The sequence below is a fragment of the Gobio gobio genome (assembly GCF_949357685.1).
Source record: "Gobio gobio genome assembly, chromosome: 21".
Taxonomy (NCBI): Eukaryota; Metazoa; Chordata; class Actinopteri; order Cypriniformes; family Gobionidae; genus Gobio; species Gobio gobio.
In genome coordinates, this window is record NC_137117.1 from 10,217,307 (window position 1) to 10,289,395 (window position 72,089).

The following is a 72,089-nucleotide window of genomic DNA, read 5'->3' on the forward strand; positions in this document are numbered from 1 at the left end:
ACGTGCTCGACATATTAAATATAACACTTAGTCATGGAGGTGTTTGAGAGGAGAAAATTGAGTGAACTTATTTTATGAAATGTGCATGAGTACCTACTGATTCGAAGACTTTATCAACATTTCGAATTCAGTATAATCAACATTGTTTTTACATCTAAATATATTCGTGACATGTTTTGAAATTTTCTTTGAGGTGTACAGTTAACTGTAAGTAAAACTGGTTATTCATGGAAAATAAAAGACTTAACAAGCTCCATCTCCAGTCCACTAAGACCATTTATTGAAACAAAATGACAAAAAAGGTTGTTTAGAAATCATTGCAGGATTTACTTTGAAACAAATAATGGTCATACTTTATTCCGTGAGTCCACTTTAGACATTTTACCAACCAAGTAACTTTGCAACTACATGTCAACTAACTCTCATTATGAATATTAATAGACTGTCTGCTTAATATCTGCTAATACTGTATTTTGATGCTCCCCAACAGACATTCTAGTGACTATAAGTAACTTTGAAACTACATTTGAAAATACATACCCTAAACCTAAGCTAAGAGTCTACTTATACTCTAATGAGAGTTAGTTGACATGTAGTTGCAAATGAATGAGTTAGTTGACATGTAATTACAAATGAATGAGGGTTAGTTGACATGTAGTTGCAAATGAATGAGTTAGTTGACATGTAATTACAAATGAATAAAGGTTTGTTGACATGTCGTTGCAAATTAATGAGGGTTAGTTGACAATGAGTTGCAAATGAATGAGTTAGTTGACATGTAATTGCAAATGATTGAGGGTTAGTTGACATGTAATTGCAAATTAATGAGTTAGTTGACATGTAATTGCAAATGAATGAGTTAGTTGACATGTAGTTGCAAATGAATGAGGGTTAGTTGACATGTCGTTGCAAATGAATGAGTTAGTTGACATATAGTTGCAAATGAATGAGTTAGTTGACATGTAATTGCAAATTAATGAGGGTTAGTTGACATGTAATTGCAAATGAATGAAGGTTAGTTGACATGTAGTTGCAAATGACTGAGTTAGTTGACATGTAGTTGCAAATGAATGAGGGTTAGTTGACATGTCGTTGCAAATGAATGAGTTAGTTGACATGTAGTTGCAAATGAATGAGGGTTAGTTGACATGTCGTTGCAAATGAATGAGTTAGTTGACATATAGTTGCAAATGAATGAGTTAGTTGACATGTAATTGCAAATGAATGAGTTAGTTGACATGTAATTGCAAATGAATGAGGGTTAGTTGACATGTAGTTGCAAATGAATGAGTTAGTTGACATGCAGTTGCAAATGAATGAGGGTTAGTTGACATGTAGTTGCAAATGAATGAATTAGTTGACATGTAATTGCAAATGAATGAGGGTTAGTTGACATGTAGTTGCAAATGAATGAGTTAGTTGACATGCAGTTGCAAATGAATGAGGGTTAGTTGACATGTAGTTGCAAATGAATGAATTAGTTGACATGTAATTGCAAATGATTGAGGGTTAGTTGACATGTAATTGCAAATGAATGAGTTAGTTGACATGTAATTGCAAATGAATGAGGGTTAGTTGACATGTAGTTGCAAATGAATGAGGGTTAGTTGACATGTAGTTGCAAATGAATGAGGGTTAGTTGACATGTAGTTGCAAATGAATGAGTTAGTTGACATGTAGTTGCAAATGAATAAGTTAGTTGACATGTAGTTGCAAATGAATGAGGGTTAGTTGACATGTAGTTGCAAATGAATGAGAGTTAGTTTACATGTAGTTGCAAATGAAGGAGTTAGTTGACATCCATCCATCCATCCATCCATCCATCCATCCATCATCTTCCGCTTATCCGGGGCCGGGTGTGGTGGCAACAGTCTAAGCAGAGATGCCCAGACTGCCCTCTCCCTAGTCACTTCCTCCAGCTCCTCCGGGGAACCTCGAGGCGTTCCAAGGCAAGCCAGGAGACAAAATCTCTCCAGGGTGTTCTAGGTCTCCCCGGGGTCCCCTCCCGCTGGGACATGCCTGGAACACCTCCCTGGGAAGGCGTCCAGGAGGCATCCGAAATAGATGCCCGAGCCACCTCAGCTGGCTCCTCTCGATGTGGAGGAGCAACGGCTCTACTCTGAACTCCTCCCGAGTGACCGAGCTTCTCACCCTATCTCTAAGGGAGCACCCAGCCACCCTACGGAGAAAGCTCATTTCGGCCGCCTGTATCCGAGATCTTGTCCTTTCGGTCCTGACCCACTGCTCATGACCATAGGTGAGAGTAGGAACGTAGTCGACTGGTAAATCGAGAGCTTCGCCTTACAGCTCAGCTCCTTCTTTACCACGATAGACCGGTACATCGACCGTATTACTGCAGACGCTGCATTGATCCGTCTGTCAATCTCCCGCTCCATCCTTCCCTCACTCGTGAACAAGACCCCAAGATACCTGAACTCCTCTACTTGAGGCAGGAACTCTCCAACAACCTGGTCAAGTGGAAATGGTCAAGCCACCCTTTTCTGACTGAGAACCATGGCCTCCGACTTGGAGGTGCTGATTCTCATCCCAGCCGCTTCACACTTGGCTGCAAACCGTCCCAGTGCACGCTGAAGGTCCTGGTCTGAGGTTGCCAACATGACGCAGCGACAAAATCGTATGGTCCCCAAACCAGACACTTTCCAGCCCTTGGCTGCGCCTAGAAATTCTGCCCATAAAAATTATGAACAGAACCGGTGACAAAGGGCAGCCCTGCCGGAGTCCAACATGCACCGGGAACAGGTCTGACTTACTGCCGGCAATGCGGACCAAGCTCCTGCTCTGGTCGTACAGGGACCGAACAGCCCTAAGCAGGGGGCCCCGGACCCCATACTCACAGAGCACCCTCCACAGGATGCCACAAGGTTAGTTGACATGTAGTTGCAAATGAACGAGTTACAGTGTCTTAAGTGGACTATCAAAAAAGTGAAAGCCAAATAATTACTACAAAGAAGCAGCAGGTAACATTTAATTAAATGTGTAATTTTGAAGTAAACGACTGAAATAGTATTTTACAACTTGTAGAAGTCACTTTTTACAGTGCATTTTAGTGCAAATTCTAAAACAGGTAATCTGCTACATGCTGTTACTTGTGTCACATTAAAAGGTTAGCCAATCAAAACGGAGGTCATCTGCATGAAGTTTTAAAGGCACACTATAAAAAAAACAGCCTGATTAGCAAAGGTCAGAAAGAGGAGCACAACTGCAGTGTACAACTAAAATACCACTGTATCTGAGGCAAGAAACCTTCACTAACATTATACTGTATGTGGACTTCAAGAGAACAAATAAAATGCTTCAAGAGTGCACTAAGAGCCTTTTGAGTGCAAACTTGAGTGTGATACACTGGCTTGATATTACCATGATATCCAAACAAGATGGGAACAAAAATACCTTTAATGGTTTTTGCAATGATTTCTCAGGATACATTAAAGAGTTAGTTCACACAAAAATGACAATTACCCCATAATTTACTCACCCTCAAGCCATCCAACACTCTCAAAAAAAAAAAGGTACAGTGGAGGTACAATTTTGTTCCTTGGGGAATAAAACATATAACTGTACCTTTTAAAGGTACACAATTGGTCCTTAGAGTACAATTATACCATTGGTTTCCTCTACTTAGAGCAGGGGTAGGCAAGTTCAGTCCTAGAGAGTCGCTGTCCTGCAGAGTTTGGCTCCAACCCTGAAAGACATCTATAGAAGCTCTTATTGAGAATGAACAGAGGTTTAGATGTTGATGTTTTACATGTTTGATCACCATCATGGTGATCAGTGTTTCCTTTAGTTGGGCAGTTTGACTCTTGACTTTTATGTTTAGTTTGTGGTTTTTGATACAGAGTTAACAAAACACATAATCTGTTCAAATCAAAAGAAGCCATAAACAAAAATTGTCATGAAGAAAAAAGTTTGACTAAACTCATCACAGACTAAACATTTTAATAAATAATATTCACCAACAATACTTTCGTGCCTGACTTAGAGGTACAAAAATGTACCCGTGAGGATACCACCCCAGTGACAGCCACTTGTCCCTTAAAAGGTAAAATTTTTTTTTTTTTTTTTTTTTTTTTTTTGAGAGTGTAGGTGTATATGACACTTCTTTCAGACGAATACAATCAGAGTTATATAAAAAATATCCTGGCTTTTCAAGCTTTACAATGGCAGAGCCCAAAATTTGAAGCCCAAAAAAAAGTGCATCCATTCATTATAAAAGTTATCCACACGGCTCCAGGGGTTGATAAAGGCCTTCTGAAGGGAACCGATGCATTTCGCAGGAAACTAGAAATTTTACTTTATAACGTGTTAAATATGGATATTTTTCTTACAAAAACGCATCGCTATGCTTCAGAAGGCCTTTATTAATCCCCTGGAGCCATGTGGAGCACTTTTATAATGGAGAGATGCACTTTTTTTGGGCTTCAAATTTTGGGCTCCCATTCACTGCCATTATAAAGCTTGAAAAAGCCAGGACATTTTTTTATGTAACTCTGATTGTATTCGTCTGAAATAAGAATGTCATATACACCTACACTCTTGACTTTTTCCAAAGGCACAGTTAGTTTAGAGATGAAAAATGCTTTGGAATTTGTATGGCATCCTGATGTCCTACCATAAAAGTAGAGTCACTGATGAAACAGATGCAGATATTTTGTAAGGCGCAATTCTTCATTAGCCGTGCCGTCCGGCAAATCATTTTTAATGTTGGTGCTGATGAGGCACATACAGTACAGCAAAAACACAAACAGCATCATGAAACCTTACAGAAGACAGCAGCTCGAAACAAATATAAAGTAACTCAGGACAGACGTCATTGAGGAATCATCTTGAACCGACAATCAATGAATCAAGCAGCACTTGCAGAAATGCAACAATCTTTAACGGTACATCAATAGGCAATTTTCATCACAGCATGTTGAAATCAAATCAAAACAGGTCAAGGTAGCAACCCTGAAGTGTTGAACTAAATAACGGATATCTAACTTGCTTACAAAGTACAATTCAGTGCAGGTTTGGCCCTCAGCGTAACACAATAGACAACACATTCACCCATGAAAACAAACCTGGAAAAAGAAAACATTGTAGACATCTTAACGGTACAAATCTTTGCACTAGGGCCAAAAACAAGACTTACAAATCTTAAAAATGAAGCTCTTTTTGACAAAACCTTTAGAAAATGCAGTTTTCCATATTTTAACTGTATAGAGCAGGGGTCTCCAAACTCGGTCCTGGAGGGCCACTGTCCTGAAGAGTTTAGCTCCAACCCCAAATAAACACACCTGAACCAGCTACTCAGTGTCTTACAAACATAGATATACATAATAAAGGCTAGATGTCTCGTCTGCGCTGCTGGCCAATGGAGGTCGACATCTGCACCTGGCGGCCATCTTGTCACAGTCAGCTCGCTCACTCATAACATTGTGTTTTAATGGTGCATGTACTTTTTAAATAACCATAACTTGCTCAATTGTCTACCGATTTTCAAACTGTTTGGTTTGTTAGTTATGACACTGCATACTTATGAATAATAATTCATAATTTGTTCAAGCATCCAGAATTATAGCCACGTTGATAACGTTTGTAAGAAGCCAAACCATTTGTAAATCTGTCAAGATTTCAGCGAGATGAGAGTATTTGTGTTCGTGCAGATCACTCGCCCTACATCAGGTGCCCGCCTTAAAGCTTGCCTGTGACAAGATGGCCGCCGGTGATGAGGTTAGAGACTCCGCCGTAAGACATCTAGTCTTTATTATGTATATCTATGCTTACAAAGCCCTAGTAAGACACTGATTAGCTGGTTCAGGTGTGTTTAATTAGGGTTGGAGCTAAACTCTGCAGGACAGTGGTCCTCCAGACCCTTGGTATAGAGCTTTTGCAACCCTGTTGTGAAAATAGTTTTAAACCCTGATGTGTCAATAATGTAAACATCACTTAGCAGGGAGCAGCTAGTTTGGACCACCTTATTTAGTTTTTAGTTGATAAATTGATAAATAAATAAATAAATAAAAAAAGCTTCAAAATCTTAAAGGGTTAGTTCACCCAAAAATGAAAATAATGTAATTTATTCCTCACCCTCATGCCGTTCCACACCCGTAAGAGCTTCGTTCATCTTCGGAACACAAATGAAGATATTTGTGTTGAAATCCGATGGCTCAGTGAGGCCCAGCAATGACATTTCCTCTCTCAAGATCCATTAATGTCCTAAAAACTGATTTAAATCCGTTCATGTGTGTACAGTGGTTCAATATTAATATTATAAAGCCACGAGAATATTTTTGGTGCGCCAAAAAACCTGAAATAATGACTTATATAGTAATGGCCGATATCAAAACACTTCTTCATAAAGCTTTGGGGCGTTATGAATCAGTGAATCGAATCAGTGTATTGGATCGTGTGTCAAACCATAGATATACATAATAAAGGCTAGATGTCTTACGGCGGAGTCTCTAACGTCATCACCGGCGGCCATCTTGTCACAGGCAAGCTTTCAGGCGGGCTCTGTGGTACCTGATGTAAGGCGAGTGATCTGCACGAACACAAATACTCTTATCTCGCTGAAATCTTGACGGATTTACAAATGGTTTGGTTTCTTACAAGTGTTATCAATGTGGCTATAATTCTGGATGCTTGAGCAAGTTATGAATAATTATTCATAAGTATGCAGTGTTATAACTTCATCACTGACGTTTATAACAAACCAAACAGTTTGAAACTCGGTAGAAAATGTAGCAAGTTAGGGTTATTTAAAAAGCACCCATGAAAACACAATGTTATGAGTGAGCGAGCTGACTGTGACAAGATGGCCGCCAGGTGCGGATGTCCACCTCCATTGGCCAGCAGCGCGGACGAGACATCTAGCCTTTATTATGTATATCTATGTGTCAAACCGCCAAACTGCTGAAATCACGTGACTTTCGAATCAACCGCTGATTCGACACACATTCATAACGCTCCGAAGCTTATATAAGTCGTTATTTTTGCACCAAAAATATTCTCGTCGCTTTATAATATTAATATTGAGCCACTGTAAGGCAAGGCAAGGCAAGGCAAGTTTATTTGTATAGCACATTTCATACACAGTGGCAATTAAAAGTGCTTTACACAGAAATGAAGTTAAAATAGTCATAGATGACAAAATAAAAAAAAAAAAATATATATAGTATAACAGTTATAATAGGAATTAAAAGGAAATAAAAATAAAGAAAAAATAATAATTAAAAGCTAGAAATAAAACAGGGTTAAATTGAAACACATAATTAAAGTGCAAGCAGTTCGGACAAAGCACAGAGCTCATTCAGTAAATGTATTAGATAAGGTGCAATCAGTCGGACGTACGGTGGCATTGCTCATTCAGTAAATGCACAGCTGAACAGATGTGTTTTGAGTCTGGATTTGAAAGTGGCTACTGTTGGAGCACATCTGATCTGTTCAGGAAGCTGGTTCCAGCTACGGCTGGCATAATAGCTAAAAGCAGACTCTCCTTGCTTTGAGTGAACCCTTGGTATTTCTAATTGACTTGATCCTGATGATCTGAGTGATCTGTTGGGTTTGTATTTAATCAGCATATCTGCAATGTATTGAGGTCCTAGGTCATTAAGTGATTTATATACAAGTAATAGTACTTTAAAATCGATCCTAAATGTAACTGGAAGCCAGTGTAAAGATCTGAGGACTGGTGTGATATGGTCATATTTTCTGGTTCTGCTCAGAATCCTGGCAGCAGCGTTCTGTATGAGCTGCAGCTTTCTAATGGTCTTTATGGGAAGGCCAGTGAGAAGACCATTACAATAGTCCACCCTGCTGGTGATAAAAGCATGAACGAGTTTCTCTAAGTCTTGCCTGGAAATAAAGCTTCTAATTCTTGCAATATTTTTCAGATGATAGTAAGCTGATTTAGTTATTGCTTTGACATGGCTACTGAAACTCAGGTCTGACTCCAAAATCACACCAAGATTCCTGACTTGATTTTTTGATTTTAGACCTTTAGCCTCAAGATATGCGTTCACCTTGAGAATTTCATCTTTGCTTCCTAATGTAGTGATTTCAGTTTTGTCTTTGTTTAACTGAAGAAAGTTTTGGCACATCCAACTGTTAACTTCATCAATGCATTTACATAGAGAGTCAATGGGGCTGTAGTCATTTGGTGATAGGGCTAAGTAGATCTGGGTGTCGTCAGCATAGCTGTGGTAAGCCATTTTGTTATTTTTCATTATTTGGCTCAGTGGCAGCATATACAGGTTGAATAGGAGTGGTGCAAGAATTGACCCTTGTGGGACTCCGCATGTCATGGATGTCCACTCAGACTTAAGGTCACCTATACTCACATAATAACCTCTCCCTTCTAAGTATGACCTGAACCATTTGAGGACCATTCCAGAAAGCCCAACCCAATTTTCTAGCCTGTCAAGAAGTATGTTGTGGTCAACAGTGTCGAATGCAGCACTGAGGTCGAGTAGTACCAGAACTGATGTTTTGCCTGTATCTGTATTGAGGCGAATATCATTTGTAATCTTTATGAGCGCTGTCTCTGTGCTGTGATGCAGTCGGAAACCAGATTGAAAATTGTCAAAGTATCCGTTTGAGTTCAAGAATTTGTTCAGCTGACTGAAAACAACTTTTTCAATGATCTTGCCTATGAAGGGGAGATTTGAGATTGGTCTGTAGTTGCTCAATATGGAGTTATCCAGATTTCTCTTTTTAAGGAGAGGCTTTACTACTGCAGTTTTAAGGGAGTTTGGAAAAGTCCCAGAAAGAAGTGAGGCGTTTACCACTTCTAGGAGATCTGCTTCTAAACAGTTAAACACACTTTTGAAAAAAGAAGTGGGGAGTGTGTCAAGGGCGCAGGTTGATGTTTTAAGGTGCTGTACCGTTTCTTCTAAAATTTTACCATCAATTGCTTCGAAATCAGTCATGATAACTTTCTGAGGCTGTGGTCTGATCTGACTCACCTCAAAGCAACTCAACGATGTGCTGATCGCATTTCTGATATTAATGATTTTCTCGGAGAAGAAGGAGGCAAACTCACTGCATTTGCTGTCTGAGAGCATTTCACTGGGAATGTGACTCGGGGGGTTTGTTAGTCTCTCTACAGTAGCAAAAAGAGTGTGTGTGTTGTTTATGTTTCTGTTTATAATATTTGAAAAGAAGGTCTGTCTAGCTTTGCCTAGTTCCACATTGAAAGCACGAAGACTGTTTGTATAGATGTTGTAATGGACTACAAGTTTTGTCTTTCGCCACATGCGTTCAGATTTCCTGCATTGTCTTTTCATTAATTGCACTGCTGTTGAGTTTCTCCAAGGTGCTTTTTGTTTGCCACTCTTTTTTCTGACTTTCACAGGAGCAATATCATCAATTACACTCTTAACTTTTGAGTTAAAAGAGTCAAAGAGAAAATCAACAGAGTCTGCAGATATGCTTGGTGTTAGAGATATAGTCTTCATAAACAGCACACTAGTGTTCTCATTTAAGCATCTCTTTTTGACAGAGACAGATCTAGTTTCAATGGCAGGAGAGATTGATATATCAAAGAAAATACAGAAATGATCAGACAGTGCCACATCCTTAATAACTATCGATGAAATGTTTAGCCCCTTACCGATAAGTAAATCTAGAGTGTGTCCACGATCATGTGTGGGTCCGTGTACATGTTGTGTCAAATCAAAAGTGTTAAGAACAGACATGAGATCTTTTGTTGTACTGGATTCAGAATTGTCAATGTGAATGTTAAAATCCCCAGCAATAGCAAAACAGTCATACTCAGAGGAGATTGCTGATAACAGCTCTGTAAAGTCATCAATAAAGGCCGGAGAATATTTTGGAGGCCTATAAATAATGATAAGCAGGATGCGTGGTGCACCTTTTAGCACAATGCCCAGATATTCTAGAGACAAATAATCACCAAATGATACTTGCTTACATTGATAAACATCTTTAAATAGAGCAGCGACCCCCCCACCCCTTCTGACGGGTCTGCAGACACTCATAAAAGTAAAGTTAGGAGGGGCAGTTTCATTGAGGACTGTTGCACTGCAGCTGTCTTCTAGCCACGTTTCATTTAGAAGCAAAAAATCTAGGTTGTTTGTGGATATTAAGTCGTTGACTAGAAATGATTTGTTTTTAAGTGAACGGATGTTTAAAAGTGCTAACTTAACAGTATTAATTTTATTTTTTTCCCCCACAGTAATCTTAGTTTGACAATTAACAGGCAGCAGATTAGATGGGTTTGCCATACGGCCTGAGAAAGCCTTGGACTTTCTATCACGTAACAGAACAGAAATAGAGAAAGAAGCAGGCACACTGGATTCACGCATGTTTTGTAAACATTTGATAAGATTGCTGTTGACGTTGCGAGGACCCAGTACACGTCACTGAGAGCTGGTATCAGTTGTTTTTGGTGCAGATGGAGGAGGGTGTGTGCCATGGCATTGTGACCGAAGAAATCTCACAGGAGGAGGGGCAGAGCGAGCTGGGCCCGCAGTCTTTGGTGGTTGTGGGGCTTGACGCCTTTTGGTTGATATCTGGGGGCTCGCAGTGATCGAGTGTGATTGTCTGTTTCCAGTATAAACAAAATCCATTTTCTCTGTGAAGCTCAGAAGCGGGGATGCTGTAGAGCGGGATAACATGTCTGGTGAGGGGGGCTGTTTCTCTGGTGTTACCGGAAGCTGCAATATGTTATCGTCCGGTTGAAGGAGTGACATTTCTTCCAGCTTATTGCTTATATCACATATAAGTTGTAAAAGTTCACCAGTCTCACCCCTGATGGTCCCCATTTTTACCAGTGCCTCCACAGACTCCACAGTATGGGCTGAGATGTTACCGTCACAGTGTGTCTGTGGTGAGCTCTGAGGGCGGGGCTCTGCTGGGAGTGTGTCCATGAGAAGTGGTTGTTGTGGCTGCGTGGTGTTATCATTGTCCTTGTGGGGTGTATCAACCGCATGTCCATTCAGATGCTGAAATGAAGTCCTGTGATCGTACTTTACTGGTGTGTGTGTGCCATCCAGGTTGAGTGGGTTAGCACACACAGCTGAAGGATGAAGAAGGGAAAAATAAATATTGTCCTTTAGCACTCTTGCACCGAGTTTGTTTGGGTGGAGGCCATTTGATGTAAACAGTTGTCTCTGACTCCAGAAGAGATTAAAGTTGTCGATAAAGTTCACTCCCTTCATGTTGCAGGTTTTTTGCAGCCATGTATTAAGCCCAAGTAGCCGTGAGAACCTATTTGTTCCTCTTGCTGGAAGTGGTCCACTGATGAACGGCTGAACTTTCAGTTTTCTAAGTGTTTCAAAAAGTTCATTGAAATCCCTCTTTAGGAGTTCTGACTCCTCTCTCTGAATATCGTTCTTTCCCACATGAATGATAAGTCGATTTGCAGTTTTTTGTTTCATCAGAATGTTCTTAAGTTCCCTGTTTACATCAGAGACTGTTGCTTATGGAAGGCAGCATGTAGTTGTATCCCTGCTGCTAATGTTTCTGATTGTTGAGTCGCCCACTATCAGAGTCCTGGGCTCGGCTGCGCTCTGAGCTGAGGGCCGCTGTCTGCTTGACCTTGAGCACCTGTTAGCATTAGTGTTAGCTGCGGGCTGATTCAATCTGTGTTCGGTCACATTTATCACGTTTGGGGATTCCTCACCCACATTCATTAGCACTTCAAATCAGTTTTCAAGATGTATATTTGGTGGTAGAAAACTAGTGTTTGCAATCCTTGTGTCTGGGGTAGAGCATGCTACTGCAGCAATATGTGATGCTCGTGACAATCTGATGTCTCGAGTGCCTTTTGGTCTTGCTCCCTGTTTGTTCCATCGATTAGTGTGTTGATCAGTTACTTGTTTCTCTACCTGTTGAGTAGCACTACATTTATGGGACTCACCGGCAGTGTGCAGAGGGCGATCATGATGAAGCTCTGCTGTGTGATTCGTCTGGTTGGATGGTTCCGCAAATAACTTTGTTTCAAGAACTGCAATCCTTTGTAAAAGTCTGTGGCAGTTTGTGCAGCAAGTAGATTCTAGAAGAGGCATTTTCTTATCCTTTTGAATGTAGGCAGCTGTGTTTTCCCTTCTCCGGAATGTAAGCTGGAGGCAGTGGGAGGCTGGTTGGTTGAAATATTCCGCTTTTTGTTTAGGAATTCAGTCACCAGAGTTTCTAATTTTTTCATTGGAGTCAAGCTTTGTCGTTTGAGCACTGTGCTGATTTGCTGAAGTTGTAAAATATAGAAGCGATAGAGCAAAGCGCAGAGCAGTAAGCAAGAGCGTCCGAACAGTAGCGAAGCAGGAAGTACAAGTACTCACATGGACTGATTTAAATATGTTTTTAGTACATTAATGGATCTTGAGAGAGATTTCATTGCTGGCAATACAGGCCTCACTGAGCCATCGGATTTCAACACAAATATCTTAATTTGGGTTCTGAAGATGAATGTTCTTATGGGTGTGGAACGGCATGAGGGTGAGTAATTAATGACATTATTTTCATTTTTGGATTAACTAACCCTTTAAGGAAAAAAAGTGTTGTTGTTTGATCTTTTTCTTTTTCTAACTTTGGTAACAAGGTTGAATGATCAGCTAAAATTGTTTTGGGGAAAATGGAATGAAACCACCATTTTGCGTTTGTGTTTAATACTAGTTACTTTCAGGCCCTGTTTCAGGTTAGATAATATTGGCCCGGTTTCACAGACAGGGCTTAGACTAAGCCAGGATTAGGCCTTAGTTCAATTAGGACATTTAAGTAACTTTTATAAACGTGCCCAAGAAAAAAACATTGCTGGTGTGCATCTTGAGACAAAACAATGCCACTGACATATTTTAAGATTTGTCAGTGCAAGATTCTTTCAGTTAAAACAGCTCAAACATGCATTTTAGTCTAGGACTAGCTTAAGTATTGTCTGTGAAACCGGGGGATTGTGTATTATATTTCATGAGATTAAAGGGTAAGTTCACCCAAAAAATGAAAATTAGCCCATGATTTACTCACCCTCAAGTCATCCTAGGTGTATATGTTCTTATATATATCTTCCTTAAAATCAGAGTTATATTAAAGAAAATCCTGGCTCTTCAAAGCTTTATAATGGCAGTGACTTGTTGTTTCATTTTTGAAGTCCATAAAAGTGCATCGATCCATCATATAACTGCTCCACACGGCTCCAGAGGGTTAATAAAGACCTTCTGAAGTGAAGTGGCGCGTTTGTGTCAGAAAAATATCCATATTTAAAACTTTATAAAGTAACATATCTAGCTTCCACCAGATCGCATTCTGTATTCTACTTACGGGAAAAGTGTAGCGCCTCTCGCAGTTCAAAATGCTTACGTTACGTCTGACGACATTGCACACCAATTACGCCCCCCCCCCCCCCCCCGATCTGCCTTTATTAACCCCCCGGATCCATGTGGAGTGGTTATATGATGGATAGATGCACTTTTATGGACTAAACGAAACAATTCACTGCTTGGAAGAGCCAGGACTTTTTTATATAACTCTGATTGTATTCGTCTGAAAGAAGAATGTCATATACACCTAGGATGACTTGAGGGGGAGTAAATCAAGGGATTATTTTTGGGTGAACTTTAAGTAAGATTTGTACCGACTTGAAACAAGTAATGGGGCTTTAACTTTCTGAAAAGTGCCTTTGAACAAGTAAGAAAAAACCCAAAGCGATTTCATAGCGTGTCCCAAACAGGCAAACAAAAGCAGAAGAGCAAATGACTGACTCTCGCAGGATACGAACCCTAGATTTGTCAAAGCTGTGCTGGTGTATTCGTTGTGAAAACCCCGTTTGAGAGATAGATTGGCACATTGTAATTCTCAGGATTCGGGAACAACAAACTCTTTGAGTTCAGATCCGTCTTTGGTTCAGCTGCGGAGCCGCCAAAACAATTGCTTCACCAAAAGCATTATTATTTCTTTGAAGCTGCAGTTACTGATCTACTGACGTCTTGATGAATGAAAATAGTTTAATTTGTGTCTTTCTTCAAAAACAAACCCAAAGAGCCTGGGCGCAGCTCTAATGAGCAGATGAAAAGCAAACGGTTTGAGGATTAATGAAATAATAGTTCATTTTTTAAGAAGTTTGAGGCAATTCCTCATTGATTTCATTTAGTTTGTGCTACAGCATCCAAAACTTCAAGCCACAATGGTTCAAAATGTTACATCAAATACACGATGATTGGTTAAAGCCGTTGAAAAGACTCCTGGGTAATGTTGTTCCAGGGCTTTATGAAGGTCCCTCTACATTGATGGTGGTGACCGTAGCCATGAAGCAGCGCTGGAACAGCCGATCCGGATCAGGCGGCTGGTTGTCACAGTCTAGTTTGCCTCTTAGGAAATGCTTGCGGAAACCTTGCGGTCCCGACGGTGCGCTGGGTTGGCTTGGACCCTCCTGTGGACTGGGCCCATATCCTGAGAAACACACGACGGACAACATTAAGCATTTTTTCTGAAGAAAACGTGAGTGGTGTAAAAAAAAAGTGGTGCTTGCCTGAGCAAAACCCACAGGTAAGTACAAGCAGAATCAATAGTGACACTCGTCTACAAGGATGAACTCAAAATACTGAATATAAAAATAGTCAATGAGTGCTACTCGGGTATCCGTCAATACTTACTGGCGCTCTCAGGATAAGGGATATTTAGTATTATTTATATACTATTATAGAATGTGTGTGTGTGTGTGTGTGTGTGTGTGTGTATATATATATAAAAAAAGATATGATCAATAAGTAATGACAACATATGTTTTTACATTGCTTTAACTCATCAAAATAAGTTAAAGGGTAACTAAACCCCTGCTCAGAGCTTAACTCCACCCACTGGCAATTTTCAAAAAATGCTGGAAAAGTGGGCCGAGCCCGGCGGACACAGAGGGGACGAACCGAGGGCGGGGCTGAGCGGAGGGCGTGCACCTGAGACCCGCAGTGACGGATTGATTGACATCTGTCAGACTTCCGAGTCGCAAAGATGGAGAATGACTGGAGTGACGCCAGCTTTGCAACAGAGCGGTCATTTCTCCTACCTTCACCTGAAGTGGAGGAGGGTGGATTGTCTGTTACAGACACAAACCCGGAGCCTTATCAATGCGAGCCGCTGCTCAAACTGCGTTAAATCCCGATGCCGACGATGCTAGTGAAGCAGCCGCGCAAGAGAACTGACCTAATCTATCTGCGTCCGCGGCAACCACTTGCGTGTCAGGGTTTGAAAGCGCGTCTCATGTATGAAAATTATCTGTACACATGACGGACGGCAATAATATCGCAAGAAAAGCCTGACGTGTACTGACAACTGCATTATTTAACCGTATTTTCTTCAATACAATGTTAAAGCAAGTGTCAAGTGAGTTTCATTCATAATGTTTCCACTTCATGTAACATGACAGTTCATACTGGAGTGAAGCCGTTCTCATCGTGTGATTGGGGGAAACATTTCTGAGGGCGTGGTGAGCTCGTGCCAGGGGCGCGGATAGTGAGCCGTTGGAGGTACCATCCTACGTCACGATGTACCACAACGTCCAATAGGAAAATTCAACTGCAGTAGCCACCGTTCAACCTTAAGAGGGCAGCACTTTGGCGGTTTTACACCATATTTTATAGAATTAAAACACTTTATACTCAAATGTCAAAACATTTACTCGAATCAATGAACAGCATTAATAAAGCCCCAGTATTACAGATCATTAACTAAAAAAAGTTGGTTTAGGGTTTAGTTACCCTTTAAGCAATTTTCCACTTTTTTATATTATACAAGGCTCAACTCGTTTAATGACATACAAGTTGATTGTACCTAAAAATTTAAGGCAGCAACTTTATTATATATTTTCAGACTTAAAGCTGCAGTCCGTAAGTTTTGCCTCTGTGTCGCCATCTCTTTTTGAAACCTGGATATACTGTACTTTATTTTCTTTATGTATTCAGACTCCTTCTTTAGGTATACAGACGTGACGTAAAGACGCAAAGACATGCTTGAATTTCCTGCGAATTACTTTTTTAGATTATAACACATTATTACAAGCTTACCGTTGTGAATGGGGCTAAGGTAAGGAGATAGTTTTGAATACTGGCTTGTTGTGTACTTGCTCAAAAATTTATTTTGGATCATTTTTAACCTGAAAAAGTTACGGACTGCAGCTTAAAGTTTGAGTAAATTTACAATTTTCCAATGTGATATTTCTCCAGATTGAGTGACTTGGACTTGGACCCAAACTCATCACATTTGAGGTGAGGAAGTTCGGTCTGGACTTGATCCGTTGTGGAGCAACTATGCTCGAACTAGAGCTGTTCGGACCAATCAGATCATCAGGGTGGGCTTTATATGATGATGGACAGATGATCAACAGTAACGTAATCATCCACATCACCAAAGAGCGCTTGGGTTGAATTTGTTTACTAAATGGAGAACTTGTTCGTATATGCATTCACCTTTACTATTTCTCTCAAAAATGATGATGGAGTAGGTAAGTACTCTGTGTATCCTTAAATTCTTTTTACAACACCGTCAAAGATCGTCTACACTCATCTTCTTCTTCTACTTCTTCTTCTTCCAGTGTACGTGCAGTTATGCGTCGCTCAACATACGCCACTTACTCCAGTGCTCTGATTGGTTGTAGGTCTATCCAATTGAGTGCAGAGGCATTTTCTTTCCTGGTTCGGTTGAAACACACCCCATAATCACAGCCCAATGGAGCAGATCAGACTCATATTCTTACCAGAATCTGAGTATGACGACGTCAGGCTACCTTGGACTACTATTTCTGTCTAAAATATAAATATTTATCTGAGCATTTGCAAGAGCTTTGAGGATAATTGTGCACATCTCTCATGGGGCAATTTAGAATTTAATACAAGTTGTACAAGGTGAAATTGCCTTTTAATATTTATACGCTGAAATATTGTCATGCATGGTAACAGGACCTCATTTGTAAGAATATCCAATGTAATACAGTCGATGCTTGCATGGGCCATAATGCCTATAAACAAGAGCATGCATAAATAAAATGAAAAGTCTTTCATGCCATTACATGAGTTAGCCTGGGGCTATAGCAAACCCAAGAGCCCCCTTAAAAAAAAATCAAATCTCAAACACAGAGAAAATGCATCAATACCACATCTGAGGTCAAAGCAAACAGGTTTCTTGAAATTTTTATGGGGCAAAACGGTAGAAGTGATGGTTGACAAATAGACAAGCCTGATGAATCATATTTGACACTGAACATGATTTTTCTAAAACATGATGTTTGGATAATCAAGTAAACCCAAGTGTCCATTTTTGATGTTTTATAAACAAATTTCGGGAGGAACACATTCAGGAAATTAAAACTGTTAAGTGGAGCAGACCCAGATAATTAAACCTAATTGAACACAAGAGGAGCTCATTAAAAAATCAACGATAGGAGGTGTATATAGACTGCCGATTTACCTTCCTATCGTTGACAGTTTCTTAGCATCCCTCCACCACCCCTTCTCCTCACCTAATTAAACTCACATAAGACATCAAATTAATATATGTAGTCTAGTTCTAGACTATTTCCATCACGGGGGGGTACTCTGGGTTCGGGCAAAATTCCGAGCCCGGAGCCCTCCCCCGGACAGCACGCCAAATACGCATAATATTTACTCTATTTAATTTGATGTAAGTGTGAACTCGTGAATGAAATATTAATAACAAAATAAAAGTTTTCTGATATCTACTATATAAAAATCAAAAAGACATGTGAACGACGACCTAAAGATTGACTTTTTACAAAAAGTAAACCATGTAGTAGATCGTGTGCAACAGGTTTTTCAGATCATGTTGATTTAGAGGCCTTAGAAACTTGTGTATTAAAAATTATACATTTGATTTTATAGAGTTAATCTCACTTTCCCTGATCCTCAGTAGTGTTACGTAAAGACTCCTAGAGCACAATTGATCCCTCTGCAGTTCCGACACCCACAAATGAGTCAGATGAATCTTCTTTTATGTTCAATGTAACTTTTAACCTTTATTTTGTTGAGTTTAACAGGTAATCTTGTAGAAGACATACTTCGCTGCATTGTAACCTTGTTTGAGAAATACCAGAAAAATGCTACAAATGCACAAGGTGAATCAATAAAAGGTTATTTTTTGCTTTATGAGAGAACGTAACATGCACAAAAATTGGAAAGCGATGAGGGAATAATAATAAAAAGATTAGTTTTATTCATTTTTCTAAACTTTAAGTTAGTCCCTTTTAAGTAAGATTAAAAGAGAGACCTTGGCAAAAAAAAATCTGTATAAAACATTAGACCAATAAAAAAATGTGACTAGCTTTACATTAAACCCTGACGGAAATGCATGTTCAGATTGCTATTTAATCATATCATATACTATATGAGCCACAAAATCTTTGATGCATCAAAAATGATACTCAACAGAAAAACCATCAAATATCTATTTAATAATGAAAAGATATGCAAATAGCTGTCGCTTACAAAAAAAGAAAACACGCATGCAAGACGCCACACGACCAATCATAAGTGCATCTGCTTGTTCAGGCCACATGAGAAGATAATCTGCCCAAAATAAAACTACTTCAGTAAACAAACGCTGACGATATTGCAGACTAAATATCACATTAAAAAAAGGGACCAATTATTTTAAAGAGGCTGTATTATGCCCCTTTTCAGGTAGATTTTAGATTTTATTGTTCGAATGCTCAAAAACAGATTATTTTGATCATATTCTCCATTGTTGCAGCTCCTCTCTTCAGTCTGTCAGTAACTGTAAGAGCCATATTTCATATTTCAAAATGCATATTTTTATTATGTAAATTTTATATAATAATTTTTGCTAATTAGTCGTTTACTGTTGAATATATTTATTTGATTTATATTTGTTCTTACCGTGCATTTTCAGCGATGTCTATTTTGTAGCGCATGTAAAAAAACTTTGAGTGGGAGAACACAAAGCTTTTGACCGTTTATTATAATATAGCATAAATTGGCTCTCAAGTAAAGCATCTCTACAAATAAGTTGTTGAGAAGACATCGTTGCGCAAGAGCGTTATGCTGTATGTAAGAAATGTGATTCTTTATCGACTTGGACCTATGGACCTATGAACTATGGACTTCGAGTTGTGAATACAAGACAAGAAGATACGCGTCAAAACTTAATAACTAAAAGACATTCACTTGTCCCGTACAGTAACGCTCTGTTTAGTTCCTGTCTCTATGAAGCCCCTCCTTCTGAAAAGCACAATGTGCTCTGATTGGTTGGCTGGACCTGTGTGTTGTGATTGGTCAAGTGCTGTGAGCGTGTTTGAGAAATGTCCCGGCCCTTACCATAACTGTGAGTTTCAACACACTACTAACTAACTCAACCAGGCCCCACCTCTTTATTAAGCATTGGGCGGGGATTATTTAAATGAGGAATATTGTGACGTGTTCGTTCCCGGAAGAAAACTCAAGACTACAATGGAGGCGTTTCAGGGAGTTCAGAAACACTGACACTGAGGGTCCGTTCACACTTGTCATGTTTGGTTCGATTAAAACGAACCCTGGTGCGATTGCTCGGTTAGCACGATTCATTTGAACACATGTGAACGCTGCCATCCGAACCCTGGTGCGAACCAAACAAGCGGACAGAGACGCTAAAAAGATGGGTCTCGGTCCGCTTCCAAACGAACTCTGGTGCGGTTCGATTGATATATGAACGCAACACGGACCAAAGACATGTAAACGAACCAATAACAGGACGTCATGTCACAAGATGCGACGCTACAAGTCAGCTGATTTGACGGCGCGGAAAGATTGGCGTATCCAAAATGAGTAGAGGGTAAACGTGGAGCAACGAGGAGGTAAAGTGCCTCATCAATATTATGCAGATCTTTGTTTCTGCATACAACGGAGGAAATCCTGCTGCTGTTTTGAATGTTTTGAACATTCGTACAGCTCTTCGTGAGTTCTCAGCTGGTAAAAGTAAAACCATATGTACACGCATAAAGTGATGGCGTTTAATCCAGCGCATTGTTTTGAATGTTCGGTAAGCAGCTCCGTCATGAAATATACGTCATAAAAGCCGACCAATCAGGTTGTGACCGTATCCCTATGCCTTTGGTTCGGTAACTTTAGGTTTGATGTTAAAAATGCCAGTGTGAACGCTAAGTGGACCAGGACTAAATGTTTTGTTTTAGTTTTTTGGTCCAGACCAAACGAACCAAACGAACCGAACTAAAAGTGTGAACACACCCTGATATGGAGAAGAACTCCCGCTGGAGGGACTTTGGAGACCTTTTTCATGCTCAAACAACAACATTACACACTAAAAAAAGATGAATGTGTAAAAAAACTCAATAGATCCTCTTTAAAAAATCCCGAAGAATCAAAGCCCCTGATGCAGAAACATACCGTAAGTGGAGATTTTGTCTGTATGTTACGGAGACAAAAGAAACGAGAGATGTGAAAACAGAAGAGTGTGTAGGTTACTGATAAAATTATTGTAATTCTTCAAAACACACTTGATGCATTTCTGAAGAGGTGCTCATGGAGAAACTCATCTATTAACCCTGACACCATATTTAATGTAGTTAATTGCAATCATTTTATTATCCACTAAAATCCGAAACTCAAGTTTGTATGGCAGACAAAGAAAGGTCAAAGGATAGCAGAAAGGAAAGGAAAAACAACCCCTGCAATACATTTACACAGCGATTTGTAGATCTTATGAAATCCGTTTCATGCTGAAAATAAAAAGTCATGGATGTGGTCTCTTTAGAATAATATAAAGTGATGCTTTGGGTCTTCTTGCAGAATTTGTTTGTGTCACAGACACACAGGATAAATGGAGGCGGTGGGGATGTCAGAACGTCCTCTTCTTTCATCTGAATGAGGGATTGTTTTGCAGTGGTTCGGGATTTCGTAGGTTTAGGATTTCTAACGCTCGGTGTGGTTTCTTATTGGTATAAAGTCAAAACAATCCAACCCCAAAATCTCTAGATGTAGCTCAGTCCTTCCTTCAATACAAGTGGGACTTTTTAATCACCCACCTACCAATTTGAGGCATCATGTATTTAGCACAAACGGTGAAGGATGGGTAACACGCCAGAGTTTAATCACAACTTGCCTTAGCAATCAATGTAAACACCACAGACTGTATAAAACTATGGATGTTTGTGACGTCACCCGTAGGTTTCTGAAGAGCATTTTTGAAGCCCAAAGTGGGCGGAGCCAGCCGTCGCCATCTTGGCAGCGTCACTCCCGGATAACTGAAAGTGGGCAAAGAGGGGAGACGTGGCTGGAGCTGAGGTGACGCGATGACTAACAGACAACAGACAAACGGCAATCCACCTGTCACTCAAAGTGGCCACACCCTTAATTATGCAGATCTTTAAGGCTTTATATAATTTAAACTGTTTTTTAGTTATAACCCCCCACCCCCCCTCCCAGTTGTCATGAAAGGCAAAATTAGCTATAGAATTGATATTTACTATATTTACTAAGGTTTGTGCTATAGTCAATTTACAGGTGTTACTGGAGCGTGTGTCGAGAAATCCTGGAAGCTTTCAGAGAAGAGCATATCGAGGCTTGTATCGCTTGATGCTGCGTTCACACCAAACGCAAATAGAGCGTCAGGAGCGAGTGATTTCAATGTTAAGTCAATGGAGAGGCGCATTGACGCGTGTCTGGAGGTCCTGCATAATTTAAATATACTACTATTGTGTCACAAAATGTAGTTTTTAAGACTTTTTCAGGTAAGAATGTAGTTGTTTAAAGCTCAAATCTGTGGTTTATTTATAAAGATAGCACCTATTTACCAAAAAAATGATCTTGCGTTTTTGTGAGATCCAGGCGATCACCGGGCACTCAGCGCTCATTAACCCCGGCGAGAGCAGCCTTTCCTCGGCTAGTCCTTCTGACGTTTGCTGCTGTTTTTTATGTCCTGTATTGGTTCGTCATGTGTGGATCTAACAGCCAATCTTTGGAGTCATGAGTAATTTGTTGTCTTCCAAATCGTTTTGACTGAGGGCAAAGAGAAGTTTCATAACTTTATTTTTATAAGGATATTTAAATATACATGCAGTGAAGATAATGTAGGAGTTGCCTGGACCACATTTGTGTGGCTATTAATGTTTAATATATATTTTTAATGAAAATGAAAAGAGGCAGAGTGGTGTTTTATGACATATTTCTCCTGGAGCGTCTATTTCGCTCCAAACGCTCCATTCGCTGTGGACACGCGAATGGATTCAAAATGTTCAAGCATCCAACTAGATGCTGTAGACGCGATTTTGACGCTCCATTCACGTTTGGTATGAATGCAGCATTAGACCAATGACGTCATTGATGATGTCCGAAGCCTCGCTTCAGCCTGACTGGTTCAGGAAGTGGTTCGAATCTTGTCCTATTCCCAGTTAAACCCAGCCGATTTCCAGTTTTAGAATAATGACAATATTGCCCCTCCTGCCTATGTCCAAATACTTGATTTACACACATTTGATAGCCCCATTCATTTCAAGACAATACGTTTATTACACAGTTATGCTATTCAACACTCTAAAAAATGCTGGGTTAAAAAGCAATTGGGTTGTTTTAACCCAGTGAATGGGTCGTTTTAACCCAGCGGTTGGGTTAAATGTTTGCTTAACCCTTAAAGGGGCAAGCATAAATAAATTTAATGGAAAAATGATTCATTGCTATTTTTGTATGTATCTAGACTAAAATGACACAGTTCATACATTTTTTTCAAAATATGACCTTTATTTTCAAAGTTACAGTCTGTATCTCCCAGGATACATTACCCATTTAGGGTTACATTGTAACATGTATTTTTTTTATTATAGTTCATATGAAAACTTTTAAAACATTGAATGAACAATTATTTAGCTAAATTTTTTCATGTTATCCATGCAACATTAGAAAAATTGGAAAAAACTGAACGTTTTCTCCCAAGATGCCTATGCAGGGTATACATTTGTGTCTGAGTGTGTGTGTGTGTGTGTGTGTGTGTGCGCACGTGCGTGCGTGTGTGTGCGCGCGTGTGTGTGCATGTGTATGTGTGTGTGTGCGCGCGTGTGTGTGTGTGTGTGCGAGTGTGTGTGTGTGTGCGAGTGTGTGTGCGAGTGTGTGTGTGTGTGTGTGTGTGCGAGTGTGTGTGTGAAATAAAGTATTGGGAAGGGGGGTTCCTTCCCTCTTCCCTCCACTCATTTACTAACATTTAGGCCTCAAAACATAAGAATATCTGTGAGTGATCAGCCCTGTTAAATACCCTTATATGGGCAATGTATCCCCCAGGATACAGACATTCAATGGCTGATAATCAAAGTTGTGAGACGATTATTTAAAAAATATGCACAAGAACATGTAAAACTATCCTTAAAAAACTATTTTCTAAAACAAAATCACTCTAAAATATCTTAATTGTGAAAATATAAAAACACTTACCTCATGGCCAGTGTCTTTGTCCACGTATGCTGCCATTTTGGATTTTGATACAAATGTTTGGAATGTTGGCATAAAGTCACATGACCCTGATTACATGACCCATCCTCCCATTAGTGTTTCTCATCAACTGCAACCACATAATGCCCATCCCCCCATGGCCCTTCCCCCTACAGCCTGTTAAATGTCTGTATCCTCCAAGATACAGAAACTCTTTAAGGGTTAAAACAACCCAATCACTGGGTTAAAACAACCCAATTGCTGGGTTAGTCCATTTTCAACCCAACTTGGGTTGTTTTTAACCAAGCATTTTTTTAGAGTGAATCATTATATACCACCAGAAAATACACATTATATTCATATAAATAGATTAGTCAATGTGGATTTTTTTTTTTCACCGTTATATCTAAGCCTTAACTGACACAAAATACAGTGTATCACAGATCACATCAGGTCATCTGTAATGTATCTGCTTGTTTTACACTCTTTGACCGTCAGGTGCAAGGTCGTAACCATGTCTTGAACATTGGGGGGGACCAATTTTTTTTTTTAATAAAACATAAAGAAACAGAACAGTGAACGAAATTCTAGGTCTAATTCTAGCTGGGAAATAATCCTTTTGGGACTATTTGCAAACAATATTTGCATTAATTTGCGTCAAATATATTATTAGTCCCGAGATTCTTCACATTAGTAGATAAAAACATAGATCCTCATCCCCAGTGGTCTGGTGGTAGAATTTTTGCAAGCCGTGTCAAAGGTTACAGGATCTAATCTGCTCTCATATAGTTTTTTTTTTCTTCTTCCTTAAAATCAAAGATGTTCATCAATGATTGTATATTAAGAGCATGGATATGTTTGTGTTCGCTGTTAGACCATTGAGACAAACCAGGCTAAAATTTAACTTTTAAACATTTTTGTCATCCTAACAACAACATATAGAGCACTGTGTAATTAAGTGCAGCAGAGAAGTGCAAGAATTCCAAATATTGGGGGGGGGGGGGGGGGGGGGGGTGCATTTGGCCATTTCTAATTATTGGGGGGGTGTCTCAGTGTCTATGGTGGTTATGCCCATGGCCAGGTGGTATTGAGAGCAAATGAAGCCCCGAGAAATGAACCCTTGTGTGAACCATTTGGCTGAAAATTTGGCACCATTACTTCCCACCCCAAAAAGCACGTCTTAAACCAGACGCTAACTGTCCGGCTGAGTCTGTGTGCTTTAATTTGCGCGTTGTCAGTGGATCACGTGCAGAACTTTCCACTCCCATCTGCATTTTTTTGGAATTGCGCTCTAACGCTAATTTGCTCTGTTTAGTAATCAAATTATCACATGTTCCTTTGTCACAGTTTCCCACCACTTTCCCACGTCTGTTTCCTTAGTAACCCTCGTTAGTATAGTTTGGTTCAGCTGTGTTTAGTTAAAGAAGTGGTGAAACACATTGTGGGGTGCACTGTAACATGTGTTCATGCTTCGTTTAAAAAAAATTGCATTATTTTTCATATATTTGACCTTTATTCTACACTGCTCTGTCCCTCCTTGTAAAACGGTCTGATGGTTTCCGGGTTCTATGAAGCCAGTCCCTCAAAAATATGCGATGGGCTCAGATTTGTTAGCTGGCCCAGTATGTTGTGATTTGCTAACTGCAGTGCAGTTTGTCGTAAACGTCACGCCCCTTACCTTCACCGGTAGACTGTGCTTTGGTCAGTATTAGAAACAATGGCGTCAATAAAACCATATGAGCCCGAATCAGACCCAGAACATTTTAGTGAAGATGATCAAGCAGAACCTGTTCAGTCCTCAAGAGTAAAGACTGCGGATCTATAGTGATCGCTACTGAATGGCACTTTTACTTTTGTATTTTTAGAACGATTATAGCCAAATATCTGTCGCAAGAACTATTAACCCAAAACGAACACTAAACACTGGCTTTTCTAGTAGCCAGTAACAGACTGGTTTGCAGAACATCGTTGTCATCTGTTTACTTCCTTGCTACAACGTACAATTAACGTATTACAGGAAAACACATCGATGAAAAATAAATCAGACTTACATCTTGTGGCCCGTAAACAGCTTCTGTTTGTAAATCCAGCTTTCAGGACAAGCCGGGGTGCAAATCCTGCATTGAACTCGCGAAGATTGTGGAAGTTTTCCTCCGTGAAATGTGCAGTGGGAGCCGCGCGTGCATCTTGCATGATTCACACTGGCAGTGTTTGTCTCGCTGAACCGCTCATGAATTGCAACGGACGAATATTGTCCATTATGTCACATTTTCCAGTCTTCTCCTCCGACCCTGTCTGTCTCGTGCTTTATGATGGGAAGCATATATCTGCGACCTGTTCCCCTCTGTCTCATACACATGTGCATATAACATGCTGTATGTTAAACGCTCTGCAACGCACCCCCGTCCCACAAGGAAGGAAAGCAAGTACCCCAGACCTGCAATCCGGATGAAAATAACAGCATTTCGTCGGCATTGCAGCAACACCACTCCAGCCTATACCACTAAACCACAACAACAGCGATACAAAATGGCCTCACCCCCCCCTTATTTAATATTCTCGGAGGAGGGGTTTATGTAAATATTGGGGCTGGTGATGTCAGAGACCCTGGAGGAATGTCTGTAGTCGCCTGCTGGCCGTTTGCTGTAGTCCTTAGAAATGGATTTCTTTAAAAGCAAATATCTCCCTTTGCTTTAAACTTTGAACGTTGTAACTTTGCAGATGTTGTTTATGCTCAAGCAGCAACATTACACGCTAGCTAAAGTTAGAATAGTGAAATCGTGGTTTACCACCCCTTTAATCATCTTGTTTCTGTTCTCTACTTCAGTTGCACCCTGACCTTCAGTCTTTGTCTAGTCACTGTTACGTTGGAATGTGTTTCCTATTTTTATAAAGTTTGTATTTTGAGTTCCTGGTTCACCAACTGTTACAGTCGTGTTGTTTTATTTGACTCTCTTCATCTTTTACTCTCATAATTAGTGTAGTTATCATGAGTACACAATTAATATTAGTAGTAGAGAGACGTGTTCTTAGCAAGTGTTAATGAGTTAAAAGGAGTAATTATAACCTTTCAGGTCTTTAGATAACGTTACCGCTCGACACAAAGTGTCATCCGTTTGTCTCATTAAACCTCTCTTCTCTGAATCGTTTCATTTTCACACTCAGATCTCGACCCTCCTGCCAATTAAGCATTCTATTGGATATTATATATAGACCTTGGTGTGCAAGATGGGTCACATTCAACCTCTAAATCAAAAGAATGAAGCCTATTTTTAGGACCATAGATTTTTTTGACATTTTCATGACAATTGAGCTTAACTAGAGGTCACTGTAAGCACTCACAGAAGATATATAAACCTTAATTAACTAGAAAATATACATTATCATCTATTTAATTATCTATAGTTGATGTTCTTAATGAAAGTTATGATGAATTGTTACCGTAAAATTACACAGCCGCAGGTCCTTGAGTCTTATTGGATTTAATGACAAACAAACCCGATGGCGTTTTATTAACTAAAAAACTGGGGTTAATGTTCTGAATTGTCATGAATATAAATGTCACAATGCAATTTTGTTTTATAGATTTAATAGATTTTCTTTTTTATCTTTAGATTTTGGGGTGAAATATGACCTGGACAAGTGCATGCTATTGCAAAAAATATAAAATAATAATAATTATACTAAATTAATTTGATTAGATTTCAAGTTCAATTAAACCATCAAAATATGAGACAAATATTTTAGATTTTTTAAATATTTTAAATATGTGGGAAGAACAAAACACAGAATTTGGTTAATTTAAGAAATTATTTTGCACAAAAAAGGCAAATTACAGGTACAGGTTTTATTTTACTATGCAAAAAATGCATATAAAAACAAAAAGCTCAAAAGGAAAGTGTGTACATTGACTGCAACATAATTGGTTATTAATATATCATTGGTTCTCTCGTTTTTGTGTGTGTTCATAAATTTTTTTGAATGACAGCCTGTCCCAAAATTATATCCGCACAATTTGGCATGTTTCATTGTGTAATCATCACAAATAAACCACTCGACTTCAAGCACAACTACACAAAATGCTAACAAGATCTTTAACACTTACAGTTTTTTACGATTGTTTACACACTAAAATTAAAATTTCCACACAATTAGCAAAACTTTACTCCAATGAGCAAAACACCTCCACAGATTTGCACAACATTACACACAATGTCTGCTTCACCCTTTTTGCAAAACATTACACACAGTGATTTGTAAAACTCTACACACATTTTCACACCTTAGACACAGATAAGGATTGTGAGGTTACTTCCTTGTAATTACAAAGCACCGGATTGCCAATTACCACACTAATGAACGAAAAGGATAAACACATCTACCAGGTGTGGAAGCACACATGTGCTAATTTGAAAACGCAGCACTCAGGTGTGCTATAAAAGGCAGAAATTTCAAAATTGCGTGTAAACAATTGAAAAAAACTGTAATAATATTTGAATAACGGGTGAAGATGTACATTTTCCCAGGCTAAAGGAAGTCTCATTGTTGTCTATAAATCAGAGAAAAGGGATGTTAATGCTTATGTCTTGCCTGAAAACCTAATTGAGAATGCTACTTGATTATGTAAATAATAGCTTTGTCAATATTTAATGTGACTGCATGAGTATCCCACGCTTCTGCAGCCCTTTGGACTGATTTACTACACAGCAAGACATCTATTCAGAGAGTTCATCGGCTCATAGACAGAGATGAATTCGCCTGCTGAAAGGTCTAAAAAAAACAGCCTTACTGAAGCCTATGTGCCATCTATCTGGTTATTATGTATATTTCTTTGTTAAAAGGGATCTAACATTGGACCAAGATTCAGCACATCCCACATGAGCTCTCAAACATTGAATATCTACAGATTCGCATTGATTCGTGTCCTTCCTGAGCCGACTGGTATCTGATGTATGAAACCTTTTCTCACACAATACAAGCTATCGAACGGTCATTGGGAAAGCGTCGCCACATAAGCTTCAATACGTTTGCTGTGCTGCTCAAGCCTTGTAAAGACATAAAAAAGAACATCAATAGAACCACATCTGAGTCATTTGAAAATGGTGGCCTTTGCAATAAAGACTTAAAACGATCCACCCTAATTTTGCATAAATTAACCACTTTTGATGATGACAGGTGCATAATCATCACCCCTGGTCTCTATTGAATTGTGTTCAATGATTAACTCTGTTTCTTCTGAAGCGCATCCAAGACAGAAGCATGCAAGAGTGGTTCAGTGCGTGTTATATTTTGGAAGTACAACCAAACAAGAGTAAGAAAGTGACCTCACTTTCCATTTTTGGCAACTTCTCGAGTTGTTCCCTAGCTACTGCTAGTACTCATAGGGCCCTATTTTAACGATCTGAGCAGATGGTCTAAAGCGCATGGCGCAGGTGCACTTTTGCTAGTTTAATGACAGAAAAAAACAGGCTGCGTGCCAGTCGCATGGTCCAAAAGGGTTGTACCTCATCTCTTAATGAATCATGGGTGTGTTTTGGGCGTAACATGCAATAAACCAATCAGAGTCTCATCTCCCATTCCCTTTAAAAGCCAGTTGCGCTTGCACCATTGCAGATTCGCTATTCACATGGCGGAATTTGTGCGTCCCTGTGTGTGTAATAAGTTGTGTAAGTGTACACGCGTTGTGCACCCGCCTATAGGCGCACATTACTAATGCGCCCTTTAAATAACACAAAAATACTGCGCTATCGGTCTTTGTCAGGTGATGTCACACTCGTGAGACCCAAAGTGCATCATGGGTGGAGCCACCATTTGAAAAGTATCAATGCTGCGGGGTTCTGTTGTTAGAGAGTTGTGTTTTTGATTAATTTCTTTTCAGTGATAAAATGGTACGTTCTTGTTGCGTGATAGGCTGCAAAAGTCTCATGACAGAAAGGGTCAAAAACTAAACAACGGGGAAAGTTTTTTAAGCTTTGCCACTTTGAAGAAAGGACATGTAGCGGACGTAACAACGAGGCGTTCGATGGCCTGGGTTGCAGCAGTAAGAAGCAAAAACATCACCTTCTTTGCAAACATATCTCCAATTGTACTATAGTAAAATACACTATTACATTTTACATACATTTATTTACTTCAGTAATGTCAGACAGTTTGTTTCACGACGATGACTTTGTTTTATTGGAACATTGTTTTTGTTTTATTGTGTTAGGAATTTTGGTTTGTGTAATTGGGGGGCAACTTAGTATTATATAATTAAAAATTCTTCCTACTCGCAGCACGTTCAAACTAAACAAACCATCCTTAATCATTAAGGAATTACACCATTAACATGACATCATTATCATTAAAGCAAGCCCACCTTTGCTGATACTACTATGCTGTCGCAGTCCTTCGGTCGGAATGTAAATAAATCCTGTACCCAACAATTGGTGAAATGTCCATGGGCTTCAAGAGATTTATAGTTTTTAAAGGGGTGATGAATTGAGAAATCAACTTTCCCTTGAGCCTTTGGTATATAAAAGTTAATCGTGATATAAGAATATCCTGTAAGTTTCAGAGCTGAAAACTTCCTTGTTAGTCAAAGAAAACGAGAGATCTCAGAATATGTTGACCCTTGACGTAATAGGATGCAGAAGCGCCGCCCACCCGCCGACTCGTGGAGCTAAACGGGTCGCGCTACCGAGCAATAAACATGCCGGTTCCAGCTCACATGCGTAAGACATTGCGCATTTGTTCGCTTCATTTCACCGCGGATTCGTTTGTAAACAAGACACAGGTCGAGACTGGATTTGCAGACATATTGAGATTAAAACACAATGCTGTGCCTTCTATATTGGATCCGACAGGAACGGTGCAACACACTTATGTGAGAAAGTATTGCATTATTACAGATCGTTTGATATCTATTGATTACATACCTTAGCACGCTGTCACAGGCTGGAGAAGGTGTTATTGGTTCATTCGTGATCAGACTCGGACTTGTAACGCCAGTGCTCACAAAGCCGAACGTCCCGGGGCTATGTGTTTTTCAGACGGGCTATCACCGGCCTGCCGACGGGCTATAGTGAAATAACATTCCTTTCTTGCGCGTGCGCGCATGTGTGTGTGTGTGTGTGTGTACGGTTTGGGGTTATATTCAATGATGATCGGGCCAGCCAAGTAATACAGAAATATCATTCCAATCAATCGCGGGTGGATGAGAGATTAATCATTGTGTTTGTTTGATAAAAGGCATTTTGCGAGTCCTGTGAGCGTTTCTCCACACGCTTTCAAAACAATCCCCACATGTACTGACTGGGGAGCTGAAGCTCATTAAATATGCAAATCTTATCCAATCCTAGCCGTGGGCGATTACTTCCAAGTCTTTTTGCGTTTTTCAGAGAGCCTCAAAACCAAGGCAGAAAGCAGCCTATTACTTATTCATTATGATGTTTCTGAATGTAAAAACCACGTGAACGTCTAACACTTATTTTCTAAATAAAATAACACACTACAACAATACACTAACACATGTTCTCTTCCAACAGAAACATTTAGTCAATCATAGCACAATGTTATAAAAACACTAACACTAGATGGAATTACAGAAACTGCATTATTTTTTGTGTCAGGTCTTATACAATATACAATAGACTGTATATTTTATTGATCATAGATTGTGTGTCGTTTGAAGACTCTCCACATTTGTGTTTTGTTGGGTTTAGTAAATGCATGCATTTTGTTTCTTTTGCAGCAGAAATTCAATACAAAAAATGAATAACCCATCTCAGGGTAGTTTTATAGAATGCCCTTCAGTTTTATTTCATTATCAGCAATCACCATGTTGACAATAGCAAGTTCCTGTTCTTCATTTAGGAGCTTTCCTCTGCCCCCTGAGGGAGGTAGATGTTGAATTCTTTGAGGGACAAAATACAGTTACATATTAGAGACCAGAGGCATACAGTCACTGAAATACATGGTAAAAGTATTTACACTTTGCAGAAGGAGAAGCCCTTATACAATATCATACCTGTTGGTTTCTGGAGAAAAAAATCTGGATAATGGATGCCACTGTGTCCTGGCTGAGATTTGGCTGTACTCGTTCACCAGCCCCTCTGATAGCCTGTGGTTTATGACATGGTATATGATAGTAGGTCTTATTTCATCAGTTACCCTAATTTTGGCCCTTCTTTGAATGTCACCATGCATTCACCCTCCTCAATCTCTACCTTGCCCTTGTCCAGGCATTCCTCTCCCTTGCTCTTGTCCCATTCCTCTCCCTTGTCCTGGTACTCATCTTCCTCTCCCTCATAAAGGTATTTTCTTACTTTCTTTGTGTTGCTCTATATTCCTTTTCCACACAAGATCAGCCCAAAGATGTCCTCTTTTACTGTATACCATATGGTCATGAGATTGAAAGAACAGCAACACCTGAACAATTCCTAGATGGGAATCAGCTGGGATTTATATATTTGCATAACTTCACTCAGCTGTTTCTTAGTAACTATGGAATAAAATACAGGGGATATATTTGTGTTTCAATTCTCAATATAAACAGCTGTTCACTTTTTTTAGTCTATAAGGTTAGGGTTTAGAACATAGTGTTATCAGTTCTGACATACAGTGTTAAAGCATTGGTAAATTTGGCAGTGAAAATCCATTGTTTTGCTATTGGTTGAGCTTGTGTGTATAAGAAGTTCAAGCATTTAAAATTTGTGTTCACTGTATGCATTTTGTGTAAAAGCAACAATAAATGTGTTAATTGTATAGCCTACACAGACAGATGTTGTGCTAACAGTGTTAAGAGTTTAGGAAATTTGTTAAAAGTATTGAAAAAATAGTCATAGCGATTGTAAAAAACTGTAAGGACAAACACAATTTTTTCAGTAAACCACTGTTTAATAAAAATAAATAAAAGGCAATTTTGTAAAACTGCTGTACCGAACCCGTACCAAACCGTGACTTCAAAACCGTTTTGTGTACCAATTACAAACCAGTAGTGTGTAAAATTGTAACAGAAAAAGACAAACAAAATTTCCCGCATCGTGTTTTAATTCAAATCATGTGATTAGTTCTTCGAGAAGCATAGTCGCATACTTAATTAAATTAAAAAAAGAACATTATCAGTAATTTAGTTGAGATTAATACTGCTGCTAAAAGTAAACATCTACACCATAAAAAAGGCTTGTGTAAAAATGCACCATGCGTGAGATTAAAGTCCTGAGCTCCTTTCTTGGATCTCAATGACTTTCCTCTCAAGATGTTTTCAAAATTGTTCTTTTGTTGAAGTGGTTTTCATACCTGGTGCTCTTAGAGGCAGTCCGTTATCCAACCCTCTGGGTTTAGTGGCGATGAACAGGTAACAAAGCACACAGAGAGTGATGATGAAGGCTAGCAGCACCACAGCAGCTATAGACAAACCAACCAGAGCTCCCAAACTGAAGGACAGAGACAGAAATAGAGAGAGATTAAATAGTTGACCATGTAAAATGCCCAATGGCACGTGCATGCACTGTGCCACATTTGACGTCAATACTATAATGGAGAAACATAACTATCAAATGCACAAAGGAATGAGTGAGGTAACATGAAAGCATAAGAGATACAATATTATTAGTGATTATGATTTGACTTTTTTAACTTTAGATAGTGTGTAATGTTGCTGTTTGAGCATAAACAACATCTGCAAAGTTATGATGCTCAAAGTTCACAGCAAAGGTAGAGACTACAACACGCTTAAATTTACATATATTTACATAAACCCGGCCTCCAGGAACACACAACAAAGGCCATGTTGAGAAGAGGAAGAGTTGTTGTCAAGTCACTTTTATTTATATAGCGCTTTTTACAAGGCAGATTGTTTCAAAGCAGCTTCACAGCGTTAAACAGGAAAATAATGCAACAGAATTTGATTCGGCTGTACAGCCGCCCTGGAGACAACGGTGATGTCATCAGCTCATTAAATTTCATTGTCACAGTGACAATGTGGGCAGATCAGTAATTTAGTTGATGTATTTAATTTAGTTTAGTAATTACATTTATTTGGATATTTTAGTTGAAAATGTAGTGTCCCCAACTGAGCAAGCCAAGCCAAAAGCGACAGTGGCAAGGAACCAAAACTCCATCTGGGAATAATGGAGAAGAATAAACCTTGGGAGAAACCAGGCTCAGTCGAGGTGCCAGTTCTCCTCTAGCCAATTAACAAACTGCGTATGATTATTATTCTGGCAACTTTACAGGCCAGGGGTCATATTAGAATGGAGTATTCGAAAGATCAGTCATCACGCCGGAGACGGGTTTATTGAGGATGCCGTTTCAATAAAACAATTATTAAATAGGAATATTCGAAAGATCGGAGTCATCACACCGGAGACGGGTTTATTGAGGATGCCGTTTCAATAAAACAATTATTAAATAGGAATATTCGAAAGATCGGAGTCATCACACCGGAGACGGGTTTATTGAGGATGCCGTGTCGATGAGGCGATTTCAGGGGGAGTCGCGTCATCGATTGTATAGAGCACATTTAGCGTAAGCTGTCACATCTGTTTTTTCACATTTATTCCAATAAAGTATTCTCTGGCTCTGTGAATCTTATAACAAACAGTTCACACACCAGCGATTTATTATCATGACAGAATATGCTAATCTATGACTTAAAGATAGTTAACATTAGGGATGTCCAGATCCGATCACGTGATCGGAAATCGGGCCCGATCACGTGGTTTCAGACTTGATCGGAATTGGACGTTACCTCCCGATCAGGACTTGGTATATGTATATATATTCTCATTATTTTTTAACACATCTATAGTTATGCGGTGGCACAGAGTTAGACCCTTTTGACTCCACACAGAAACAGCAACGTGTGCAGCATGACATCACTTTGTTGCAGAGACGCTATTGGTTAAATAAGGTGAATTAAATGAAAAATAAGGAACATCCTGGATCTGTTTCTTCGCTCTTCTTTATTCTTTTTTTATGTATTATAGAAGTATCGGATCAGGACTCGGTATCGGTAGATACTCAAAATTAAATGACTCGGACTCGAGGGCAAAAAAAACTGATTGGGACATCCCTAGTTAACATTCAGAACATTCAGTCTCATTCTACATGTTGTCCCTTCTTCTTGAGTCTCTCCATCATTGTCCGACTCTGGTTTGAACGTAAAAGGCTGAACAGTTTTGGACATTTTCAGTGTGTGTCTGCGTGAGGTAATCTGAGCTGCTAACATGAGCTCTTGAAGCTCCGCCCTCTTCTAGAAAGGGGGCCGGGAGCAGCAGCTCATTTGCATTTAAAAGGACACGCACAAAAATGGCGTGTTTTTGCTCACCCTCAAAAAGTGACCATTTTAACATGCTATAAAAATTATCTGTGGGGTATTTTGAGAGTATTTCCAGGCAGGGCAGTAGTTCCAGGCAGGGTTTTTGAGCCGTAAGTTACAACATCAAACCACGACTCATGACTTTGTAGCGTTTCAGGCAAAGTCACGCCGAACAGCGGGAGAGCAAGGAATTGTGGTAGCTAGATGTAAACAAAGAATGGCCGACCGTACGGGGGTTATGCTCATGTGCAATCATTTCTATCGCCTAAGGTGCTTACTCCTTGCTTATTTGAGGGAAACAGAGGAGAAAAAATGGCGCATACAGGAAGAGAAGCTGTTATACCGTTTATTTTGCGTTATTTGTATATTTGTTTCATAAACGCCACATCTGTAGGGGCTACCATTGTTGTTTTGCGGGCTATGTGACGTCAGAGCTCGTAACTGGGAGTACATCGATCTAGTACGAGTTCACGGGTGGGAAGTAACAGGTTTTGTCTGCTGTTTCAGTGCACTTTCACGGGTAGAAGGTCGGAAAAACACAGATTACGGGATGCCTGGAACGCGGCATTATCTTGTAAAAAAAACGCCTTTAAGTTATGATGTAGGCAAATAATGCTGGAGAGCAGCGATATCTAGCAAAACCACAAATGTTTTTCCACCAAAAACATAAAAATAAAATACTATCACTTTCAATTACTCCATTATTTTGTTAGAGGTTGAAACAACTCCTTTCAAATATCCTTCTTCCCCACAAGATCATAGGATGAAAGGACAGTTGACTTTGTTTCAGATTATTAAAATGTGCAGTCACACTGCATGCCTGAGAACAAATTATAACCAACAAATGAGTTCTTACATAAATCAGTTAATGTTAATGGATGGGTTTGCATTAATTGTTTAGTGTGCAAGAGGTTATAGAGGCACTAAAAGCAGCAAAACATCACCTGCGGAGATACTGCACTTAAAGAGCCACAGTGAGTCATACAGACTACTTAACCAGTAAATGGTCAAACTAGCAGTGCAATGCTCATTAGATTTTTACATTTTCTGAACCATAAAAAACTTGTCGTTGCTGGGCGGTTGCTAGGCGATCAAATCAATAGAGCCCACCTGATTAAAGGCAGCTGCATGTACACTAATAAAAATAAAGATTCTTTATTGGACTCTATGGCAGTGGTTTTCAAACCTGTCCTGGAGGCACCCCAGCCCTGCACATTTTGTGTGTCTCCCTCATTTATCACACCTGATTCAACTCATCAGCTCGTTTCTAGAGACTGCAAGAACTAAATTGGGTTTGTCTGAGGCCAAATCCACACGAAGCCAGAGCTTACCCTATCCAATCTTTTTGCCCCTCGTCTCAAGAAATATCTGCGTACACACGAAACCACTGAAACCGACTCAAAACGATGTAGTACACGAATTTGCCCCCTATACCCTCATTCACTATTCCCTACGTTATCCACTAATATAGTTCACTTGAAGGAGTGAATGAAAACGAGTGTGTGAAGTCGGACAGACGTTGAGTGTACATCGGCTGTACACGCAATGTGGTATTGAGTGAGTGCACTCAATAACGTCCACTATGGTTTCGGACACCACTACAAATTGCTGTCCCCTCAAATAATGCCCTATTTTAGGGTAGAGGGGGCGATTTCGGATTCAGCCGCTCCTAAACCCTCAATCACTATTCCCTGCTTTAGTCCACTTGAAGGAGTGAATGAAAACGAGTGCGTGAAGTCTGACAGCCGTTGTGTGTACATCGGCTGTACACTCGTTATTGCTGTGCAATGTGGGATTGAATGAGTGCACTCAATAACGTCCACTATGGTTTTGGACACCACCACAAATGGCTGTCCCCTCAAAGAGTGCCCTATTTAAGGGTATAGGGGGCGATTTTGGATTCAGCCAGAGACTAAAAACAGGGAAGAAGACACCTCACGTCTGACATCACTGTTTCACCTTACACATGAAAACGCATGGGTGTCGTTTTCAGATTTATCCACTCTGGGACCTGTTTCAAAAAATACCGGTTTCAGGGTCCCAAAGTGCCGAATTGGTCTGGACGAAACACTGATACGATACAAAATTTTTACATATACAGCTAAACGCATACAAAATGTGCAGGGATGGGGTGCCTCCAGGACAAGTTTGAAAACCACTGCTCTATGCTTCCATAAAGAACCTATGCAACTTTCTACTGCACAAAATGTTCTTCACACTAAGTAAAAAATATATACCGTATATATTTTAGAACTGTTCACTGAAAGGTTATATTTAAGAGTGAAGGTTATGGAACAAATCTTAAGATTCTCATCACACTCTTTTAAAACTCTATAAAGCTCCAAGGGGGCAGCATGAACAACCCCTGTGTGTGAATCACCATTATTACTGCTTGTCCACAGACTTCTCTGAAATGTCATGCTGTAAAATGTCATGTCATGGTGGCATGTGATGAAAACAGTCATCACTGAGTTCCCTGTGAGAGTGAAGCAAGACTGCTTGAGCTAATCACCTGAAGATCAGTATAGTAGCCACAGAAGCACATTACAGCAGGCCCTAGGGAAGCTTTTAATTGACCCTGAGTGACAGAAAAGATTAATCTCTGTGTTCACTATGATAGCAAAGCAGAATATTATCACCTATATCCTTCAAGAGCATGTCCAGGTCAAGTTTCACCACACACTCAAAAGAAAAAAAGAAATTAGGCCTATGTTTTGCATAAAGAAAATGCATGACAATTGGAGAATAGGAATATTTTTTGTTAAAGTAATTAATTGTCATGAAAAATAATCACAATGCAAAAAAAAAATATATTAATGGACATAAAATAGGCTTTATTTTTGTTAGGTAAAATGTAATTTCATGCCGTTATCATTTGATTGGAGGTTGAAAGACTGGTCTGAAAACTGGTTTTAGAACAGCAACTGTACTGACCAGGGATGTGTTTCCCAAATGCGTTATAAGCCTATAAGTAGATTGTAGAAGCAAATGGTCTCTCTACGTAGGTTTACGATGCTTATGGGAAACGCAGCCCAGGATGTTATGGATATTTTTAATTGTTAAGCTATGTGATCCTGTGGGAAACAATAATCACAACGATCGACGTTACGTCGGTATTGACATATTGGGGTCTCACTTTGGAGCTCAGTCACCTTTGAGCGGTAACAAAACGAGCCAATGGATATTGGCCAGTGAGATTTGCATGCTGAGCCACTCCTACACTGACATACCGGTATATAAGCCAGCTAGCAACTCACTCTTTCAGGTTTTACTGTGGAGTCAAGACAGCCATTCAGCGGTGGTTCAGGGTAGGGCTGGGTATCGAGTTTGATTCTTTTTAGGCACCAACCGAATTAGCTCGATACCATCAAGTATAATAAAAGGTCTTGTTGTTCGATACCTAAGGGGTAATTCTCGTCAACGTCAGTGAGCCAATAAGAATGCGGCATGATTGGCTGTTGCGGAAAAACAGTAGTTTAGCGGTTCGCAATTGAGGCTATATGCCGCGTTTCCACCGCGGGAACTTTCCCCAGGAACTACACACTTTGGGGTGGTACTCTGTGTTTTGACCGCAGGAAACATGGTCCAGATCACTTTCGCTTGCGTCCTCATGAAGTTTTTCAATTGTATGTGTTTTAAGGCCTTCCCGTTTGAACATGGAAGCAATTTTAGTCCATCGGATGTGTAAAATGTTGAACTAATGACTGATATATTGAGACACACGAACACTCATACAGACGATAGCTCGCACATCAAGTGAAGATCACGCGCAGAAACTCATTGTCAATGCTGTCCTGTGATTTATCACTAAAGTAGCTTAGAAACTCAACCGTTCTAGCATTTATCGAGTTAAAATGTTCAATTAATCGAGATTTTGGTTTTAGGTCAAATCGTTCCAGCCCTAGTATGAGTGTTCATGTGTCACAATGCATCAGCATAGTAGCTCAATATAATGATACACATCTGATGGTCTAAAATCGCTTTAATGTCCAAACTGGCAAGCCTTAAAACAAATACAATTGACAAAGTTTCCTAAAGATGCAAGTGAAAGTGATCTGACTTCAGGGCTCGTGCGTTATCAGAGACACGATGCGGCTCGGCTCTGTGTCACAGAAAACAGCTGGCAAGCACTGAAGTGCCATGTTTCCATATTGATATTATTGAATGGTGCAAAATAATTTGAATGTTCAAACTGACAACCCTTAAAACACATACAATTGAAAAAGTTTACTTAAGACACTGTCTGCGGTGTTGACTCAGAGTTTGCCTCTGTGTTCCTTCCATGCCACTGACTGTACGGGGCGGAGTCACGTGACTACACACGCGGTAGTGTTTTTGGAAAGTATTAACAGGATTAAAAACCGAAATAACCGGCATGGGAAAATTATGACGGTTGGAGGTTCAGAATTTCCGTTTTGATTACTTTTTGATTAATCGGCCAGCCCTAGGTTGTAACAGGAGGGACATAACATCTCCGTTCCCTCCTCCAGGTGGTGTAACTGAGACGTTCCCATTCAGTCATTCACCTTGGCGGTACATCATATTGGGATCCCTATGGAAAGCGCCACAGCCACTGAACTGTTACTGTTATAAATCGCGTTATTCCTGCGTAGTTGGATGCTTGAAAATGTTGAGTTTACTCGCTTCATTCGCGCGTGACATTCACTTCATAACAGACGTGAATTTGCGTCATGGGAAGGGCTTCTGTCAGGCGGCTCCAGTCTCGTTGCAAAATGGCTGACATGGATTGTTTTAAAATACGGCGAATAAGCTCAATTTGGCGGCTTTAGCTAGCTTGTAGTCTCAATATGCATATACAATGTATAGCTCAAATTGAGTAAAGAGCACTTTTTACAACTTACCAGACTGTCCGACCTCCTCACTGACTTTATTCCAAGCAAGATCCTTTTTATTCCTGTTTCTATAAAGTATGAAGATGTATCGTACAGCTCCGGGTATCCACATATGATTTTCTCCTCATTGTTGTCACTACTAGAGCAAGCTCCTGATTGGTGAATGCAGCGCGAATATCCGCCAAAGTTCAGATTTTTCAACTCAAGCGATTCGCACGAATCACGTGTTACACGCATCAAATTCCCGAAACGCTAAATTCAATGTAAATCACTCGCGCTTAACGCTTCATTCGCGTCTGGTGTGAACGCACCATTACGAGTGTTGGAGACGCAGATGCTGGCAAGATGTAACGTGCCCTTTAGGCAACTGCTTTCATATAGTCGTGACCTAACAAGTGCCCCATGTAAGCCCAAAGAAATAGTCCTCCATAACAATGGGATGGAAAGGACAAAGCTAACCATGGAGACGGTCAGTTGCTGCTGTTCCTCTTACAAGTTGGTACTTGGGAGGAGTGCTTCCATTCTCAATTTCCCAAACGGTCGTAGCTGCTGTTCCTCTTACAAGTCGGTGCACGGGAAGAGTGCTTCCGTTCTCAATTTCTCAAACGGTTGTAGCTCTTACAAGTTGGTACATGGGAAGAGTGATTCCATTCTCAATTTCCCAAATGGTCGGAGCTGCTGTTCCTCTTAAAAGTTGGTACATGGGAAGAGTACTTCAGTTCTTAATTCCCAAACTGTCGTAACTGCTGTTCCTCTTACAAGTTGGTACACGGGAAGAGTACTTCAGTTTTCAATTTCCAAATGGTCGTAGCTGCTGTTCCTCTTATGTGGCGTTCACACCGGACGCTTGAACATTTTAAGTTTACTCGCTTCATGCGCGCGTGACATTCACTTCACAACAGACGTTTCATTCGCGTCATGGGAGGGGCTTCTGTCAGCCGGCTTGTCTCGTTGAGAAATGGCTGACATGGGCTGTGTTTACACGTCTTTTTTGTAAAAATCTACTGTTAATGTGTGACAAAACGTAGTTTTAAGACTTTTTCAGGCGATAATGTAGTTGTTTAAAGCTCAAATCTGTGGTTTATTTATAAAAACAGTGCCTATTTGAAAGTTTTATCTGGCGTTTTCGGAGTTGTGAGCTCCAGTGGATCAGCGGCGCTCCGTGCTCGTCAACGCCGGCGAGAGCTGCCTTTCCTCGGCCAGTCCTTCTGCCGTCTGCCGCTGGCTCTGATGTCTCTGTGGTGTCTCGAGCTATAATTCGTCTTGTGTAGATGTAACGGGCAATCTTTGGTGTCATGGATCTATAATTTGTTCCCTGGCAAATCGTTTAGGCTGAGGGCAAAGTGAAGTTTCATTACTTTTTTTTTTTTAGGCTATAACTTTATGTTACCGTTGTAGCCGACTAGCACTGACTTTGAATGTTTGACTGAATTGTTTGCTTTATTTCATGTATAGCTTTTTATACCTTTTACTTATACTTTTGTATTATTGACCAAACATAAATTTGCATTTAACAAAAAGAGACTGGGTGGTGTTTCATGTAATTTAGTGTTATCACAGTGATAATCATATTGTCTGAACCAGATATTAATATACAGATTTTCTCCTCATTGTTGTCACTACTAGAGCAAGCTCATGATTGGTTATCGCGGCGCGAATATCCGCCAAAGTTCAGATTTTTCAACTCGGGCGATTCGCGGCATTCGCGCGAATCGTGCCGCAGAATGTCTATTCGCGTCTTTGCATTGACTTGACATGTAAATCACTCGCGCGAATCGCGTCATTCGCATCCGGTGTGAACGCACCATTACAAGTTGGTAACCGGGAACAGTGCTTCCGTTCTCAATTTCCCAAATGGTCTTAGATCTTACAAGTTGGTACATGGAACGAGTGCTTCCATTCTCAATTTCCCAAACAGTCGTAGCTGCTGTTCCTCTTACAAGTTGGTGCACGGGAAGAGTCCCCCCCTCCCATGACCAATGTTGTTAACGCTGAGACATGCCTAGTCCAATGGAGAGGGACACTACGGAGGCCACATCCTACCCGTAGGGAGGAGCATGGGGAAATACACATCTGGACTGACCCAAGGGGCAGTGCTACATATGGAAAGATCTCTGCGGTAGGTCCTTGCCGACAGGGAAACTGCATTGTGGAGGAATACACAGGGATTACCAAGAGGGAATCACAGCATATGTGCATCTAGCCCAGTATAAAGGGCTGACCGGCCAGGCATGTACACAAGTATTGGGCCTGGCTTCAGACCACTCCACCACATCTGACCGATGGATTTTGGAGGAAGGAAGAAACCGGGAAGAAACTGGCTCCACCCGGAGATTGTAGAATCTAGCAAAGGTATTAGGTGTCGCCCAGCCCACAGCTCTGCAGATGTCCGCCAGAGAGGTGCCGTGCACCATTGCCCAGAAGGAAGAAACACCCCGAGTGGAGTGAGCCCTCACTTCGAGGCAACCAAACAACTACACTAGGCGATGGCAACCAAATACATCAGTATCGACATAATGTCTCCCCAACTTCAGGGAACAAGGGTTAAATCAGTAACCAAGATGTTCTTTATACTCTCCCTGATGTTTCTTCTAGATGAGCTGCAGTTAACCCTTAATCGCCCCTCAAGTAGGGTTTACGTTTGAGTCCCTTGGGGTCAGATAGACCCCAAACTTTTACAGAGCGATTGCATAAGGAAATATAATTTTTTTACATGGAAAACTATATATCATTTTTTTTATTTACTTCTCAACTATACATTTATGCTGTGTTTTTGTGGGTATTTGGTAGTTTTTTACCTATTTACTGCACAAATACTTAACTACGTCATAAATTGGCTCATTAAAAATTATTTTTTTATGAAAAAATCACTTGAATGATGATCTTAAATAAATATAAATAGTTTTTGGACATTGCTCTATGTGTTAGGGATAGAATACCGCCATCTGTAGGTTTGTGGAAAAACTTAAGGAATTATAGTTAAAGAGAAAGAGAGTGTAATGACCACATTATCCACTAGAGGTCCAGAGGGAAGTTATGCAAAAGTTAAGCTGCCTTTCATCTTTCTTTTATTTGCCCTTTTCCCTCTCTTTCTCATGATTGTTCCATGTTGCATTTGTGCTCTAGTATTTGTCCTTCATTTATGTATGGAATTTTTTCAGATTTATGCCAGTTTTGTTGATTTTATTTGCCAGTTTCTATAAAAATGCTCTCTGTTGCAGTCACACACGTGTGTGTTTGTGTGTGTGTGTGTGTGTGTGTGTGTGTGTGTGTGTGTGTGTGTGTGTGTGTGTGTGTGCGTGTGTGTATGAGACAGAAAGTTCGTTCCACTTTGTGTTTATGCTCTAGGACCAGATATTGATATAAATGTAGACATTTTCAGATTTATACTGGATTTAGTTGATTTTTTTTTACAAACAAAGTGAAAAAAAAGCATTTTTTACATTTTCCCATTCATTGCCAAAATCCCAAAAAATGCTCCAGACACCTGTGTGTGTGTGTGTGTGTGTGTGTGTGTGTGTGTGTGTGTGTGTGTGTGTGTGTGTGTGTGTGTGTGTGTGTGTGTGTGTGTGTGTGTGTGTGTGTGTGTGTGTGTGTGTGTGCGTGCGTGAGTGAACATGCTTGTTCCATATTGCATTTGTGCTCTAGTATTAGTACTTCATTTATGTATGAAAATCTTTCAGATTTATGTCAGTTTTGTTGATTTTATTTGCCAGTTTCTATAAAAATGCTCTCTGTTGCAGTCACACACATGTGTGTGTTTGTGTGTGTGCGTGTGTGTATGAGACAGAAAGTTCGTTCTACTTTGTGTTTATGCTCTAGGACCAGACCTTGATATAAATGTGGAAATTTTCAGATTTATACTGGATTTAGTAAAAAAAATTTGACAAAAAAAGTGAAAAAAATGTATTTTTTACACTTTCCCATTCATTTTCAATGTGGGGTCAATCTGACCCCGAGGGACTTAAACGGTAGATTTTTTTTACACACCTTTAGAACAACCAAATCAAGCCCAGATTTTTTGTGCATGTTCAGATAGATTATTTAGGAAAAGTCACGAGTCTCATGGCCCTGAGATGAAGGGAACACTTTTAAAAAATGGAGGAAAAGTCCAGTGGGGTCAGCTGGACCCCAAGGGACGATTAAGGGTTAAATACAGAGCAAATGGATATATTTGCTTCTCAGAACTTTTCCTGCAAAAACACTAATCTGTCTCCTTTTGGGTTTCAGACAAGATCTCAATAATGTAAAATCTATTCTCAACATCAACAACTTCAAAATTTCTCATCAAATTCCACCAAGACCAAATTATCTGCTATTCAAATTCATTTATAGTTCTATATTCTTACTGTATCAAGTTGTCTCATTTCTTTCAAGGAACATTGAGAGACACACCAGAGATTAAATTTACACTTGAAACATAAGTGATTACTCCACCAAGTCTCAAGAGCTATGAAAAAGCAACCTCTGAGCAAAAATAAACTTTCCTCCGTGAGCATTCAGCAAAACTACAATAGTTCTAATTAACACCTGATGGAAGGTGATCTGCCACCTATAAAACCAGGTGTTGTGATTTGCATGAATTCCCAAGTAAGCGTTTAACTAAATTTCATTCATGAATATTGATGATTGATGCAAATGCCCTTAACATCATACTTAATCAGAAGATTCAAGAAACATTCATAAATTGCCACCATTCTTGGATGTAGATTGCAAGTTATTGCAACAATTTATAAGAATGGTTCTATGAACAATATACACAATTAATGCATTTCTTGAATCTTGAATATGTTATTCTTTAATTAATTACATATGATGGCATCAGTAAATGCAGCAATTTGCATTGATTAATTAGTCATTTAATTACAGCTTAATCGGTTGATCACTTCAAGTCTCATAAAAGGTCATTATTACGATTCTGTGCAGAAAGTGCTCCTCAAATCATGACTTAATTAAGACTTGAGAATGTGATCAGACCACTTGACTGAAGCTATTTGCTGAGGAAGTTAATGACACATCATCTGATCAATAAACAATTAACCCTGTTACCTGACTTTCCTATTTCAAGTTTGTTAACATCTAAACATGCTTAAATATCAATTGATGAGAAGCTAAACAAGCCTTTGTTTATTATACAGTTTCTCAGCTTCTCAGGTAATTGTACACTGTAAAAAGGTTGCTGTAAATTTTACAGTAACTTACTGGCAGCTGGATGCCAGTAAGTTACTGTAAAAGTCTTTACAGTATCATTACTGTAATTCAATTTACAGTAATAATAATGTTTACTGTATTGATATTTACAGTATGAATACTGTATTTTTATTTACAGTACAAGTACCGTATTTTCATTTACAGTAATAATACTGTATATTTTATTTACAGTATGAATACTGTATTTTTATTTACAGTACAAGTACCGTATTTTTATTTACAGTATTAGAATTGATTTCCTATTACAGAATTATATTTTTTTTTACTTAATTTACTTTACTTGTTTTTAGCTTAATTTACTTTAAACAAAATTAATTTGATTTGAATCTAAATGCCATAGGTAACGTTGCAATAAAGTTGATGAAACGGATCTAATCACAGCAGTCAGTTTTATTTAACACAGAACTCAAAATACTCAGAAAACAAAGGAACAAAACAACCAAACCAGACACAGAGTTTAAAAAGACAAAGCAATTAATGAAATTAACAACAGGTGTAACTGATGATTAAATAATGAAAAACCACTACAGCACTGTAAACTATGTTTTTTACCCCCCAAAAATGAATGAGTCCTCATGAACATTTGTCATTAAAATATGCTGTTTAATTGTTTAACTGTTTAACATTTACTTTAAAAAGTACATTTTACAAATGTGTTTGAATTCATCCCGTGTATTTAACATGGCTAAAAATGTAAACATGCTGAAAATCAGAACAAGCCTTCAATAATTTTGCCAATCGAAGTCAACAAGCTCTCTGATGAAAGATACCACAAGGGGATTTAGGCTGGCGATTTTTCTCTGGACCCTTTTTCCAGATGTCAGGCTGATCTGTGATTTTGATTGGCATTTGGTGCCATCAGGGTTTATTCTCAGAATGAACCTGCAAGCACACGAAAAAAGACATTTATCAAACCAATGCTTTCCCAACAGTCATAACATGGTGCTGTATGCACTTTGATGTTAATAAAAGCAATATGTACTCTATAAATAAATAATTAATTGTACAGTGTAGACAGATTATAATGGAACTTTGCGAGATTGTAATTAAAATGAGGGACACATTTTTAGTGATTATAAAAGGACAGCTCTTTGCGTGCTTTCTGCCATGCCAACTCAAACATCCAGTAGCCTAAGCTTGATTTTCTGTTAAAATTAACAGTGGTTGGTGAATGAAGATAATTTATCGGGAAACACTTATGTGATTCAGTACGGTGACCGGGAGGGGACATGTTCGGTTCACTTAGTTTTGTCGTGGCCACAACATATAAACTTGTGGGAACGTGATAATATGTGGTTGCCACGAGATATTAATTCGTGGGAATGTCATATTAAGTCGTGGGAACGTGATAATTAATCGTGGCCACAAGATAATTTTGTTGAGTTGACGACATCATGATGTCGTGGCCTCGACTTCATATTTTGAGAGAACGACATCTATTTCTCATGGCCACGAGTTATGTTTAGGGAACCACACCGGTCAGTATAGCCTACTGTAACCACAGCAGTCGGAGATGGAGATGACTGATGAATAGGGCTGGGTAAAAAATATCGATTTCTCGATTTTAATAGATTCTCACTTTTACAAAACAATATTGATTCTTAAATCCCAAGAATCGATTAGTCATCCTGTTTTCAGTTAAAGGGTTAGTTCACCCAAAAATGAAAATTCTGTCATGAATTACTTACCCTCATGTCGTTGGACCTCCGTTCATCTTCGGAACACAAATGAAGATATTTTAGTTGAAATCTGATGGCTCTGAAAGGCCTCCATTGGCACAATGGCACGGTTCACTATCAAGTTCCTTAAAAGGTACTAAAGACGTCGTTACAAAGTCCATCTCACTACAGTGGTTCTACAATAACTTTATGAAGCAGCGATAATAGTTTTTGTGTGCAAAAAAACCCTAAATAACGACTTATATAGTGATGACGATTTCAAAACACGGCCTCATGAAGCTTCGAAGCGTTATGAATCAGCGAGCCGAATCATGATTTGGATCGCGTGTCAAACCGCCAAACTGCTGAAATTTGGCGATTCAAACTGCTCATTCGACTCGCTGATTCATAACGCTTCGAAGCTTCATGAGGCCTTGTTTTGAAATCGTCATCACTATGTAAGTCGTTATTTAGGGTTTTTTTGCGCACAAAAACTATTATCGCCGATTCATAAAGTTATTTTAGAACCACTGTAGTGAGATGACCTTTGTAACGACGTCTTTAGTACCTTTAGAGTGAACCGTGCCATTGTGCCAATGGAGGCCTTTCAGAGCCATCAGATTTACACTAAAATATCTTCATTTGTGTCTGAAGATGAACGGAGGTCTGACGGGTGTCGAACGACATGAGGGTAAGTAATTAATGACAGAATTTTCATTTTTGGGTGAACTAACCCTTTAATGAATGAAATAAACATTGTAGCGTGCCTCCCATCCAATAAATCGCAGTAATCTTTGTACTTTATTACTATTGACATGAAACAAAGTCTCAGATTTCAAATTACGTCTATTTTTTTTACGAATGAGCTTCTGACAGTGTGTTAAAAGATACAGTACAACTTACCAAAATCTGTATCATGTCACATACAATAGCTCAATCAGTGTTTCAACCGCAGAAAGATGTAAGTAAAACGGCTTGTAAATGTCATGTAACATCACATTTTACTCATAAAAACCATATCCAGTGTCCATAAACTCGTTAGTCAGCTAGAAAATTAACTCTAGAGAGGAGGATTTTGCTAATTATATGCACCACATTACATAGGCTATTCATTGTACATGTTCTTCAATATTTAATGCATGTATGAATAAATCTGGCAAGTTTTTATGCAGCCACAATTTATCTAATGATTATGTAATTGTAAAGTTATTATAACTTAAAGGAGAACTCCGGTGAATTTTTAAGTTAATCTTGATCGTTATACCTTTGTGAGTACTGTCTATAGAAAAACGGAGCTGCAACACGGAGCTGATACAGTTAATGCCCAGAGCTTCACTCAGCTAACACGGCAGCTATGGGGGCATATACATAAAGAGTGTCTTTGTGCCTCTTAACAGACAAAAAATGCTATTAAAATGTCTGTCCAACATGAACAGGGCCCTTACATGACAACGAGATGCGTTTAGCAACTTAGCCATTGTTTAAACTCACCGAAATAGTGTTTTAGATGGCTAGCTGTAGTCTCGCGCTGAAGTCCCGTGGGAACTCAGTTGTAGCCGGTAAAATGTAAATAGTCCAGGGGGGAGGAGCGTTGTGTGTGTGAAGAGTGATGATCGGCTCACAAGTGAAGAAGAAATGGTTCGTAACGCTCCACCCCCCTGGACTATTTAGATTTTACCGGCTACAACTGAGTTCCCACGGGACTTCAGCGCGAGACTACAGTTTGCCGTCTAAAACACTATTTCGGTGAGTTTAAACAATGGCCAAGTTGCTAAACGCATCTCGTTGTCATGTAAGGGCCCTGTTCATGTCTGTAAATTTGTACCTTCAATATTAGTAGGCTAATGACTCCCATAGTTTACATTTACATTTATGCATTTGGCAGACGCTTTTATCCAAAGTGACTTACAGTGCCCTTCGTACAGGGACAATCCCCCTGAAGCAACATGGAGTAAAGTGCCTTGCTCAAGGACACACTGGTGGTGACCGCTGGGATCGAACCAGCAACCTTCTGCGTATCAGTTCCATGGTTTAACCCACTGGACCACCATCTCACAACATTAGTTCAGAAATTTGTTTTCCTTAAAGGGTTAGTTCACCCAAAAATGAAAATTCTGTCATTAATTACTCACCCTCATGTCGTTCGACACCTGTAAGACCTCCGTTCATATTCGGAACACAAATGAAGATATTTTTGTTGAAAGCTGATGCTGAGAAAGGCCTCCATTGGCATTCAGTACATTTACACTCACAAGACGCATAAAAGGCACTTAAAACGTCGTTACAAAGTCCATCTCACCACAGTGGCTCTACAATAATTTTACGATGCGATGACAATAGTTTTTGTGCGCAAAAAAAAAATCAAAATAACACCTTTATCCAACTTGTTATTGTCTTCCGTGTGTGCGGAAGATCCGGCGTTCGGACACATGACCCAGAAGCGATTTGTTTATAAGCAGAGGAAGACGCGCGTGTCTAAGCTGTTGGATTCTACATTGATCGTGCTTTAGGTCTCGGCGTAGTTCTCAAAATGGGGCTTAAGTGTGCATTTCATGGTTTCGCTACGTCATATTCTCGCGCATGCGTCGTGGAGGAACACACGGAAGACAAGAACAAGCTGGATAAAGGTGTTATTTAGATTTTTTTTTGCGCACAAAAATTATTGTCGTCGCATCGTAAAATTATTGTAGAGCCACTGTGGTGAGATGGACTTTGTAACGACGTTTTAAGTGCCTTTTATGGGTCTTGGGAGTGTAAATGTACTGAATGCCAATGGAGGCCTATCTGAAGCCTTTCTCAGCATCAGCTTTACACTAAAATATCTTCATTTGTGTCTGAAGATGAACGGAGGTCTGACGGGTGTCCAACGACATGAGGGTGAGGAATTAATGACAGAATTTTCATTTTTGGGTGAATTAAAGGCCTGTTCACACCGGGACGATTTTCGCACGCGTTTATCGCCGACGTTTAACGCCTCGGGACTAAACAATGGGCGCCAATGTGAGTGTTCACACCGACGCGCAAAATGGCAGGCGTAAAAGCGTCATTTTTAAAAAAACGCCTCGGGTTCGTTTTTTTATTTTGACACGGCGCGTAAAAAACTGGCCGACCAATGAGATCGGCGCTTTTGTTCACGTGCCTGGAGCTGCTGAAGTGACAGTAAAACACGACTTGGTGGCGCTCAAGCACAAAACAGTCTTGCCGAGCACGCATTGATTCGACGAAGAAGTAGTAAGTAGACAAAGAAGAAGATGAACTGCTAATGCTGCTTGCCAGTTAGCAAAAAGTGTGTGAATGGTTTTGTCCATATACATAATATGTCTATGGTTTTGGCAAGCACGTAAATACTGTCTCTCCTCTCCTTCTGTGTGACAAGCGAGTGTCAGAGGCTTAAAGTGCCGCAGCACCACCTTGTGTACCGGGAGCGCATCGACTGAATGTGCACGTTCACTCGGCGCAGCGCCAGTGAAAATCGCTTGGGTGTGAACACTCAAGACGCGCCGAAAAACGGCACGAAAAACGCTGGCGATAAGCGCGCGCGATATTCGTCCCGGTGTGTACAGGCCTTAACCCTTTAAGAAAATGTTCCATATTATACCTGATACAGTCTGTGTCGGTCTGCTGGTAGATGTTGGACTTGGCCAACTTTAATCTCAGCATATCAATTAAAAAAAGAATTTTAATAGACTTACCAAGTGCAATCAGTCTTGGGGTACTGGGCAGAGAGAGGCTTCCCTCTACATCTGCTGGAGTTGCAGTGACCTAAAAGTAGAGCAATTGACAAAAGGTTGGGAGAAATGAATTTCATATATAGAGAACATACTTGCATCTTGTTTTAAAATACTTCTCAATGTGCTCTCCAATCAAGTTTATGCTTATATGTCACTTTGTGATATCTTGTGATACAACCCCTTGACCAACCAAGTATGTCTGCCTATCTTGCAAAATAGAATTTTGATGATAAATGATTATGAAAATGAAATTGAACTTCAAATGCATGACACAAATACAAAAACAGTAATACGTAATTTAGAAATGTCTTGTTTAAGAAACTATGACACTAATTACAATCAGTATTCTCTAGAATCAGCTGTTCAAATAGCATTAATACTTACATCAGCAAGAAGAAAGAAAACAAGCTATACAAATTGGGAGAATCTCATGGAATGTATACGCCAAAATGAGTGTTGGCGTGCATATGGTACGCCGTTTTTCGCGTGCATATGATACGCACCTTATGGCGTATTATACGTAAGAACCCCCCACCCAACCCAAAAGCGTATCATATGCACGCGAAAAACTGCGTAGCATATGCACGCCAACACTCATTTGGCGTATACATTCCATGAGATTGCACACTCGTACTATTGATACGCATTGTCATGAGATCGTGTTGTTTTTGTCTGTGTGCTTACGATGCATATGTGACTTTAGTGCAGACTGAGTCTGAAAACTACAAGGACAAGTCGGCAAACCACAGTTGAACCTAAAATTAGCCAGGTTCCTATTATGATATGATGGTAAAATCTGCAATGCGTTCGCACAGATAACTTGCAGTATTTGCACACAAACTGCGCAACCATCTTGACTGTTGCTTTTTTAAACCATCTGCTAACGATATAAGGTTAACGTTTTAATATAAGAGTCAATAAACGTCATATAATCACCAGCTTCTGCTTACCAGTTTCCTCAGATGACAGTAACCGCCAGAAAATAACTCCAAGACACCTCTGACGTTCCAAATGGCGGTTTTAACAGCAAACTTTAAACAAAAACAAAAGATTCACTTCAAAATACTGTTATTACAACCTCCATCTTGAGTGTTGCCTCACTTTTCGGTATTTTAAGATAGTTTGCTGTTAACGTAAAGTCCTCCTGCTTAGCTAATTTACATTAAAGTGGTAGAGGAACATTAAAATAGCTTTTTTTTCCCGTTTCACTAACTATTTGTCAATGTTAACTTTATTCACCCCGTTGAAGTAACGTTAAATCACAAGGATGACGGCAGTCACGTAACCACCCGCCTCGACAAACAGGCAGAAAAAAAGGCTCTTGTCAGGAATTTGCTTAACTCACTCAATTTGCAGCACTGGTTCATGTTAGGTTGTTGTTAATAAGTGAATGCATTTGAAAATATCTCAGTTTTACATAAAATAATGACAGAAATAATACTAACCTTTTCGTTGAGTCTTTCCTCAGTTGCCCTCACCAACCGAAAAAAAAAACTTGAAAAGAAGTCTCCATTGTCATTGGTCAGATTTTCGCGGGCATTGTCGCTACTGTAAATCGATTTACAGTAGAGAATAATTACAGTAGTAAACATATATTTTCCCATAATCCTTTGCTATTAACAGTATTATACTGTTGGTACATTTAACAGTATTACACTGTACATATTACAGTAAAATACTGTTCAAATTCCAAAAATCCGTTACAGTGTATTCTATTTTGCCATTCATTTTTGTCTTTTGTGAAGTTGTCTACGTTTTAAAGAGTTTTTTGTTTTGTTTTGTTTGCAGCTCCTGGAAACCATTTCGTTTCCCAGAGAAGCAGAATACAAATGATCTACTAATGGAAAAATGGCACATTCTTCTATTCAAGATATATCCAATGAAAACAAGTCTTAGGATTTTAGTTTCTCAGCATCTCGTGTATTTCTTTTTCTATTTTGCCATTTCTTTGGTCTTTTGTGAATGTCTACATTTTAATCAATTGTAGAGTTCCTTTTTTTCAGCTCCTGGAAACCATTTCATTTCCTTGAGAAGCAGAATACAAATGATCTACTTATTGAAAAATTACACTCTTAGATTCAAGATACATTCAATGAAAAAAAGTCTTCGTATGTTAGTTTCTCAGCTTCTCAGTTAAACTTGCATCTGTTTGGCTGCTCAGTGTTCATTTTAAAACAATGTGTTTATTTCTTCAACAATACTGGAGACGATATAACAGTAAACCAGTTTGTCCTTGATACTGTTTGATTAAAAAAAATAAAGAGTAATGTCTTTCAACATCTGTATGATTATCTTTCTTGTGAAACACAAAATAAGTTTTGCATTTATGTCTATATCTAAACAAAAATACTGCAATACATCACTTTAAATGTCCATTTGAATCATATTATATTCCATGGCCTCTGAAGCCATGATGGCTACGATGAACAGAACAAAACATTAGCAAATCTGATCTAAAATAGCAATTTCCCACTTGGGAAACAGGCATGGCATTTTGTGGATGATCCAAAACAAATAAATGAGACTTATTGGAGTTGGAATTATATGGAAGTTATTAGAAGTATTATAAAAGTGTGTTAGTTGTATTTTTTCCTGTAAATTAATTTGTCTTTTTTGGAGCTTAAATGGAAAAAACGTGTTAAACAAAATAATTAAAACAAGGTTAAGGTCATGAATAAATTTTAATTTTGGAGATAGACAATGAATAATTTTGAGTGAAAATCCCTTTAAGTTGTTTTGGTCAAGACAATCAGATAGTGTTGTTTAAGACAATTATTGTACAATAATAAATAATTTCACAGTTCCTTTGTCATTCTTTAAACATTCATCAAAGTCTTCAAACTTTGTAATTTCTGTCATGTCTACGTTTTTATGATAGTGGTGATAACAAAGTTAGCAACTATGGTATTTTGGCAAAACAAGCCTACCACGTAATTTAAACTTTGGGGTCCATAACAAAATATCGTCTTACCTAAGCCACCACATGTATCCATATTCATAGGGAAAAAAGCTGTTGGGATCGTCGCAGCAGTATTTGACGTCATTGAACCCGCAGCAGAATATCGCGCGCGCGTCGCTGTCGGTTTTGGGGCACGTGAAGCCGCTGACAAACACGTTCTCCGCGTTGTAATATTCCGCGCAATCCGCGCTCATGCTGCCCGCGTCTCGAACCATCAACCCGCCACTTGTTAAAGCCTGAAGACACTTATCCTCTGGATTTTCATCAGGCGGCTGAGAGTTACTCAGTCAGAGTGTAAACAGTGATGTGACTGTCAGACGCGCGAACATCTGAACGTGAGACGCTGAGAGCTTTCTTTATGATCTCTCTCTCTCTCTCTCTCTCTCTCTCTCTCTCTCTCTCTCTCTCTCTCTCTCTCTCTCTCTCTCTCTCTCTCCCTCCCTCCCTCCCTCTCTCTCTCTCTCTCTCTCTCTCTCTCTCTCTCTCTCTCTCATACACACTCACACACACAATCACTTTTCTCTCTTCTGTCCACTCTCACTTACTGTCTTTCACATTCTCTTCTTTATCTTAAGTTTTGTTGTAATAGATAGATAGATGCACAGATAGACAGACAGACAGATATATATCTAGATAGATAGACAGATAGACACACTGATAGATAGATAGATAGATAGATAGATAGATAGATAGATAGATAGATAGATAGATAGATAGATAGATAGATAGATAGACGCACAGATAGACAGAAAGAAATAGATAGATAGATAGATAGATAGATAGATAGATAGATAGATAGATAGATAGATAGATAGATAGATAGATAGATAGATAGATGGATAGATGTATAGACGCAGAGATAGACAGACATATATACATAGATAGATAGATAGATAGATAGATAGATAGATAGATAGATAGATAGATAGATAGATAGATAGATAGATAGATAGATAGACGGACAGACGGACGGACGGACATATAGAGATAGATAGATAGATAGATAGATAGATAGATAGATAGATAGATAGATAGATAGATAGACGCACAGATAGACAGAAAGAAATAGATAGATAGATAGATAGATAGATAGATAGATAGATAGATAGATAGATAGATAGATAGATAGATAGATAGATAGATAGATAGATGGATAGATGTATAGACGCAGAGATAGACAGACATATATACATAGATAGATAGATAGATAGATAGATAGATAGATAGATAGATAGATAGATAGATAGATAGATAGATAGATAGATAGATAGATAGATGGACGGACGGACGGACGGACGGACGGACGGACATATAGAGATAGATAGATAGATAGATAGATAGATAGATAGATAGATAGATAGATAGATAGATAGATAGATAGATAGACGCACAGATAGACAGAAAGAAATAGATAGATAGATAGATAGATAGATAGATAGATAGATAGATAGATAGATAGATAGATAGATAGATAGATAGATAGATAGATAGATAGATAGATAGATAGATAGATAGATAGATAGATAGATGTATAGACGCAGAGATAGACAGACATATATACATAGATAGATAGATAGATAGATAGATAGATAGATAGATAGATAGATAGACGGACAGACGGACGGACGGACGGACGGACATATAGAGATAGATAGATAGATAGATAGATAGATAGATAGATAGATAGATAGATAGATAGATAGATAGATAGATAGATAGATAGATAGATAGATAGATAGATAGATAGATAGATAGATAGATAGATAGATCGATGCATAGATAGATAGATAGATAGATAGATAGATAGATGCACAGATAGATAGATAGATAGATAGATAGATAGATAGATAGATAGATAGATAGATAGATAGATAGATAGATAGATAGATAGATAGATAGATAGATAGATAGATAGATAGATAGATAGATAGATCGATGCACAGATAGATAGATAGATAGATAGATAGATAGATAGATAGATAGATAGATAGATAGATAGATAGATAGATAGATAGATAGATAGATAGATAGATACTCTTATAATATTATACAATTTATTTCCTCCTATGACCTGCTGCATGCTTGCCGAACCACATTTAATTAAATCTTGATAAAGAAAAGAAAACGTTCAAATTCTTTGGATGTTTGTTGGCGCTCTACCGCTCATGCGAGAAGTTTTAACCAACGAAACGCATGTGAGTTTTCACTTTTTCTAGCACTTTCGTTGCATTTTGCAATAATTAAGTTTGTTTTAAACAAGGCGTTTTTATTTACATTAATTTTCAACAAATGAATTTTGTTACATATTTTGCTATTTTTACCCATAGTGCACCTAAATACTCAGTCACAGCCAGACGTTATACCAGCGCCACCTGAATGCGTTGGATTGTGTGTGGTTTGTGAATGAAGGCAAAGGATTGTGTGCTGAAATGATGGAGTATGTTTTTGTCCTTTTCATATTTTCATGTGTTTGAAAATATCACAGAATATTAATGCTGCATTGTTTTCCACAACAGAAATGGGCATCTGTCTATGATTCAGACCAGCCAGATTCCGGAAGCTGATGCAGCGTTGCCACAGTAACAGGGCATGCCTCAGAGGTCTGCTTCCACACTTCGGTCCAGAGGAAAATGAGCCTGGGGTCAAGTCAGACTCAGCAATAATAGCCATTATCAGCTGCAAGCAAACAAGGCCGTACACAGACATTTTAGGGGCAGGTGCTCAAGTGAGAAAAAAATCACTTTCACATTATTTAAATCACTTTCACATTATTTATTTATTTGTGTGCATAATGCTGGAATTGGTAATGAGCAAAAGCAATGTTGTGCATTATTGACAGAAATGACAATTTATTATTGTTATTATTACACTATCATTATTTAGATACATTACACTACAATTACAGTTGCAGGAATAATATAAAAAATTATTATACTTTTCTATGAAACTGAAACCGCCAGTAGGGGGCGGCAAGTCTTAATTAGTGAGTCAAAGAATCATTCATTCACTGATTTGTTCAAGCCAGCCGATTCATTTACAAAACACCACTCTGTGATGCAGGGAGATATTTTCGTTCATTAAATAGAGCAAAAACAGTCAAAGTTGACATAAGTTAAGGTTATTTAATGCATTAACTAATAATAACTTACAATGAGCAATACATTGGTTACAGTATTTATTAATCTTTGTTAACATTATTAAGTTCCGTATCAATTACAAAGTATTGCTACAATTACACATTGCTAAATGTGAAAATGCCCTCCCTCCTTTAGTGGATTTAAATATGCTAGGAATGACCAGAAGCCTCGAGTTTAGTGATCTTAGAGAGCGCGATGGATTGTAGGGCGATAAAAGATCCGTTAAATACACTGGAGCTAAACCATTTAGGACTTTAAAGTCCTAAATGGTTCTAAAAGACGCATCTCTTTAGCCAAGCATTCACATTATAAATACGTTTTATACTACAGTTAAATCGCACCAACAGCATTAATATTCTGAACAGCAGCTATGCTAATTATTTCCCATCTGCTTCTCTGTTGTTATCTCGGGACACTAGTCGCGAGGTAACTAGTTCGTCAGCTCCAGTTTGTATCCAGCCGCTCATAGAGACTTCAAATGCCCCAACACCTGTGAAGAGACGACTCAACGCCAGCGTTGTTATGGCCTGCAATAATACATGATTGATTAACTTATCCTAACATTTTTCTTTAACATTCTCTTTCTAACATTTTTCAATGTACATTTATGAAATGCACTTTCTGTGAAGCTGCTTTGAAACAATGTGTATTGTGAAAAGCGCTATACAAATAAATCTGAATTGAATTGAATTGAAAATTAATAAATATAAACAAAACTGTTCATTGTTAGTTCATGTTAGAGTTAACAGTCGGCTTGTTTTACACACAGAACACACTTCAATCCGAGTGCCCAGACATGAACATATTAAGTATTCAGTCCATTGTATCACAAAATTCAAACGATAAATGCCGTTTTGACACTCTTTAATGTGATATGACTGATCACTGTATAGGCATGTCAGTTCAAGCGGCGGCGCGCGAGTGAACACGATCATTTCTTTCTAAAGAGTGAACATTAATTAATATCTGAAGGTGTTTTGAGGATTCATTAACACTTACTGAAACGTTTCATATGTGGCGTAATCGCTCAATCAGTGTTTCAACTGCGGGAAGACGTCAATAAAACAGCTTGAGAACAATGTCACGCAGCATCACATTTACCTCAGAAGTCATTCAGTGTCCACAGCTGTGAGTTCACTAGAGAAATCAACTCTTTCACTAAATATATGACCTATTAGCCTATATATTCATTATAATAGTCGTCTCGGTTACGTATGGTAACCCTCGTTCCCTGAAGGAGGGAACGGAGACGTACGTCGGTAATACCGACGAATTGGGATCACTTCAGAAAGCCAGGGCTGGGTCTGCCTCCTCCGAAGGCAGCGCTTGCAGGCTCACCACTTGGTCCCGGAAGGGAGTAGTGGGAACCTTGGGCACGTATCCAGGCCGGGGTCTCAGGGTCACCTGAGAATCACCCGGCCCGAATTCCAGGCACGATTCGTCCACCGAAAATGCCTGCAGGTCCCCTACCCTCTTAACTGAGGCCAATGCAACCAGGAGGATTGTCTTTAGAGACAAGATCTTAAGCTCTACTGACTGTAAAGGCTCGAAGGGCGCCCTCTGCAGTGCGGTCAGCACCAGAGTCAAGTCCCAAGAGGGTATAGAGGAGGGGCGAGGAGGATTTAGTCTCCTCTCTCCCCTCAGGAACCTGACGATCAGATCATGCTTGCCTAAGGACTCACCATTAACGAGGTCATGGCTTGCGGCGATAGCGGCAACATATACCTTGAGGGTGGAGGGAGACAGCCTTCGCTCCAACCCGTCTTGAAGGAAAGATAGCACAGATCCGATCGAACACTTCCGGGGGTCTTCTCGGCGAGAAGAGCACCAGTCGACGAACAGGTTCCACTTCAACGCATATAGCCGTCTCGTAGAGGGGGCTCTGGCGGAAGCGATGGTGTCGACTACCGCTTGCGGTAGGTCACCTAGAACCTCCGCGTCCCGTCCAGGGACCAGACATGGAGTTTCCAGAGGTCTGGACGCGGGTGCCATAGGGTGCCCCGTCTCTGAGACAGGAGGTCCTGCCTCAGAGGAATGGGCCAAGGAGGTGCTGTCGCGAGGAGCACTAGTTCCGGGAACCACGTCCTGTTGGGCCAGTACGGAGCTACCAAGAGGAGATGCTCCTCGTCCTCCCTGACCTTGCACAGTGTCTGTGCAAGAAGGCTCACTGGGGGAAACGCATATTTGTGCAAAGCCCGGGGCCAGCTGTGTGCCAGTGCATCCGTGCCGAGGGTCCCCTCGGACAGGGAATAAAACAACTGGCAGTGGGTCGTGTCGTGGGCGGCAAACAGATCGATCTGTGCGGCCCCAAAGCGACTCCAAATCAGCTGGACCACCTGGGGGTGGAGTCGCCACTCTCCGGGGAGCACTGGCAACCGTGACAGCTCGTCGGCCGCACGATTGAGCGGGCCCGGAATGTGAATAGCACGAAGGGAGATGCTTCTGACTCCACAGGAGGAGATGGCGGGCGAGTTGGGACAAACGGCGGGAGCGTAGACCACCTTGTTTGTTGATGTACGAAACGGCCGTCGTACTGTCCGTCCGGACCAGAACGTGCTTGTCTTTGAGCGACCCTTTGAGGCGGCTGAGAGCAAGACGAACTGCCAGCAACTCTAGGCAATTGATATGCCATTGCAGTTGGGGCCCCGTCCACAGACCCGAAACTGCAACCCCGTTGTACGTGGCACCCCAACCCGTGGGTGAGGCATCCGTGGAGACAACATGATGCCCGGACACTTGTTCTAGAGGCACTCCTGCCCGTAGAAATGAAGGGTCCGACCACGGAGTGAGGGTTTGGCAGCATCTCGGCGTCACTTGGACACGGAGGGACCCGCTGTGCCACGCCCGTCTCGGGACTCGGTCGTCTAGCCAGTGCTGAAGCGGTCTCATATGGAGCAGCCCTAGCGGCGTTACTGCGGCTGCTGCTGCCATATGCCCCAGGAGCCTCTGAAAATGTTTCAGTGGAACCGCTGTACTGCGTTTGAGCGTACTCAAGCAGCTCAGCACCGACTGGACGCGCTCCTCTGTGAGGTGCGCAGTCATGGCGACCGAGTCAATCTCCATCCCGAGAAAAGAGATGTACGGGACAGAGTTTGCTCTTCTCCCAGTTGACCCGAAGACCCAACTGGCTGAGGTGCCGGAGCACCATGTCCCTGTGTTCGCAAAACTGCTCCCGTGACTGGGCAAGAATCAGCCAGTCGTCGAGATAGTTGAGGATGCGAACACCACGCTCTCTTATGGGAGCAATGGCCGCCTCCGCGACTTTCGTGAAGACACGGGGCGACAGGGACAGCCCGAAGTGCAGGACTTTGTACTGGTATGCCCGTCCGTCGAAAGCAAAGTGTAGAAACGGTCTGTGTCGAGGGAGAATCGAGACATGAAAGTACACGTCCTTCAGGTCGATCGCTGCAAAGCAATCCTGGGGACGGATGCACCTGAAGATGCGTTTCTGCGTTAGCATTCGGAACGGCATCCTGTGGAGGGAGCGGTTCAGGTAACGCAGGTCCAGGATCGGTTGTAACCCGCCACCTTTCTTGGGTACAATGAAGTACAGGCTGTAGAACCCGGACTTCATATCGGCTGGAGGGACCGGCTCTATCGCGTCCTTCGCCAATAGGACAGCGATCTCCGCCTGAAGCACCGGGGCGCCCTCCTTCGGTATAGATGTGAAGTGGACACCCCTGAACTTCGGGGGACGCCGGGCGAACTGAATCGCATAGCCGAGTCTGATGGTGCGGATGATCCAGCAAGACGGGCTGGGGAGCGCTAGCCAGGCCCCCAGAGACCAAGCAAGCGGGATCATCGGCACCACGGACGTACCCGGAGCGGGGCAGCGCAGCGGAACGCAGGGCCCCCAGGACGACATGGGAGTGGTCCGTGCAGGGGTCTGGGTCTGACACACGACCTGCATCCGCTGAGGGGACGGGCGAGCGTGGGGAGGCACATTGTGTGCGTCCGCACAACCGACGCCCCCTGTTGGCGAGGAGAGAGGTGTCTGAGGGGTACGAGGCATGGTAGCGTCGCATACCGCCAGACGCGCTCTCTTGGCACCCAGAGATGTTGGAAACTGCTCTTTTATTGAACATTTGGGTGCCACTGACACTGAGGCCAGTGGCGGAACAGAAAAACAAATGGTGTTCCCCCGGCCCTCCACCGGGGGAAGGAGTGGTGCTGCAGCCATCTCCTGAAGAGCAGTTTCCTCCATCTCTGGGCGGCCCGTCTCAGGGTCTCTTCCGACGACGCTTGCCACCTGGCTTGGCAGCGGCCTGAGCGGGCTGGACGTTCTTCCCGCGACCGGCTCCACGCCCACGGCCGGTGGAAGGCTGCTGCTGGGCTGGGGTGCTCCTGCTCGGCCGCAGGAGGACGTCCTCGGCGACGGGCAGGCGGAGGTGCTGCAGCCGGCGGCTGGGTGGAGGCAGGGACGGGAGACGAGGATCACCACGCCACTCGGAGGCGGTCGCCGGACGCAGCTGCATCGCGACGGCGGGTTCGACTGGCGGGATCCTCTCGTAACCCTTGGCCTGTCCGCCGTCAAGGGTAGTGAGGAGGGAGGAGCCTCCAGGTCTGTTTCTGGCACTGAAGGGTGTCGTCCACGACCTGGAAAGCTCCTCATGCACCTCCGGGAAGAATGGCACTGGGGCGGGACGCTGAGAACCAGCGCGACCCCCCCCCAGGAACCAATCATCCAACCTAGAAGGTTCGGGACGTGGTGGAGGGTTCCACACAAGCCCGACCTTTTCGGCGGCCCGGGAAAGCATAGCCGTCAACTCGGGATCCGACTCAACCGTTGCCACTCTCCCAGAGGGAGGCAGTACAGCTGAGTCCTCATCCTCCGAGGACTGGAACTCCCCCTCCGATGCTGCGATCGACATCTGCTCGTCCGCGGGCGCTCCGAAAGAGATGACTGGGCGCCCGTGGGCGGGACCAGCAATCTCTTCCGGTGGCGCCACCGGCAGCGGTGCTTGTGAGGGTTCAGGGACCTGCGTAGGGACACTAGGCGGGTTTGTCCTGAACGTTATCCTCAGATCACCCCAGTCATCCGTCGAAGTAGGTCTACCCTGGTTAGGGATAGCTCTAGATCGAGGTATGGGGAGGGGGACTCCGCCTTCCCGGAGGTAGGTGAGTCTAGATCTAAGCACCGCAATAGTCATGTTCCCGCAGTGAGAACACAAACTATTCACAAACGCTGCATCAGCGTGCTGTAAGCCCAGGCACGTGATGCAGTGAGTGTGGCCGTCAGCGGGCGAGAGGGAACGACCGCATCCAGAAACGGACGGGTGGAATGACATCTTGAAAAAGACGCAGTCACACCCGTGTTGCTCTTTTTGTGAGGAAACGCTCTTTTAGAGAGTACTGAAGCACCCAGGGAAACCGCGGCAACACACAGGGGATAGTGCAGCCTGTGTTTGCTCTCAATGGAACGCCCACCGATACCAACAGGTGCTGTGATAACAGCAGTTGTTCCTTGCAGCTTGAGTTTGCGGTCCCGCTGGAAAGTGCCGTCAAACCAACACACGATCCTCTTCTCTGTTCTCTGTCTCTTCGCTGAGTTAATCAGGAAAGCAGTCCGTACTTCAAAACGCCGGTTCGGCTCCGAAGTGAATGACGTCAGTGCGGTGCTCTCGCTTCCTGTTTATACCCGCGGCGCGGGGCGGGGCGCGAGATGCAAATCTCGCACGGCAATTGTTCATTGGCCTGTTCTTAAGTTCTCGAAGCTGATAGGGGCTCTCTGAAGTGATCCCAATTCGTCGGTATTACCGACGTACGTCGTAGTGACCGACTGAAAGGGAACTGTATATATTCATTATATTAGCCTATATATTCATTATATTAGCCTATATATTCATTATATTAGCCTATATATTCACTAGATTAGCCTATGTATTCATTACATTAGCCTATATTCATTATATTAGTATATTCACTATATTAGACTATATATTCATTATATTAGTCTATATATTCATTATATTAGCCTATAATATTCACTATATTAGCCTATATATTCATTACATTAGCCTTTATTCATTATATTAGCCAGCCTATATATTCATTATATTAGGCTATATATTCATTATATTAGCCTATATATTCACAATATTAGACTATTTATTCATTATATTAATCTATATATTCATTGTATGTTCATTATATTAGCCTATATTCATTATATTAGCCTATATATTCATTATATTAGCCTATGTATTCATTACATTAGCCTATATTCATTATATTAGTATATTCACTATATTAGACTATATATTCATTATATTAGTCTATATATTCATTATATTAGCCTATAATATTCACTATATTAGCCTATATATTCATTACATTAGCCTATATTCATTATATTAGCCTATATATTCATTATATTAGCCTATATATTCACTATATTAGCCTATATGTTCATTATATTAGCCTATATATTCATTATATTAGCCTATATATTCATTATATTAGCCTATGTATTCACTATATTAGCCTATATATTCATTATATTAGCCTATATTCATTATATTAGCCTATATATTCATTATATTACATTTACATTTAGCAGACGCTTTTATCCAAAGCGACTTACAAATGAGAGCAAAAGAAGCAACTAGAACAGTCAAGGGCAACAGTATGCAAGTGCTGTAACAAGTCTCAGTTAATCTAGCACAGAACAGATTATTATAATTTTTTTAATAAATTAGATAGACAGAACATGAATAGAATGATAAGTGCTATTCTTGATTGTTCAGGTGCTGCTGGAAGAGATGTGTCTTTAGGTGTTTTTTGAAAATGGCTAAAGACTCGGCCGCACGAATTGAGATAGGCAGGTCATTCCACCAAGTGGGGGCGGTCCAAGAAAAGCTCCGTGACAGCGATTTCATGCCTCTTTTGTATGGCACCACAAGGCGTCGTTCACTGGCAGAACGTAAGTTCCTGGAGGGTGTGTAAGTCTGAACGAGCGAGTTTAGGTATATTGGTGCAGAGCCAGTGGTTGCTTTGAAGGCGAGCACCAGTGCCTTGAATTTGATGCGAGCAGCTATTGGCAGCCAGTGCAGGCTGATGAAGAGAGGCATGACGTGTGCTCTCTTCGGCTCATTAAAGACCACCCTCGCCGCTGCATTCTGGATCAGTTGCAAGGGTTTGATAGTGCATGCCGGAAGGCCCGCTAGAAGAGCATTACAGTAGTCCAGTCTGGAGAGAACAAGAGCTTGGACCAGAAGTTGTGTGGCCTGCTCTGATAGAAAGGGTCTAATCTTCCTAATGTTGTATAACGCAAATCTGCAGGACCGGGTTGTTGCAGTGATGTGGTCAGTGTATTTTAGCTGATCATCAATCACAACTCCAAGTTTCCTGGCTGTCCTGGACGGAGTTATGGTTGATGATCCTAGCTGAATGGAGAGATTGTGGTGAAGTGCTGGGTTGGCTGAGACCACAAGCAGTTCTGTCTTTGCAAGGTTGAGTTGAAGGTGATGTTCCTTCATCCAGGCAGAAATGTCTGTTTTTTCGTCTGTTTTATCGCAGGCAGCGATACGAACACCAACCGTGGGATCATCTGGTTGAAATGAGAAGTAGAGTTGAGTGTCGTCGGCATAGCAGTGATAGGAAAAGCCATGTTTCTGAATGACAGATCCCAGTGATGACATGTAGATGGAGAAGAGGAGTGGTCCAAGCACTGAGCCCTGGGGAACTCCAGTAGCTAGATGATGTGACTTAGACACTTCACCTCTCCATGACACCCTGAAGGACCTACCTGAGAGGTAAGACTTGAACCACTGGAGAGCAGTTCCTGAGATGCCCATCTTCATGAGAGTTGACAGGAGGATCTGGTGGTTAACTGTGTCAAAAGCAGCAGACAAATCCAGTAAGATAAGTACTGTGGGTTTGGAAGCTGCTCTTGCCTGTCTCAGTGCCTCCGTAACCGAGAGCAGGGCAGTCTCAGTTGAGTGGCCGCTTTTGAAGCCGGATTGGTCTGATGTCCAGGAGGTTGTTCTGTTCAAGAAACGTAGAGAGCTGGTTAAACACCACTCGCTCAAGTGTCTTTGCAATAAAAGGCAGAAGGGATACCGGTCTGTAGTTTTCTAAAAGTGCTGAGTTCATAGAGGGTTTCTTAAGCAGTGGGGTTACCCGAGCCTGCTTAAATGCTGTGGGGAAGGTCCCGGTGTGAAGAGAGGTGTTGACAATGTGAGTGAGTGCAGGAGTAACAGAAGAAGAAATGGCCTGAAGGAGGTGGGTGGGGATAGGATCAAGCGGACAGGTAGTGGGATGATTGGAAAGGATGAGTTTGGACACATCTGCTTCAGAGAGCAGAGAGAAGGAGGGGAGTGTGTGTGTGTGTGTGATGGTTGTTGGGATGTGCGTGTTGGTTTGTGGTGTGGAGAATTGGCTGCTGATGGAGGAGGTTTTGTTTGTGAAAAATGATGCAAAGTCATCAGCAGTAAGAGTTGATGAAGGAGGGGGGGAGGACAAAGGAGAGAAGAGAATGTTTTGAAAAGTGCACGAGAGTAAGAGCAGTTGTTGATTTTGTTGTGGTAGTATGTAGTTTTAGCAGTGGAGACATTAGCAGAGAAAGAAGCAAGAAGAGACTGATACAGGGTTAGGTCAGTAGCGTTTTTAGTTTTGCGCCACTTCCTCTCTGCCGCCCAGAGTCCAGAGCGATGTTCGCGGAGAACATCAGACAGCCAGGGGGCAGAGGGGGTGGTGCGAGCTGGCCTGGATGAAAGGGGACAGAAGTTGTCTAAGCAAGATGTTAGAGTGGAGCAAAGAGTGTCAGTAGCACTGTTTGGGCCCTATCTTGCACCCAGCGCAATTGACTTTGTACACCGACGCATGTGTCAATCCTATTTTGCACCCGCGCAAAGCGCGCTTTTCCCTCCACAGAAGCACGTCGCTAAACTAGTGAATGAACTTGCGCTCCCTGGGGTTCAGCGCAAAAAAGGAGGCGTGTTCCGGCGCAAACAATCCCTGGTGCTATTTTGCTGTTCCATTAAACAATTGCGCCACTGACCAGAAAAAACCTAGTCTAAAGTCAGTGGCGCGTTGCGCGTTGTTCATTATGCTATTTTAAGGGCGCATGCTTGACCATAATGTATAGCGTGCACAACGCGCATACACTTTGCTCATGTAATCTACACAGATGCAACAGTTATTTTTGCAAATCATAAATTGTTACACTAAAAAATATTAACACATGAGATGACGGAAATCATTGTGGTGTGCCACGAAGATGTGAAAAAATAGGCATAAATCTAGCTTACAAATTATTCAGGCTAATTGTTGTCTAATAATTAAGGAGACCTGTTTGCCCAATAGTGCCAACTTCTGGCAAGACATATATGTATATAAGGACATCTAACAAATTGGTTTGTCCGTCAAGAACCAGGAAAAAAAATCGGTGAGGGTGGACGCAGCGATGTCCTCTGCTGGCGTCAGGTCCTGAGTAGAGGCAGATCCACCTCCCGTTACACGGCGTGCCCGATTGATGCTGGCAAGCTTGGACTTTCCCCGTCTTCTGATGTCATTGTAGCGCTTGCGGCACTGGTGCGACGTCCTGGGGATGCCAGCTGATGAAACAATTGTGGCTATTTCCTCCCACGCCTGTTTAACCGACGCTATTTTGGGTGGGTTTCTCCCATCCCCATACAACACAACTTCTCTGTCTTTCACTGCTCTTACAAGAACATCAGTCTCCTCGGCTGTGAACCGCTCCTGGCGTGCGCCTGGTAAATACGCCATAATAATAGCAATCCATAATGGAACTTGCGCACCTGCTTTTACAGGGAATGTTGGATGACGCTCTGATTGGTTTATTCACGTTACGCCCAAACCACACCTATGAATAATGAAGCTACTTCAGACCAACCCATTTTAGATTTGCGCCGGGCGCAAGAGCCATTTATCCCGCCGGGAAAATAGCAAAAGCGCAGAGACCCGCCCACAAAGTTACTTGCGCTTCGCGCTTTGACACTTGCGTTTCAGATCGTTAAAATAGGGCCCTTAGTGTCTAGTGCTGAGAACTGAGCAGGTGGAGGGAGTGAGGATGAAACCATAGTGGATAGACGGGAGGGGGAGAGCGAGCGTAGATTACGCCGAAAGGTGATCTGCGGAGGAGTGTGTGTTGTGTCAGGAGTCAGAATGAGGTTAAGAGTGATGAGAAAGTGATCTGAGGTGTGCAGTGGAGTAACTAAAGTGTTGTCTGTGGAGCAATAGCGTGTGTAGATAAGGTCCAGATGGTTACCTGATTTGTGAATAGCTGTAGTGGAAACTCGCTTAAGGTCAAATGATGTCAGAAGAGTGGTGAAGTCTGCAGCCTGGGGTTTATCAAGGTGGATGTTGAAGTCACCAAGCAGTACCAGAGGAGTGCCATCCTCAGGGAAGTGAGAGAGGAAAATATCCAATTCCTTCAAGAAGTTACCCAGTTGACCTGGAGGGCGATAAATAACTACAACATGGATTTTAGCAGGATGAGTGATTGTGATTGAGTGTGATTCAAATGAGCGGTTGCCAGATAGCGATGGACTGGGCTCAAATTTCCATTCATATTAGCCTATGTATTCATTATGTTAGCCTATATATTCATTATGTTAGCCTATATATTCATTATATTAGCCTATGTATTCATTATGTTAGACTATATATTCATTATTTTAGCCTAAATAAAAAATAAATATTTGTACGGGTGGCGTTATCAAAACGATCCCCGTTTACACAGATCCACAAAAACGACAAATAAAGGGCCGTTCACACAGAATGCGTTTTTATCATTTCACTGCACTACTTTTTCTTTGTAAACGCACTAGAATGACGTGTAAAACTGTTGTGCTTGACACTGCATTCTAAAAACACAACGCTCAAGTTAAAATAATTTCACATTTTAAAAACATAGTTTCTAGACCTTGCACTTTTTTTAAACAGCAAAACCGTGTTCTGTCGCACCAACGTACTGTAATATGTAAACGTAGAGGTAGCATATTCTACTCTAATTTCACCCTCACGTTCCGTCATGCCGATATCACGTGACAGCTTTTCACCTCAACAAGAAATCTTGTCACATTTTAATCCTGTGGCACGAGATCTCGTCACAACCCTACAGACAAGTCGTTGGCGGTCACTTTGTAAAAAAAGTTTAAAAAAACTTAATTCAAAGGTTTGCGTTTTCGGGGTAACCAAAACGGTTGTTGTGTAAATGTAAAAGTTTTCAGTTTTTAGTTCAAAATAGTGTTGCGTAAATTAGGGATGGGAAAAAAAAAAAAGATTAGATTTTAACTGCAGACGCACGATGATGCTGCGTGTGTTTTAGAGACAACCGTATTCTGCTTTCTTCCAATTCCTCACACACACACACCTTTCGAAAAATAATCTTTCATAAAGTTCGGAAAGGTGGAAGCGAATTACATGGACATTTGCGGGCTTCATTGCACAGGATGTGAGAAACGCTCTCTTTGCTTGATGTAACGCTTCCAGTGCGCATCCTCGCCTGCTGGTATTTTCCTTATAAACGCTCTATGAAGGCATCATTTATGTTGTTTGGAATGCAGGGCTTATATATTAATACGAAACTCACTGACAGAAGGCTGCTTTGTGAAGAGCGCTCGCACATCCTTTATGATGCAAAATTTATGTAAACACAGTCAGTTATGTCTTCAGGGATTAAACAAACAGGACAAAAATCCCTTATATTTCAAAAGAGATCTGCGCATTACTGTGAATGCAGCTTATTATGTATCCTGCTGTCTATGATGTCATCAGTAATCAAACAACAGTAAAGCTGAGAGAAAGAGAAAAATCCCTCTTTTGAATTGAAAACGTTCAGATACTCTTAAATAGGCCACTTGTTTTTTGCTTGTAATGTTTCGTTCCTCTTTTGTTATTTATAGGCTACTTGCTTTTATATTTTGAAGCTATATAAGTTTATATATCCAATTTAAAAATCTTAACATATAGTTGTATTCATTAAACTTGTTATTTAAAAAGTACCTATTAAAAAGTAAGAATTGGATTGGATTGGATCGGATCGTGAGGTGCCTAAAGATCCCCACCCCTAGTGTAAACGGCCCCTTAGAAAAGGTCACCTATCTAGTCAGAGACCAAAAGGGCATGTGCTTGAGCACAACTCGGGCTCTATCTGTGTACGTGCTTGCAAGCAGACGTCTGTCTGACATGTAGCATACTGATTTGTGTCATTAATGCATGCTGGCTGACTAGACATGGACCTGCCGGAGCTCTATTGGTTAGGTTCTACTCCATCTAATGAATCGGCTGCGCTGTTGGTCGTATCTGATCTGAAGAACATGGAGTAAGAAAAAGCATATGGGTCAGCGAGGGCACACCAAGAGAGGTTGACAGTGGATGAAGCTAAGTAAAAGGCAAGAGAACAGAATGAAACGTTTGGTAGAGATGGGCCAGAGAGAGAGAAAGAGCCCTTGAGTGGAGAGATTGAAGTTGATGATTTGACCTTGTGGTCAACCTCTGTTTTTACTGATTCATGCCAGTACAAGCTCTTGCCTTGCCTTATAAATATCGAAAGTGCCTTTTTGAGTGTCTTTTTTATTTCATCTGAAAAACTGTGTTGGATAGACTCGGCAAGAGAAGGGGGAAAACATTTCAGCTTTCTGCCACGCTCATTATGTTTGAAATGGCATAAATTATGCCTTTGCAGGATATTTTGAAGGCACAATCTTGGCAGCCATGCTAAACTTCCAAATTACCTTTAAACGATCTTTAAAAACTGTTAATGCAAAGACTGTAGCCAAGTCATTTTTATTTGTGTATCGTTTTCTAGACCTAAGCCTAATATCTGATTAGTTGATAGGAATGTTCCAAGACCAATGAGGATCTTGAACCCAACGCTATCTCACGACCAATTCATATGTATTTGTACGAAGTAGGTAATTCGTACGACCTCTCTCGTATGAATTTGTACGATTTGTCTATTCTGCAGTGATGGGTAGGTTTAGGGACGGGGTTTGAGGTTAGGTAATTCGTACAAAATCATACGAATTGACCAACTCATCAAATACATCCGATTTAGCAAAAATCGCACCAATTCGTACGAGTGAGGTCATATGAATTAGCCACCTCGTAAAATATGTATGAATTTCCGTGAGATCGGGTTGGTTGAACCACACTTCCCATTTGAAAATTCAAGGTACACTCTTAAAAATAAACTTTCCAAAAGGGGGTTCTCACAGCAATGCAATAAAAAACTATTTTGGGTTCCTCAAAGAACCTTTCAGTGATCAGTTCTTAAAAGAACAATTTTTTTCGTAGTGTAAAGAACAATTTAGGGTATTTTCACACCTAGTTCATTTGAGCCCTCCAAATGCCCGAAATCGGAGGCAAATCGGAAGTGGCTAATTCGTACGACCTCACTCGTATGAATTTGTATGATTTGTCTATACTGCAGTGATGGGTAGGTTTAGGGGCGGGGTTTGAGGTTAGGTCATTCATACGAAATCAGACAGATGACCAACTCGTCAAATACGTTAGATTTAGCAAAAATCGTACCAATTAGTACGAGTGAGGTCATATGAATTAGCCACCTCGTCAAATACGTATGAATTGCCCTGAGATCGGGTTGGTTGAACCACACTTCCCATTTGGAAAAAATTCAAGGGACACTATTAAAAATAAACTTTCCAAAAGGGGGTTCTCAAAGCAATGCAATAAAAAACTTTTTTTGGTTCCTCGAAGAACCTTTCAGTGATCAGTTCCTAAAAGAACCATTTTTTTCGTAGTGTAAAGAACAATTTAGGGTATTTTCACACCTAGTTCATTCGAGCCCTCCAAATGCTCTCGGAGCGGTTCAGCGTGTCAATTTGAACTAGCCAAATTATCTCAGACCCGTCTAATGCTGAGCTCACACTGCACGATTTTAACACTGATTTTCACTCGCTGGCAGATTTTGTGAAATCGCAGACAAATGCCCGAAATCGGAGGCAAACCGGTGCTCGTTCACGTGATTGACAATCACACTGTGTGAATGATCAAAGACGCGTTCTGAGAGAATTGACAATGCATCGCCGACGCCAGTGAGATATTTGGCATGCTAAATATGTGGACCTGTCTGCGATTCAAACTCCTGCCGTGTGAAATGTGCTCTGACTGAAAATTACAGCCAATGAGAGCACAAGATACAGGGCAGCAGGAAGTTCGGGGAGCAGTTAGATCAGAATATAATTATTACTCATAGGGCCAGATTTACTAAACGGGGCAAATTAGCGCTATTCCAAAAAAACACAGATGGGAGTGTAAAGTTCTGTGCGTGATCTACTGACAACTATTTACCAACACAATCTACCAGTTAGCATTTGGTTTAAGACGTTCTTTTTTTTGGCCGGTAAATAATGGCGCAAACACCAGTAAATTAACGAGTGCAAATCATAGTAAATCACCTTGCGTGGTTCATTCAAAAAATCTCCTCTCATAAATTTTGCATCTAAAAGGGAAACTCCTACAAATGCACATGCCATAAGATCAGCCACAAAAATAACCCTGTCCACTCCTTTTCAGCGCTGATTTATCACTGCGTTTCTTTAGTAAATCCTGACAGTAGTTTTTTAACGCCAAAATAGGGTTTGCACTGTGCCTTCTATGATGCACAGAAAGCTGGGATCTGAGTTCTTTTGAGGTGGTGGTGTGAATAAGAAAGGGTCTGAGATAATTTCAATGCTGAACTGGGTTCTCATTTGAGTCCACTATATTGTGAACACCAAAAGGAATGGGGTTACTTTCGGCTGATTCCCTTTCTGGTTGAAGTGAACTGGGTTTGGTTCTTTAAAATGAACTATATGTGAAAACACCCTTAATAATCTAAAGATATTTATTTTCACTATAAAGAAATATTTTTATTTGCAATGGAAATGTTCCATGGATGTTAAAGGTTCTTGATAGAACCCTCAATGTAAATAAAAAACCTTTATTTTGAAGAATGTAAACATCAGGTAGTAAACTCCATGATATGTTACGTTGTGTTCAAGGTAATCTTGTGTAATTTCACATGAACACTGTCATTTACATTACCCTCTATAGATGTGTAATTCTCTAGCAGGGGCAGAAAAAAAATAGTTAAAAAAAAGAGGTCGAAAAGCCCAGAATCAGAATTGAATAAATTGTTTATTAGAATCTCACACATTAAGCTTTTGAGAAAATAATATCCTGCCAGTCTTTCATTTGCAGTGGGCTAAAATTGGATTGGATAAAATTGGAATAGTTGTTGCATAGAACCTGAAAAAAAGGAAATACTGAAAAACCCATTAAAGAAATAGCTCACCCAAAAATGAAAATTCTTACATTTACGCATAATTTATCACCATCCTAGGTGTATATGACTTTCTTCTTTCAGCCGAACACAATAATATCCTGCCTCTTTCAAGCTTTATAATAGGAGTGAATAGTGTCCGAGTTTTTGAAGCTCCAAAAAGTGAATCCTTCTATAATAAAAGTGATAGATATGACTCAAGTGAGTTAATAAATGCGTTCTGAAGCAAAGCCATAGGTTTTTGTGAGAAAAATATCCATATTTAAGCCTTAATAAACTTTAATCACTTGCTTCCGGCAATGTCCGTACGCACATATATAGCTCGAATAGTTTGCGTCAAAACCATTCACATCAGCCGCGACGCGAGTTTGCAACGTTTCAGAGCTCCAACATTCCAAAACATTTGCGGCGACAGCTGAGAAAACACGGACACTTCATCATTCAGTGGAGACGAGCTTTTCATTTTCTTTAAAAGACCGAAAAGAAGCTTTTGGGTGCACCCAGTCTTAAAGAACAGAGTCTGAATTGGAGTATATGCTAATCTTGTACAGGAGCTAAAACTTTATCATGGCCGGTTCCGCACGTACTTTCTAAT

The 72,089-nt window shown here is 40.6% G+C and overlaps 1 protein-coding gene across 1 annotated transcript; it reads right to left on the reverse strand.

Moving 5' to 3' along the window:
- Positions 1 to 14,221: 14,221 nt before the first annotated feature.
- Positions 14,222 to 53,298, reverse strand: LOC307117482 (protein shisa-like-2A; the record flags this gene model as incomplete). The annotated part of the gene is made up of 3 exons (XM_079802336.1): positions 14,222 to 14,406; positions 32,670 to 32,806; positions 53,117 to 53,298. 3 exons carry the CDS (start codon positions 53,296 to 53,298, stop codon positions 14,222 to 14,224), a joined length of 504 nt encoding a protein of 167 aa, XP_079658462.1.
- Between the last annotated feature and the right edge of the window lie 18,791 nt (positions 53,299 to 72,089).